The following is a 72,089-nucleotide window of genomic DNA, read 5'->3' as shown; positions in this document are numbered from 1 at the left end:
TCTTGTGCATATATCAGTTCAATCTCCCTTTATACAGGAACAGTTGTTTCTGTGATTTGAATGAGTTGGAAAATATTTCTTCCATTTGTGTCTATCCTGTATAGACACGTGCATGACAGTCAGTCTGACAATAGAGGTATGCTCATCTCATAACACTACAGACTACCTCACTACTTTTGCATCAGTGACTATTGATTACTGTGGATATTAATCCATAATGCTTATGTGCATATCTTCAAACTCTGTTGTGACAAGTACCTGTAATTTATTTCAGTGCCTGATTCCCCTACTAGATTATAAGGTCTTTGAGGGCAGTGACAATGTCTACTAACTTTATCATACTGGTCCAAGCCCTCAGTATGAGGGTATGCACATAGTAGGTGCACATAAACACTAGTAATAATATTTATTATGTTCTTACACTATGAAAGGACACTGTACTAAGTACTTGGAATCATCATGTGGATGTTGTCCCTTGAGGAACTCAAAAACTGTGGCTAATAATTGTGGTATTTCTTAAGTGATTACTTTGTGCTAAGGACTGTATTAAGCTCTGAGTTAGACACAAGATCATCAGATACAACATGGAGCTCACAGTCTACATAGAAGGGAGAACAAGTATTGAATCTCCATTTTGTAAATGAGAGAACTGAAGCAGAGAGAAGTGAAATGTCTTCCTGAAGATCACATACCAGGCAAGTGGCAGAACTAGTATAAGAACCCAGATCATCTGACTCACAGGCTTGTTCTCTTTCCACTGGGTCACACAAATTCTAATTGATTGATGTGCTCTAGGTGAATATTCCTATTGATTTCACTGGGAAGGTTACAGATATATGTCTCCCAACATTTCTGTGAGATTGCTGATCAGCATCAGAAATTCCCCACTCCACGTGCTTCAGAGATGGGACTCTCACATCCTGCAGTTGGGAAGTTGAGTGGCAGGAGAAAGGTCAGCAGGACCAGTAGAGGGAATAAAACCTGGGGTTTAAAATCAGAGATCAGCAGGGATTCTGAGTCTGTCGGGGGTGTTGTGCAATCCAAAAAGATGACAGAAATGGATGGGATATGGAACGATGGTGAGGTGTCTTGAAGGCATAGTGGGGAGAGCAGAATGCAGTGGGTCCCCAGAAGAAGTCACTGATGCAATACATTTAAACGGTGGGTAGTTGAATGTGGAGAAGCTCATGGAAGCTACAAACTGCGTCTATGGGGTGACTGATGGCTTGGGATCTCAAGTGTGGGACAAATTGATAGTAAAAAAGTTCACAATGGGGATCCGGCCCCTCGTGCGCCAACTTGGAACTTCTCCCTCTTCACATCAGACATACCACAGTTGTTCACACATTCAAATCCCTGCTTATATCCCTCCTCCTTCAACAAGACTTCCCCAATTGCTTTGCCAGTACTCTGAGCCATCCCATCCTTTCAGCCAATTCTAGTACTTACGAATGTATCTATTACCAACGTCAGCACTGATGTGTATAAGCCCTTAAGCATTTTTTGAACCACTTGGGTTGTAAATGCTTCAATTTGTTTCCCCCACTAGAGTGTTAGGGAAGGACATGTGTCACTTAATCATTCTATACTTCCCAAGTGCCCAGTACAATGAACTGCTCCATATAGGTACTCAATAAATATTGCTACTACTACTATTATTATCACTTCTGACTCTGATGGAAAACTGGAGGGTGGAGGGAATTCAGGGATTGGCTGTGAAGGTTATCCATAATGGCCCTTCATAATTCCATCTACTAGTATGCCTGTTTCTTCCCAACTCAATTTCCCCATACTACTCAGTTGTACCAGTTCCTCCAGATCCTCCATCTCCCCATTCCTCCCCAAAATCTTAAGTAACACAGTGGAATGAAGAGGCAAAATTGGGCACAGCTAGGTGAAGTGGATTTTCTCTCAGTCCACCCCAAGACTTATCTCCCAAACTAACCCTCCCCCACCCCCACCCTGAAAAAGCTGAGACTTTCCCTCTCTCCAGGCTGAATGCTTCCAGGGGTTTAAATGTCATGACCCTGCTCAACACGTCTATAACTATCCCACTCCATGTCCTTCCTCCCCCCTAACCTAGCCCTCCCCTGACCTAATACTGGCTCCCTCAGCTGCTGCTGTGTTTCTGGTGGGCTGGAATTAGCATGAACTTAGTTCTAAGGTCTTTAGTTTTTAAAGCGAGCCTGATTATCGGGTACACATCATCTCCTGCCTCCAGTGAATGCTAAAATCCTGGACATGTACAGTGACATCATGACCCAAGCATGAGGTTACAGGACGTCTATTTATCAAGCACTAGCATGCTTAACACTGACCAAGAGGAGCCTAAGAAGCTCTAGGCAGCCATCTGTCTCAGGTAGCTCTAGGTAGCTCTAGGAAGCCATCTGTCGCTGGGCCAGGGAGCTGCCTCTGAGGAGTGGGTCATCCTGATGAAGAGAATAAATGTGCTCAGTTCTGTTTCTGCCTTGGAGAGATTCCAAAACTCCCGCTGAAGGGAATTCTTAGGAGCAGAAATTGCAAAGAAAATGATGCTATCCGATTCAGCTCATTTTATGCTTTCCCAAACCATATGGGGCATTTCTAATCAGGGAATTGTTTTGAGGGAGCCAAGGTAAATGCAATGAACTTCTCCAGTCTTTGATCACAATAGGAGAGGCAGTCTTTGGGAAAATGGAACTTCCTTGTATGCTTTGTATATGTGTGTCAGTGTTTTCCCTGGTCCACCCCACCTCTTAACCCACTCTGTCTCCATGTAGATCTGCTATGGCCCAGTGCACCCCATTCTCAAGGATAAAGCTCAGTTTCCATTTCTCTATCAAATCTCTATGATGTCTCCAGATCTGCACTTGGGAATGATCCGTCCCATGAAACATTTTCACTGGGTCTGGTTCTGCCTCCTGGTCACCAATGACATTAGAGGGGAGACGTTCACCAAGACCATGACAGAGGAAATGTCCAGGAATGGAAGCTATGCGGCTTACACTGAGAGAATCCGGGAATACTTTACTGAAAGTAAATTTGAGTTTACTCAAATTACTCAAAGTAATTTGAATCTTATTACACAAACATTAATAAATACGATTGAATGAATGAATGAATGAATGGAGAAGTGAAGTGACCTGGCAGACAAGTGGTGGCAGGATTGGAACCCACAGTCCCGGCTCTTTCCACTGAGCTGCGCTGCTTCAGAATGTTGCCAACATGTGCTTCCCAAGCACTTAGTCCAGTGCTCTGCACACAGTAAGCGCTCAATAAATATGATTGAATGAATGAATGAATGGAAGTCCAAGTTGGCAACATAAAGAGACGGTCTCTACACAAGAGCGGGCTCAGTGGAAAGAGCACGGACTTTGGAGTCAGAGGTCATGGGTTCAAATACCGGCTCTGCCAATTGTCAGCTGTGTGACTTTGGGCAAGTTATTTAACTTCTCTGGGCCTCAGTTCCCTCATCTGTAAAATGGGGATTAAGACTGTGAGCCCCCCGTGGGACAACCTGATCATCTTGTAACTTCCCCAGCGCTTAGAACAGTGCTTTGTGCATAGTAAGTACTTAATAAATGCCATTATTATTATTATTATTATTATTAAATCATCAGCCAATGTGGTTATTGTCTAAGGGGATAAATTCTCTTTATTGTTTTTTGTACTTAATATGAATATTGTTCCTGTTGTTGGTATAGTTTGGTATATCTCTGATTGGGATTTTACCACAAATTTCTTAAACATACATAACAACGTTTTCCAAGGTGCCGTGTTATTTTCAGGCCACAGGAATGACATTCTGGATTTCAGGGATTTTGAGCTGACCCTGAACCCTGGGAAATATCCACAGGATGTGCTTATACAGTCGTTCTGTGGATGGACCTTTGAGTATCCACCTGTAGAAGAACAGGACAGATTGCCCGTGCCAGGGCTTTGTAATAAAAATGGTTCTTTGGAGAGCAGGCCCCTGGCCTTCTGGGACATGAATCTGTCTTTTCAGAGTTACAAGGTGTGCAGTTCAGTGTATGCCATAGCTCATGCCCTCCAACAGAAACTCTTGGCCAGGAAGGAGATGGAGATGCTGGGGGATGGATAAAGTCAATTTCCTCATCCATGGCAGGTAATGCTTCCCTTCTTCCCTGAATTCCAGCTCCCTAGGTAGGTTACTGTCAGCCTGTAGCCATTGGCAATATGAACCCAGGTACTCTAGGTACTGAGTGTCTTTTACTTAGGTCCTGGCTAGTCTGGCCATCGCTGGGTCAGAGGATCATTTCCTGAGGTGCCAGAGATGTTTAGAGATACTAAAATCCACCTCCTTCCTGGAAACAGTTCCTGAATACACCAGTTAACACCTACCTTGTCTTTAAAGATCTCCAGCTGGTCTGTCCAGTCCGCTCAGCTCCTTTGGCTCTGTTTATCATGGGAACATCAAGGGGTGAGCAGATGGTGATGGGCTGGAATCCAGTCACTGGTGTTAATCTCCCCCTCCAGCTCAACTCGCTCCTAAAGAACACTGGATTCCACACCAAGGCTGGTGACCAGGTCGATTTGGATGGCCTCCACAGGTTAATGAGTAAAATTGAAATCTTGGATGATCAGATTTTACAGAATGACACCAGAGCCCATGTTAAAGTGGGACAGTTTGTCCCCCTGGCCCCAGCCGGGGCCAGAAACAACATCCTTTCAACATCAGAAAGGAGCATATAACGTGGGACCAGCTATCTTCTCAGGTAATGTAGTAGTAGTAGTAGTCCTAGTAGTAGTAATATGATTAGCAGTAGTAGGAATAGTAATAGTAGTACTATTAGTAGTAGAAACAGGAGGAGGTGGCTGTGGGGAGGAAGGGAGGAGTATTTATTGAGGATCCACTTGGGGCAATGCACTGTATTAGAATATTGGGAAGTACAGAAGCATGAAGAGACAGGTTTTCTGCCCAAAAGGAACTTACAGTCTATCGAGGAGGTAAACATCAATTCCATTGTCTGTCGGGACACAAAAAGGAAATGATTCTTCCCTGGCAGCATCCCTGCTCTTTGGTTCCCACTGATGATTGCACACAAACTGAAATAACCAACTCCAGCAGAAAAAACCACAACAATAAGAATCAGTTTGTTGAATGTTGTATATTGAATCTTAATAGTTTTGCAGGCTCAGATTCTCTTTATCATTACATATATACAGTGCTAAATACAGTGCTCTGCATACAGTAAGTGCCCAATAAATACAAGTGAATCAATTAAGGAATGAATGAATGGTGAGTGGGTGAGCTGGGGTGGAGCACAAGATCAGTGGACTTGAGAAGTGATAGAGACCTGATAGAGGAAGGGTCATCATGAACATCTATGTGGTTAGTGAAGTCCCTAAGTACCAATACACGGATGGAAAAAGAGAGAAGGAATTTGAGGAATGGATCAAAATGTTTCAAAAAGTTGGAGTTGGGGTCTCATGGGGTGGAGACTACTGTGGCTAGTATATGGAGTAGGTGTTACTATCAAGCGCCATCTAATGGGAGAGATAGACATTTAAATATATTACAGAGTGAGGAAGGAAAAATGTAAGAAGATGTACCTACCATATTGGAAGAAGAACTTGTTTCTGCACTCTAGGAGAATGATAAATAAGCTACCCAAATAGATTTAAAGATAAAAGTGTAGAACCATTCAAAGATATCCCTGAAGGACAAGAGCAACCATGATCTCGGCCTACCCTGAAGTGGTAGGCATGGAGGCAGGAGAATCCAGTTAATTTGATATTTTGAGGGATGAATGAGTGAGGGTCTCTGATTTGGGTTGGTTCTGTTCTCTTCCTACTGTGTGTACCCCATCTCCTCCTACCTGGTAAAGCTTCATACCTTAAAATTTCCATCCCAGGAATTGTACAACTGGGCTGGGAGGGGGAGTGATTGAATGAGATGCAAAATTTTCATTCCGACCCAGAAGGCCCAAGGGCTGTGGAAAATGGTGAAAGAATGATCTCATATCTGTCCATGATTGGAATTGACTGCCTCTTGCCCCTTTGTAAGGAGTGCAGTATTGCCCTGAGATCAACACAGTCTTTCTTCTCTTCCCCCATTCCCCTGAGTCTTACAAAGGAAAGCCGAATCCCTCTTTCCAGTCCTTGATGAGATCCTTTGCTCCGTGTGCAGTGAGAGTTGTGGGCCAGTATTCAGGAAAACAACACGGGAAGGAAAAGCTGTCTGCTGCTATGACTGTGTCCGCTGTTCTAAAGGAGAGATCACCAATCAGGCAGGTAGGTGTCTGCAGCGACGGGTTTTCCTGGTGAAAGAATGGTGGTCAGATCAAGGTTTTCTGGGAGGGTTTTCTGAGAAGAAGAAAGCAATTGGGATTAGGAGTTGACACTTTAGGATACGAAAGTGTCACACAATAGTTCCACAGTCAACTAAGTACTGGGTCCTCAACCGCCATCAGTTCCCCCCACCCCCTGCCCCCGGGTTACACTTATGTCTTTCAACTCCATTGCTTTCTCCTTACCAGTATTTCTTTTGGTGTCTGTATTCCCGGCTGGACTGGAAACTCCTTGAGGGAAGCGACCATGTCTAGTGATTCAATTGTACTTTCCCAAGTGCTTAGTAGAGTGTTTTGCACAGAATAAGCATTCAATGAATACTGCTCTTTGATTGATTGACTGATTATTTGCTTGATAATGGAGTGATGACTGATTAGAAGCTTTCACCCATGCCACATAAAGCAGCCATCCTGTCCATCCAACTTGGGATTCAGTCGCTGACAGAGGCATCAGGATGTTTGGAGGTTGTGTGTGTGTTAGTTGCCCTCCTGTGCACCCATCTTCCGATTTGCCCTCTTGTCATGACGGTTGTTGGATTGCGGGACCACATTTCTCGTTCTACCCAGTCCATTCTTTGTGATTTGGGAGATTTCAAACAACTCCCCTTTCAGCCTTTGATTCTCTAGATTAAGCAGAACCCATCATTTAGATTGTCTTCTTCATGAAGCTCCTCCCTCCACCTGATCATCCTTGTTGCCCCTCCCTTTTCCCCTTTCCACCTCTATTATGAACTTCTTACATTCAGCAACCGGAACTACCCACCTTAACCAAGGCATGGTGTGAAATCCCATTTATTCCATTCAAATATGGATCAATGTATAAAGCGCCTTGAAGATCAGTATCTGAATTATCGAAGAGATAGTGTAACCTGAAAATAGTGACCTTCCTGTCCTATGACGAAAATTTGGGAATGGCTCTGGTGTTCATAGCTCTTGGTTTATCACTCCTCACTGCTCTGGATTTGGGAATATTTATACACCACCGGGAAACGCCCATAGTGAAAGCTAATAACCGTACTCTCACTGTTGCTGTGCTTCCTGTCCTCCTTAACCTTCATTGGCTGTTCTGGCCGGGTGACCTCTATCTTGCGACAAATAGTCTTTTGAGTTGTCTTTTCTGTGGCTATTTCCTCCATGTTGGCAAAGACCATCACTGTGGTCGTGGCCTTCAGGGCCACATTCCAGGAAGCAGAATGATGATTATGGCATTTGTTAAGCGCTTACTATGAGCCAAGCACTGTTCCAAGCGCTGGTGTAGATACAAGATAATCAGGTTGTCCCACGTGGGGCTCACACTCTTAATCCCCATTTTTCAGATGAGGTAACTGAAGCACAGAGAAGTTAAGTGACTTGCCCAAAGTCACACGGCTGATCAGCAGAATGAGGACTTGGTTGGGCCTCCAAGGAACCCAGTCCCATCGTCCTCATCTGCTCCCTCGTTCAAGTGGGTATCCTGGCTGGGAACCTCCCCTCCGTTCCCAGACGTGGACATGGTATTTGAGCCTGGTCTTATCAGTGTCCAGTAAAATGAGGGCTCCACATTTGCCTTCTACTGGCGTCCTTGGTTACATGGAGTTTCTGGCTTTCATCACCTTTATTGTGGCGTTCCTGGCCAGGAGGCTACCCGACAGCTTCAACGAGGCCAGCTTCTTCAGGTTCAGCATGCTGGTATTCTGCAGCTTCTGGGTCCCCTTCCTGCCTACCTATCTGATTATCAAGGGCAAGGCCATGGTGGTAGCTGAGATCTTCTCCAACCTGGCTTCCAGTGCTAGGCTTCTGGGCTGTATCCTTGGGCCCAAGGCCTACATCATTCTGCTGAGGCCGGACAGGAACACCAAATGACAGCTATTGGAGCGACAGGGGAATCATGAAATGGAATAATAGAAGTTGAGATCACCAGGGCCATTTTCAGGGATAATGTACCCTGAGATGAGAGTTCAAATGTTGGCCACTTCCCACAGACACGTGATGCAATCTTCACCAAAGTATGCTCTTTCATCATAAGGTGATTTTCAGCATGAGCTCCCAGATCTATAATGTGCCACCCTTCCCTTCATCTCTCAACCTCCCCTTCATGGATGGTCATGACAGCCTGAGTTAAGCTGAGCCAAGCGCCAATTTCGATCCCCAGGAGAAGGTTGAAGACAGCAGGTCCCAAAGGCAGAGGGAGATCTGCCCTCTTTCTCCTGGAGACTCCTCAATGAGTCGGATTGGGAACAGCAATTCTGAATCAGGCCCTACTCTTTGCCTCTGATCCTGTCCTTTCAGGCTCTGCCCTTTTCCTATTTCTTTACTCAGTAACAATAAAAATGATTCTGGTTCAAGTCTCCTTCCCCTACATTTACTGAAAGCAGTGGGGAAGAAGCCATTGGAGAGCAAACCGCTCAAGATGGCAGTCAGGAAGGGAAAAAGGTAGGGGAAAGTGTTTCAATAAGATGCAAAGCGATGGGGTGGGAGGCGCAGGTAGAGGGATGGATTTTGAGAGAAAGCAGGACATCTCCTCTTTACATACTGCTGGGAAGGAAGGGAGAGTTGAAAAAGGAACAGGAACTGGAGAGGAGCAGGAGAGATTTTAGGCAGCTCACTGCTGATAGTTTCAATTTTCTCAATAAAGAAGGAAGCCAGGTCATTAAGGGCAAGGCATGTGGGAGGTGAGGGAACAGGAGCAACTGGTGAGGAATATGAGTATGGGTGTCAATAAAGATGGAGAAATATTTTTGCGAGGCAGAGGAGTGGGCAGAGTTAAAGCATGTAAGGATGAACTGGATCCAGGGAAAAAATCCAGGCAAATGATCCAGGCAGCAGAGTGAAGTATGGAATGGATAGGGATAGGCAAGAGGTAGGGAGGGCAGCAATTAGGCCGGTATAGGAATTAGGAATTAAGCTGGGATAGGATTACCGTGGGAATCACCACAGATACCTGTGGTAGAATTTTGGATGGAGATGTAAGGGAGGATTTTACCGATGCTGTGAAGGTTGAGTATTAGTGACTAATTGAAGATGTACGTTGAATGAGAGAAATTAGTAGAGGACAATATCAAGGTTATGGGTTAGAGAGACAGGAAGGATGGTGGTGTTGTCTACAAGTGATGGGAAAATCAGGGGAGGACAGGTTTTGAGCGGGAAGATGAAGAGTTCTGTTTTGGACAGGATACATGTGAGGCATTGTGGGGACATCCAAGTAGAGATGTCCTGAAGGCAAGTGGAAATGTGAGACTGTAGAGAGGGAGAGAGATTGGGGCTGGAGATGTAGATTTAGGAATCAGCTGGATAGTCATGGAAATTGAAGGCTTGGGAGCAAATGATTTCTCCAAGGGAGTGAGTGTAGATGGAGAATAGAAGGGTATACAGAACTGAACCTTGCAGAATGCCCAGAGTTAGGGAGTGGGAGGCAGAGGAGGAGCCCGTGATCGAGGCTGAGAAGGAGTGACCAGGGAGATAGGAGGAGAACCAGTAGAGGACAGTGTCAGTAAAGACAAGGTTGGATAATATTTCCAGACAATGTGGGTGCTTGACAATGTCAAAGGTAGATGCGAGGTCGAGGAGGAATTAGAATGGAATAGAAGCTGTGGGATTTAGCAAGAAGGAGATCGTTTGTGATATTTGAGAGAGTGGTTTCTTGGGTGTGAATGGGACAGAAGCCAGATATAAGGGGTTCAAGGAGAGATTTGGAGAAGACGATCTTGAGAGAAAGGATGTAAACAACTATCTAGGAGTTTGGAGAGGAATGGTAGGAGGCAGATAGGGTTACAATGGGAGAACATCGAGGGGCCAAGGGAGGGTTTTTTTTAGGATAGGAAATGCATGAGCATGTTTGAAAGCAGTGGGGAAAAAGTCACTGGAAAGCTAACAGTTGAAGTTGGCGGTAAGTCTGTTGATAATTGCGGAGGGATGGAGTTGGATGTGTAGTCGGAGGGCGTGGAATTAGAGAGAAGGCAGGCGACCTCCTCTTGAGATTCTGTTGGGAGATATGGGAGTGTTGAAGAAGGGGCAGGAGAAAGGGGAAATGGAGAGGAGCAGAGAAGATTTTAGGGAGATCACACGTGATGGTCTAAATTTTCTCGGTGAAGAAAGAGGCCAGGTCACTGGGGACAAGAGATGGGGGAGGCAGACATACATGGGTTTTAAAAAAGAAGAATGATTCAGTCAATAATTTCAACAATCCATGGTATATATTGAGCAATTGAGGTATGGAGGCCTGCACTAAACCTCTGGGAGATTACAGTACAATAGAATTGTTAAATCGGATCCCTGACCACAAGGGGTTTACAGTGTAGAAGGCGAGACAAACCATAAAATAAATTATACATAGTGGAGGCAACAGAGGATAAGGATATGGACTTTTTATAGATGGCATTTATTAATGGCTTACTATGTGTCAAGCACTGTTCTAAGCGCTGGGGAGGTTACAAGGTGATCAGGGTGTCCCACGGGGGTCTCAAGGTCTTCATCCCCATTTTACAGATGAGGTAACTGACGCCTAGAAAAGTGAAGTGACTTGCCCTAAGCCACACAGCCGCTATGTGACAGAGCGGGGATTAGAACCCATTACCTCTGACTCCAAAGCCCGCACTCTTTCCACTGAGCCACGCTGCTTTTCCTAAAGAAGCCTTCTCCTAAAGACCTAACAGCAGAGGAGCTTTGGGTGGGATGAATATCTAAGGGCTTAAGGAGTGAAGACCCAAGTGAATAGCTGATGTAGAAAGTAGGGTAAATAGAAAAGGGAAATAGGGTTGATGCTTCCTTCCTCCCTGAGAGTTCTGTCCCACCGGGAAGGGTCTCCACCTTCTCATTCTGAGACGTTGATCCTCATTTTTCCCTCCCCCATCTACTGCCCCAGGTTTGAGTGAACTCCAGCCCACTGTGGTCTCCCGCACAACCAGCAGGTGATGGCAGATGACTCTGTGGGAGTCCCACCTGGAGGAGGAAAAAGTCCAGAATGCCATGGGGCAAACACTCCAATAATCCATGGGAGCACCCAGGCCTGACCTCTGATTTGGATTGGCCAGGGATTCCCTTCTGGATATCCCTGGCTGGATTTCTCTCTCCTTTGGTCCTGCCATTGTAAGAAAACTGGGATAGAGAAAAATGTTAAGCAATAAACATATCATCCCTGAACTAATGTCCCAGGGATCATTTCCTCTCTTCAACCACTCCCGGGTGTTCCTGTCAGGCTGCAGCAGGATGACATAGCACTTTGGGATGAAGATGCAGCCAAGAAGCCCGGCACCGGAGGCCAGGATGGAGAAGATCTCTGTGGTCACTGTGGCCTTCCCCTTGGTGTCCTGGTATGCGGGGAGGAAGGAGGCCCAGACGCTGCAGAACACCAGCATGCCAAACGTGATGAACTTGGCTTCATTGAAGCTGTCGGGCAGCCTCCTGGCCAGGAAAGCTACAGTGAAGCTCACCAGGGCCAGAAAGCCCAGGTAGCCCAGGACACAGTAGATGGCAATCACGGAGCCCTCGTTACACTCTATGATAATGAGTCCGGGCTCAGTGTGTATGTTCATCTCCGGGAATGGGGGAGCGGTGCCCAACCAGATCACACAGATGGTTACCTGGACCAGGGAGCAGGACAGGATTATTGAGATGGAGGCTCTGGGCCCCACCCAGTTTCTGACTCTGCTCCCCAAGCTCTTGGCCCTGAAGGCCATAATCACGGTGACAGTCTTGGGCAAAATGGAGGAGATGGATACAGTGAACACGACGCCAAAAGCCGTTTGGCGGAGGAGGCAGGAGGCTGCGGTGGGTTGGCCAGTGAAGGTCAGGGCACAGAGGAAGCAAAGTTTGAGGAGATGAGGAGGGTGTAGCTGAGATTGAGGTTATTGGCTCGGACTATGGGGGTGTCTCCGTACTTAATGAAGACTCCTAAAACCAGGGCTGTGAGGAGAAAGAAGGAGAGGGTCATGCAGACCAGGATCATCCCCAACGGTTCTTTGGGCGACAGGAAAGTCACCACTTTGTGAAGGCAACCATCTCTCGCAATGTTTGAATACTGATCTTCAGGACACTTCACACACTGCTCCACGTCTGAATGGAAAGAATCAATCAATCAATCAGTCAGTCAGTCATTCAGCACTCACTGTGTGCAGAATGCTGTACTAACTGCTGGGAGGAGTAAATGCAACAGCTTGGGTAGACACGTTCCTTGCCCAGAAGGAGTTCACAGTATAAAAAGGATAGAGACAGTAATATAAATAAATTAACAAATGATGGATATGCACGTAAGTGCTGTGGGGCTGAGTTTTGGGTGAATATCGAGTGCCTTAAAAGAGGGAAGAAATGAAAAAGGAGCAGAGTCTCACCTCGCCCTACAGCACACATTTCCCTCCACCTAGGTCAGGGTCAGAGCCCAGGCTGGGATTTTTGCCTTTTCATTAAACCTGACCCGTCTGGTCTAACACTCTCTCCCAAGCATCCCCGCCCAGTGGCGAGATTGTGTTTTCCAACCCTGCAGTCACCCCAGCCCATGGGTAAGGAAGCTGCTGAGTAAAAACTCCTGGACATCCATGTCTGCAGTCAGGCATGTCCATCTCTGGCCTGCCCCTTCGGCTTTCCCATCAACTGTCTCTGGCTCCCCATGCCCTTCATCTATCACCATCTTCCTAGTGCCCCAGAGATTCAGGGTCATGTGCAGATCTGGGTCTCTGCACATATCTTCCTGTCTGTCTATCTCTCCCTCTGGGCACCTGACACAAAAATAGCAGCAGGCAGCCGCCCCTTGCTGGGCGCGTTTCCTGCATCCTGGTCCACAGCTCCTGCTGCACTGCGAATGTGGAGCCTGAATTTTCAAGAAAGAGGATAGTGACAGTGAGTGTGGAGCTCCACAGTTCTATACCTACCTAGGTAATCCTCGAGCCTCCAACCCAGAGGCTTCCCCACCACCTCCCACACAGGTCTGAGCCCCAACAAAGGATGAGCTACAAGTGCCCCCGTTGTGCACCTCCCCCCTTTTCCTTCTCCCTGCTAAGAGTCAAGGGTTTCAGGGGGTCGGGGCACCAGGCCCCACTTCTGATTCATTCATTCATTCATTCATTGAATTTTATTCATTGGGTGCTTACTGTGTGCAGAGCACTGTACTAAGCGCTTGGGAAATGCAGGTTGGCAACATATAGAGATGGTCCCTACCCAACAACGGGCTCATAGTCTAGAAGGGGGAGACAGACAACAAAACAAAACATGTGGACAGGTGTCAAGTCGTCAGAACAAATAGAATTAAAGCTAAATGCACATCATTAACAAAATAAATAGACTAGTAAATTTGTACAAGTAAAATAAATAGAGTAATAAATCAGTACAAGCATATATGCAGGTGTTGCGGGCGGGGAGGAGGTAGGGTGGGAGGGATGGGGACGAGGAGAGGAAAAAGGAGGAGCAGGCTGGGAAGGCCTCTTGGAGGAGGTGAGTGCTTAGCAGAGCTTTGAAGGGAGAAAGAGAGCTAGCTTGGCAAATGTGTGGAGGGAGGACATTGCAGGCCAGGGAGAGGGCGTGGGCCAGGGGTCGACGGCAGGACAAGTGAGAATGGGGTACAGTGAGGGGTTAGCGGCAGAGTAGCAGACGATGCGGGCTAGGCTGTGGAAGGAGAAAGGGACGTCAAGTAGTAGGGGCGAGGTGATGGAGAGCCTTGAAGCCGAGAGTGAGGAGTTTTTGCTTGATGAGTAGGGTGACAGGAAGCCACTGGAGATTTTTGAGAAGGGGAATAACATGCCCAGAGCACTTCGGCACAAAGACGATCCGGGCAGCAGCGTGAAGTATAGACTGAATTGGGGAGAGACAGGAGGATGGGAGGTCACAGAGGAGGCTGATGCAGCAAACCAGTCGGGATAAAATGAGAGATTGAACCAGCAAGGTAGTGATTTGAATGGAGAGGAAAGGGCGGATCTTGGCGATGTTGCAAAGGTGAGAACGGCAGGTTTTGGTGACAGACTGGATGTGAGGGGTGAACGAGAGATCAGAGTCGAGGATGACACCAAAACTGCGGGCTTGTGAGACAGGAAGGTTGGTAGTGCCGTCTACAGTGATGGGAAAGTCATGGAGAGGGCAGGGTTTGGAGGGAAGATAAGGAGTTCAGTCTTGGACATATTGAATTTTAGATGGCGGGCAGACATCTAGATCGAGATCTCCTGAACGCAGGAGGAGACACGAGCCTGAAGGGAGAGAGAGAGAGCAGGGGCAGAGATGTAGATTTGGGTGTCATCAGCATAGAGATGATAGTTGAAGCCGTGGGATAGAATGAGTTCACCAAGGGAGTGAGTGTAGATAGAGAACAGAAGAGGACCAAGAATTGACCCTTGAGGAATCCCTACAGTAAAGGGATAGGAGGGGGAGGAGGAGCCCGCAATGGAGACTGAGAATGAATGGCCGGAGAGACGAGGAGAACTAGGAGAGGATGGCTTCTGTGAAGCCAAGGTTGGCTAGCATGTTGATGAGAAGGGGGTGGCCCGCACTGTCGCAGGCGGCTGAGAGGACGAGGAGGATTAGGATAGAGTAGGAGCCAATAGATTTGGCAACCAGGAGGTCATTGGTGACCTTTAAGAGGGCATTTTCAGTGGAGTGTAGTGGGCAGAAGCCAGATTAGAGGAGGTCAAAGAGAGAGTTGGCATTGAGGAATTCGAGGCATGGGTGTGACGACTCGTTCTATGAGTTTGGAAAGGAATGGTAGGAGGGAGATAAGGTGATAAGTAGAAGGGGACGCTGGGTCGAAAGAAGGTTTTTTAGTATTGGGAAACGTGGCCATGTTTGAAGGCAGAGGGGAAGGAACCAGTGTAGAGTGAGCAGTTGAAGATTTAAGTTAAGGAGGGGAGGAGGGAAGGGGCGAAAAATTTAATAAGATGAGAGGGAATGGGGCCTGAAGCACAGGTGGATGGAGTAGCACTTGAGAGGAGGGAGGAGATCTCATCTGAAGATACTGCTGGGAAGGATGGGAGAGTAGCGGAGAGGGTTGAGAGCGGGGAGTTGGAGAATGGGGAGGAGTGACTTAGTGTAGTTCAGACCTGATGGAGTTAATTTTAATAATGAAGTAGGAGGCCAGATCGCTGGGGGTGAGGGATGGAGGAGGGGAATGATCAGGGGGCCTGAGAAGGGAGTTAAATGTACGGAAGAGCTGACAAGGATGATGGGCATGGGTGTCAATAAGGGTGGAGAAATGGATTTGCCTGGCAGAAGAGGTGGAAGAGTTAAGGCAGGAAAGGATAAACTTGAAGTGAACAAGGTTGGCTTGTTGTTCAGACTTTCGCCAGCAGCGTTCAGTGGCTCGAGCATAAGAGCGAAGGAGGTGGACAGTGGCAGTGACCCAAAGCTGTGGGTTAGTGGTATGAGAACGGCGAAGGGAAAGGGGAGTGAGCAAGTTGAGTTGAGTAGAGAGGGTAGAGTTGAGAGAAGTAATCTGGTCATCAAGATTCTGATCTGTGGCGGGGGTCCACCTGAGCCGACTCCATGGTCAAGAGTGATGCTCAGGAATCCCTTCCTTCTCCCACCTTGTCTGACTGCAGAGAGGTGTCTTCAACTCTCGAACCTTGAATTCATAACTGCATCCAGAAAGATGTGTCTGAGAAACTGTGCCGGGATGGTTCAAGGTTCTGAATAGATGAATGCTAAAGCATTTTCATTTTTCTGTGTCCTGTCTTGGAGAGGACATTCTGGTCCCAGAGGTTTACCTGGGGAAATAGCTCTCTGCCTCCCAATGTGTCCACAACCCTTCCTGGACTCTGAGATCCCCAGTTTCCCAAGCTGTGTTGTCATGACCACCAATACGCTGTCCCACAGTAACAATGTGGGGATCACATTCCCCAGGTGACACTGTGGCCAGGGTGACTGACACATCACCAGCTCCAGCCCAAACAGGTGATCAGAGGGGAGCCATGCCAGGTCAGAGCTCTCTCCACATGAACCCCACACAGAATGGAACAATCCCTACTGAGCTAGGCCTAAGAGATGGCCGAGCAGAGACACTTGTAACTGTCACAGCACCTCTGCTATAACCGAGCCCCAGCTCCCAGCATGATCTATCCACAGCAGGATGCAGGGATTTAAACTTCAGCCAAGCTCCATCAGCATCCCCCATGCTGGACTGTGTCACTGCATCTCCAGGACACTAGCACTGAGGGCTGGGTGCAGTCTTGGCATTAGGCTGACATCACATTGCATCACATGACAGGTAGAGGAGGAAGCACACCACCTTGGCTCATAATTGAACCCCTTCACCTAGGGATTGGGAGAATTGATAGGATCCCCTAGTCATCCCTGCTTCGGTCCTCGATTTAGTGGTTAATTGCTCCAGATGTGTCTGTCTGCAGTTCATTCATTCATTCAATCGTATTTATTGAGCACTTACTGTGTGCAGAGCACTGTACTAAGCGCTTGGGAAGTACAAGTCAGGAACATATAGAAACGGTCCTTACCCAACAACGGGCTCACAGTCTAGAAGGTGGAGACAAACAACAAACCAAAACATGTAAACAAGTGTCAAAACCGTCAGAATAAATAGAATTATAGCTTTATGCACATCAGTAACAACAAAATGAATAGAGTAGTAAATATGTGCAAGTAAAATAGAGTCATATATCTTGTACAAATATATAAAAGTGCTGTGGGGAGGGGAAGGAGGTAGGGCGGGGTGGCTGGGAAGGAGGAGAGGAAAAGCGGGGCTTATTCCGGGAATCAATAAATCAATCAATCAATCGTATTTATTGAGCGCTTACTATGTGCAGAGCACTGTACTAAGCGCTTGGGAAGTACAAATTGGCAACATATAGAGACAGTCCCTACCCAACAGTGGGCTCACAGTCTAAAAGGGGGAGACAGAGAACAAAACCAAACATACTAACAAAATAAAATAAATAGGTTAGATATGTACAAGTAAAATAAATAAATAAATAAATAGAGTCATAAATACGTACAAATGTATATACATATATACAGGTGCTGTGGGGAAGGGAAGGAGGTAAGATGGGGGATGGAGAGGGAGACGAGGGGGAGAGGAAGGAAGGGGCTCAGTCTGGGAAGGCCTCCTGGAGGAGGTGAGCTCTCAGTAAGGCTTTGAGGGGAGGAAGAGAGCTAGTTTGGCTGATGCGTGGAGGAACGGCATTCCAGGACAGGGGAAGGACGTGGCCGGGAGTTGATGGCTGGACAAGCGAGAAACGAGGCACAGTGAAGAGGTTAGCGGCAGAGGAGTGGAGGGTGCGGGCTGGGCTGTAGAAGGAGAGAAGGGAGGTGAGGTAGAATGGGGCGAGGTGATGGAGAGACTTGAAGCCGAGAGTGAGGAGCTTTTGCTTGATTCATAGGTTGATAGGAAACCCCTGGAGATTTTTGAGGAGGGGAGGAATATGCCCAGAGTGTTGCTGCACAAAGATATTCTGGGCAGCAGAGTGAAGCATAGACTGAAGCGGGGAGACACAGGATGATGGGAGGCCAGAGAGGAGGCTGATGCAGTAATCCAGTCGGGATAGGATGAGAGATTGAACCAGCAAGGTAGCAATTTGAATGGAGAGGAAAGGGCGGATCTTGGCGACGCTGTGGAAGTGAGAACCGTGGGCTTGGGTGACGGATTGGATGTGTGGGGTGAATGAGAGAGTGGGGTCGAGGATGACACCAAGGTTGCAGGCTTGTGAAATGGGAACGACGGTAGTGCCGTCTACAGTGACGGGAAAGTCAGGGAGAGGACAGGGTTTGGGAGGGAAAATAAGGAGTTCAGTCTTGGACATACTGAGTTTTAGATGGCGGGCAGACATCCATATGGAAATGTCCTAAAAGCAGAAGGAGAAATGAGCCTGGAGGGAGAGAGCACGGGCAGAGATGTAGATTTGGGTGTCATCAGCGTAGAGTTGCTAGTTGAAGCCATGGGAGCGAATGAGTTCACCAAGGGAGTGACTGTAGATAAAGAACAGAAGAGGACCTAGAACTGACCCTGGGGAACCCCTACAGTACGGGGATGGGAGAGGGAGTAGGAGCCCGCAAAGGAGACTGAGAATGAACGGCCGAAGTCATAAGAAGAGACCTAGGAGAGGACGGAGTCTGTGAAGTCAAGGTTGGATAGTGTGTTGAGGAGAAGGGGGTGGTCTAGTGTTGAAGACAGCTGAGAGGTCATGGAGGATTAGGATAGAATAGGTGCCATTGGATTTGGCAAGAAGGAGGTCATTGGTGACCTCTAAGAGGGCATGCTCGGTGGAGTGTAGGGTATGAAAGCCAGATTGGAGGGGGTCTAGGGGAGAGTTGGAGTTGAGTTCCCTCTACACCTCATAGTCTCAGATGATGCACCCCTTGGGGACCAAACTCAGTGTCTCATTGCCATGTAAGTACTTTTTCCCAGCACTAGGTATTCATTCATTCATTTAATAGTATTTATTGAGCACTTACTGTGTGTAGAACTGTAAAGTGAGCACTTGGAAATATACAATATGACAATGAACAGACACATTCCCTGACCACAGCGAGCTTACAGTCTACAGTCTAGTTCCAGTGCTGCGCACCCAGTAAGTGCACCATCAATACAATCACGACTAGAAGCCTGGGACTACCACTTCAGGACATCCGGGCATTCCCATTGGCTGCTTACCTGAGAGGCTCTCCCAGGCCACACGATCATTGACTCATCGATGATGACGCCTTGGTCGGGGGTGTCTGGGGGTCCACCTCCCCGACTTTCACCAACTCACCATTTCCATTGGGAAAAATCACAAAGTTCAGAAGGTCAAATGTTGCAGCAGATCTGCGGTTCCCGTCCAGAGTCACCAGTTCCCCGGCAGGGTTGTCAAACCGACCCTTTCTCAGAAACTCATGGAGCTGAAAATGGATAAAAGGAAATTCTAGAGACTCCTGACCCCACGGGAGGTGAGATCAGCTGCAGTGGGGTTTTGGGGTTCAGTTTGTTTGTTTGCATCACAATTAGAAACCATGACATTCTGACTCCCAGGCCCATGCTCTATCCACTGCGCCATGCTGCTTCTCCAAGTGGCTTAACTTCCATGGGCCATTCAATACCTTTCTTCCTCCCCGTTGAACTGTGGGCTCCATTTGGGACAAGGCCTGTGTCTGACTTGATTATCCCTAATCTATCCCAGTGTTTAATACAGTGCTGGCACCTAGTAAGCACTTAGCAAATACCATCACCAATATTATTATCATTATTATCATGACTTCCCAGGAAAACTGCCACAGCGAGGCAAAAGGGGAGACCTGGAGTCTGGGAGCAATCGTCCCAATGGAAGGGGATTTCTTCTTCCCCACCTTTGGTACTGCTGACTGCTCTGCTTCTCTAGATCCCCGACCGGGAAAGTCTCAGTCTCTCTCTCTCTCTCTCTCTCTCTCTCTCTCTCTCTCTCTCTCTCTCTCTCTCTCTCTCTCTCTCTCTCTCTCTCTCTCTCTCTCTCTCTCTTTCCCGGCATGAATTGGAGGGCATGGAAGGGAACCCAGGGACGGCAGACCTCCTCATGGGAATATTTTCCATCTCATCCATGCATAGGAGGGGGGAAGGGAGGGATATGTCTGCCTAACAGTGGAGGAAAGCCTCACCCTAGGTCCAGCGACACTGCCGACCTCTTTCATTCAGCAATTAGTCTGTGGCAGCCAGTAATGGGGAACTCTGCACAGGAGAGAGGAGGGCAGATGGTAATGATCACGATGATGAGGATGGTGACCCAAGAAGCTCCATTCTGTGACCACCTCCCCAGCCTCGCTATCCCCAGTGGGATAGTGTTGGTTATTCCAATTGATATGAGTTGTCCTTCAAGTTTGAAGAAGGCAACACAGGTGGTCCGATCTGGGGAGCACAGTGCCATTCAAAAATGCTGTCCCTTGTCATGTTGTTAAGTTTACTGCTTTCAGTGCCTTACACTGTGTTCTCTTCAACCTACAATCGATGAACCACTTCTTAAATAAGTATTGGGATCGATAATATTTGTGATTTACCAATTCCTCATTATGGGCAAGGAACATGTCTACCACCTCTGTTGTATGGTACACACCCAAGCACTTAATACAGTGCGTGGCACACAATAAGCACTCAATAAGTACTACTGAAGGATTGATTGATCTATATCTTAGTTTTTGGCCAGAATGTGTGATGCTGGGGCAGCTGATACCCCAGTGACTATGATTTAAACAAACCAATTTTCAATGGTCGAACTTTAGTTACAGTTTAACCAGATGCCCAGGAAGGACCTCTTGCATTAGTTCAGTGTTCATCCTCTCTCTTTCCGTCAATTTTATTTCAGTGAATTAATTTCTAGGACTCGGACGCTGTACCCAGTCCTGTATATGCCAGACTATAATGGATGAGCCTTCTCACGAAGGTGTAAGTTTCGACCAGGCCCTCCACTCCTGCACTTCAGCAGGACCTTCCTCTTGTGACCTTAGACTAAAAGCTCCTTGTGGACAAGAAATCTGACTACCAACTTTGTTGCAATGTACTCTCCTGAATGGTTAGGACTATTGTCTGCACACAGTAAGCTCTCAATACACACCAATGATTAACTGACTGATTTTGCAGCCCCCTGGTCCAGCGGGGGAACATTACCTGCCAAAGACAAGAAACCAGACAATCCTTGTTTCACCGAGATTCCAGGTCTGAGAAGGACAGGAGCAACTCCTGGAGCCCCTGCATGACAGCATACATGGCATTGTACACACTGTAACTCAGGGCAGACATCGTCAGGGGAAAATGGTGCACAGGCAGCAACTCCAAGGAAGGGTTTTCTGAGCATTTTCTTCCATCCAGTTCAGGAAATGAAAAAGGAACAGTCAAAGGCAGACTCCCAGAACTCGTTCAAAACCATGATTTCTGGATATTTTTCTGGTCTAACTGTTCGTAAAAAAATCCCTGAAATGGGGAACTTCTTTAACAAGGTTTGCCATAGTGAAAGTTCCATGAAAGTTGTAGTTGTTTGTTACTTTCTTAATGTTCAAAGTAAAGTCCCAGTGAAAGGTGGTGATCAAAACCATCTTGGACAGTCCACATCTCTCTATCACATATCTCAGAAGGCTTAGGGACTCTTCATCTCCATAGGCAGCTATCACTGTGGCTGATGTAGCCGTGACCCTGTAGTAGAATTTCCAGGCTAAATAAACGTCGAATCTCTTACTGTGGATCTTTCTGGTAAAGGCTGCACAGACACCATTCCTGACCATCTCCCCGGTCACATCCTAGAGGAATCTCTCTCCTATCATATCACCTGACACCACCAGCCCGACCCAGGTCCAGCCAAAATGTACCATTAAACGGACCATCCCCCAAGGCAGAGAGGAGATTCTGGGGGCCACCTGATAGAGAGATGGAAATTGGGTCTTGTCTTTCAGAACCGGATCGAATGGGCCATAGGTGATCTGGGTACAGAACAAAAAGCTGATTGGGATGGGTGAGGATATTGGTAAATCCATCAAAAGAGTTTACTTAGCTCCTTCTTTGGGAAGAGAACTGATCTTCCCAGAAGGAGTTAAGTAAACTCTTAGCCTTCCCAGACTGAGCCCCATTTTTCCTCTCCTCTTCCCTAACCTCCCTGCCCTACCTCCTTCACCTCCCGACAGTACTTGCATATATTTGTACAGATTTATTACTCTATTTATTTTACTTCTACTTATTTACTATTCTATTGATTTTGTTAATGATGTTCATATAGCTTCGACACGTGTCTACATGCTTTGTTTTGTTGTCTATCTCCCCCTTCTAGACTGTGAGCCCGTTGTTGAGTAGGGACCATCTCTATATGTTTCCGACTTTTACTTCCCAAGCGCTTAGTACAGTGTTGTGCACACAGTAAGTAATCAATAAATACAATGAAATCAATGATCTTATCATTTGGGAAATGATAAAAAGGCAAGAAACACAATACCTATCTTCAGTCATATTTATTGAGCAATTACTGCATGTGGAGCACTCTACTCAATTCCTGAAAGAGTACAATATAACAGGGCTGGCAAGCATGTTCTGTACCCATAGTGGGCTAACAGACTATATCAAGATATGGATGTTAAATTATATTATGGATATGTACATAAGTATTTTGGGGATGAAGGGCGGGGTAAACCAAAGGTGCAGAGCCAATCAGAAAGGCTAGGTAGAAGGGGAAATGAGGGTCTGATCAGGGAAGCTTTCTTGTAAGAGTCGTGACATTAGCAAGGTTATGTGGACCAGGAAAGTTATCATTTTTCAGATAGGAAGGAGGAGAGAGTTATGGGCCAGAGGCAGGACATAGGCAAGAGGTCAGCAGCAAGATAGATGAGATCAATGAACAGCGATTAGGTTGGCATTAGAGGATGGACGGTATGGGCTCGGTTGTAGTAAGAAATCAGCAAGGAAGTAGAGACAGTAGGTGCAGACAACTCACTTATGGAGTTTGGAAAGGAATGTTAGGAGGAGATGAAGCTATAACCAGAGTGAGCTGAAGGGTCAAAGAGGGTTAATTTCAGGAAAGGGAATATGTGAGCATGTTTGCGAGCAGTGGGGAAGAAGCCATTGGATAATGAACAGGTGAAGGTGGTGGTCAACAAGGAAAAAAAGGAGAGGTCATGTGCTGCAATAAGTTCCAAAGAAAAAGGGTCAGAAGAACAGGTAGAAGGGGTAGATTTTGAGAGGAAGCAGGTGATCTCCTCTTGGGACACTTCAGGGAAAGATGAGAGGTTCAAAAAAGGAGTGGGAGAGAGAGGGACTGGACAGGACCAGGGAGATTTTTAGGGCGATCGTGCTTGATTATTTCAATTTTATCCACAAAATACATAGCCAGGAGAGGGACTACAGATCGTTGGGATTTGAGGAGGGACTTAAATGTCTGAAACACCTGGTAAAGACAATGGGCATAGGGGTCAATAAACATGGAGCAGGATTGCTGTCTGGCAGGGGAAAGGGTGAGATATAGCAGGAAAAGATGCATTTGACATGAATTAGGTCTGCCTGATATCTGGATTTCTGCCAGCACTGTTCCATGGCATGTCCAGGGGAGCAAAGGAAGAGTGCTATGGAGGTAGTCCAGTGCTTTGGGTTAGTGGTAAGTTAATGGTGAAGGGACCGAGGAGCAAGTGAGTTGAGACTAGTAGAGAGGAGGTGTTGAGAGTGTCAGTTTGTGCAACAGGGTAGGCAGTTTGGATATGGAGACCAAGTGGGATACGATGACTTGAGAATACTGGTGTGGATTAATAGATTGACCGTCCCTATGGGGGAACACCTCAGATGACCAAGATGGGTTGGGAGGATAGAACTCAGATGAGGAGCTTTCAGTTGAATACATTATGGTCTAGTAGAAAGAGCACGAGGCTGGAAGACAGAATCCCTGGGTTCTAATGCCAGCCCAAGTCTAGTTGGCAAGTCACTTCACTTCTCTGGGCCTTGGTTCTCACTGGGGATTCAAAAAAACATATTCTCCCTACTACTAATACTACGAGCCCCATGTGGGACCTAATCATCATTAACATCTGCAGCACTTAGTACAAGGTTTGGCCTAGAGTAAGCACCTAAAAATACCACAATTATTAGTAATTTTCATTGTAAAGAAATTTCAGCGTTTGTGAGGGTAGTGTTGGTGAGGGTACAGTTGGTGAGGGTCAATAGCGAGGATGAGATCGAGTGTGTCCAAGCTGTTGTGCGGGTAAGATGAGATGGAGCAGGAGGTCAAGGAGTGAAGAAGTGAGAGGGAACGGTCAGCAGAAGGGTTATCAGGAACATCCACATGGATATTGAAATCCCCAAGGATGAAGGAAAACTTCTCATGATGGAACAAGGTTTTCATAGACTGCATTTGGCTAACAGGAGAGATTAAAGCAAAATTATCTACAGATAAGCAGATTGATGAGGAGACTGATATAAGAGCGTTCCTAGAAAATCTCATGCCAGGAATGCGGGTCTTTGTAACAGGGAGAAGAGTGGTGTTACCAGTCCTGATAGGAAACTTAGACAGAGGAATGGATACGGGAGGGAAAATGAAGAGTTCAGTTTCATTCTTATGAAACTGAGGCGTCAGAGATACATCCCTGTGCAGATCCCTGGAAGTCAAGTAGAAATGTTAGATCGACAGAGGATGAGGGAACTTAATACTATGAGACTGATTGTAGCGTTACTGCTTGGCCTGGGTAGCTGAAGCCATGGGAGTGGAGAAGCTCTCCAAAAGTAGTGAGTGCAGAGTGAGAAGAAAAGGGGAGAAAGAACAGTGTTTTCACTCTGCTGCCCCGATTATATTTGTACAGAAATGCTCTGGGCATGTCACTCTCCTACTCAAAAATCTCCAGTGGTTGCCTGTCAATCTACAAAGCAAGCAAAAACTCCTCACTCTCGGCTTCAAGGCTCTACATCACCTCGCCCCCTCCTACCTCACCTCCCTTCTCTCCTTCTACAGCCCAGCCCGCACCCTCTGCTCTTCTGCCTCTATGCTCCTCACCGTGCCTCGTTCTCACCTGTCCCACAGTCGACCCCCAGTCCACGTCCTTCCACTGGTCTGGAATGCCTTCCCTCCACATATCCACCAAACTAGCTCTCTTCCTCCCTTAAAAGCCCTACTGAGAGCTCACCTTCTCCAAGTGGCCTTCCTCTCCTCCTCCCCATTCTTCTCCTCTGCCCTACCTCCTTCCCCTCCCCAGAACACTTGTATATATTTGTACAGATTTATTACTCTATTTGTTTTACTTATACATATTTACTATTCTATTTATTTTGTTAATGATTTTGACTCCTGTCTGCATGTTTTGTTTTGTTGTCTCTCTCCCCCTTGTAGACTGTGAGCCCATTGTTGTGTATGGACCGTCTCTATATATTGCCGACCTGTACTTTCCAAACCCTTAGTACAGTGCTCTGCACACAGTAAGCGCTCAATAAATACGACTGAAAGAATTAATGAATTAATAAATGATACCCACATGTGTTTCCCCTGTCCCTGGCTCCTAGATGCTCTGCTGACTCCATGCCCCACACATATCTTTCCTTTTAACGTTTCTTCTTAACCCTCTAAAAGGGAAAATTGCAGAAAGGACAGGGAGTGCACTAGGAGCCAGAAAAAAAACAACAATGGAAAAGAGTGCAACGGAAATTCACTTGAACGTTTACATATTCTGGATAAATGAACCCTCAGGACCTGGCTTGTCCTTGAAGCACACACAGCGCTAGGTTGTGTCTGAAAAATTGCTCCTTCCTAGGAACATCCCTTCTCAACAGGCAGTGCGGGATTGAAAGAAGCGAAGGGAAACTCTTTTCCACAAGACATGTCTCCAATCTGGTCATTCCTTATCTACGTAGGGATGAAACCAGACTAGTTGAATGGTCTTCTACCTTTGGGAGCTTGTAGAATCCCAGGATGCTTGCCATGCTGATGGACAGGGCAGATGTAGCTCCTCCGATGACAGCCACGGATTTTTCCTGTCTTTCACAGCTGTAGTTAGGGATGGTCTGTCGTCCTCCCGACAGCCACATCAAGGCACCCTCTATGGCTCTATCAGCATGGTGGTAGTTTTCGTGGATGTGGAACCCCAGGGACACATTGGATAAAAGGCCAGTATCCTTGTTGATCTCCTCCACAGCAAACAGCAGGGCCAGGAAGTGCTAGAAGTCTTTGTAAACCTAACTGAAATGAGGCAGAAGTGTTCACCCTCAGGGTCCACCCTGAACCTCCACCCTGCACTCCAGGGGACATTTACTACCAAGTGAACAGATCGGGTAAAAAGTCCAGTGGCAGGAAGCATCACCCGGCCCAGGGTCCTGAATCACCTGTATCAGCCACCCTGCATCCCCTTCTGCATCAGCCGGCCCAAGTCTTCCCTGGCCCTAAGGCACAGCTCTGATGGATACGAGGTGAGGGAGGGAGTGGAAGGAGTGGAGGGAAATATTTATCCTTCAAACCCGAGATGATGATCTGAGGGACAAGACCTGAATGGAGAGAAGGAAGGACAGAGAGTCCAGTCTGTGTGGTGGTGATTAGGGTTCAGAATGTAGACTTGGATCTCTCAGGAAGGAGGTCAGAAACTCAGTGTTGGATGCAGTTACTGCCCAATCATCAATCACCATAGAAAGGGTGAAAGAATCAGTGGGCCACGAGCTTGGATGTAAGAAGACTTGGGTTCTTCCAGCTCTGTCAAATGACTGCTGCGTGATTTTTGGACTGGTCACTTAACTTCTCTGTGCCTCAGTTACCTCATCTGTAAAATGGGGATTAAAACCTCATCCCTCATACATAGACTGTGAGCCACATGGGAAATAGGGACTGTGTCCAACTAGTGTTTAGAACAGTCTTTGGCGCATATTAAGTGCTTAGTAAGTACCACAATTTAACTAAATTAATTAAATATAACCACTAAGACCAAACAAAACCACTTACTGGGGAATATAGTTCTTCCTGTTGCTATTATTGATGAAATTTCACCTCTGAAAAACAGTCATGGTCTGCAGAGATAACATCCCTGCAATGATCAGGTCCCCATCCCTGGAGTAGGTGGCTGGATACTGTCTGTCCAGACAGCAGGGAGTCTTCTCTTCCCCCCTGGTGGATTGGGGAAGCTGGAGGAGCAGACACAGGGTAAGCAGAGAGGGCATCGAGGTGAGGTGAGCCTAGGACCAGCTGTGAGGGACGATCAGAGTCCGGAGTCTGACTCTTTTCCTCTAGCAGAAGGATCGGGACTCCAGTCTCCACTCCCACCACAGGGAATATGTCAGTAAGATGTGGGAGAGGCTGCATCCAGGAGAAACAGAGACAAGGGGAAAGGGGGTGCTTATGAAGATTTGCCTGAATTTTTTAGAATGACGGTTCCAATCTATTGCCATGGTTTTCCTGTAGTTGGGAATGGAAGGAACCCATTCTGGGACGAGAGAAATCAGCCATGCAGGGGCCCTAGGGATTATCCTTGCCTGAAGCACTGCACCTGCATCCCTGAAACTTTCTCAAAAACATCAGAGGAAAAAACAGTTAAGAATTGCTCTCCCTCCTGGGTCCCCAGGGAGTTTGAGAGGGCAGATAGGGCTGGGGGCTTGGGGATGATTCTGGAACTAGAGGAGCCTCCCAGAGTTCTGTTATGCACCCACCACAACAATGCAAGTCCCTGCAGCGACTCTGCGGTTGGCAGCCTTCACATCGGGCAGGTGTCTGAGAATGGTGACAAGGACAGAAAAAAGTACTGAGGAAGCTGGCCACAGGCCTCACACACTCCAGCCGCAGTACCCACAGCAGGGGACCCTGTGAATCCAGCCCATCCCAACAGTCTAAGATACGTCCAAGGATCAGATGCTCCACCTTCCCAAAGCACAGGATTCAGAAGGACCTGGTTGGCTTTGACACTTGTCCACTGTGTGACCTTGTTCAAGTCACTTCACTTCTCTGAGCCTCAGGTGCCTCAATCTGTAAAATGGGGAATAAGACTGTGTGCCTTATGTGGGACAGGGACTTTGTCCAACCTGGTTAGCTTACATCTAAGTCAGCACTTAGAACAGTGCCTGGCACATATTACACACTTCATAAATACCCCCAAAAAACTATTGAATGCTTCTATGGGTGGCAATAGACCTGGTTTGAATAATCAGCTCTGGGTCCTTGGTAATGAACAGATTGAAAATGAAAATAATAATACTCATAACTATGGGGCTTGTTATGCCCCAACTATGTGCCAAGCACTGTTCTGTGTGCTGAGATAAATACAAGATATTCAGGTTTGACACAGTCCCTGTCCCACATAGGGCTCACACTGTTAATCCCCATTCTACATTTGAGATAACTGAGGCCCAGTGAAATGAAGTGACTTGCCCGAGGTTACTCAGCAGACACGTGGCGGGGCCAGACTTCAAAACCATGATCTTCTGACTCCCAGGCCCATGCTCTATCCACTAAGCCACGCTGCTTCTCCAGCTACACAAAAACACATCGGGCAGCACCCTTCCAAGGCTCCCACAAACGCCACATACTGGGAGGCAGGGAAAAGCCACCTGATTTCTCCACGATGTCATCCAGAGGCTGCCAGACTGGCTGGAGTCCTGGCTAGGCATACCCGAGAGGCCTAAGGACACTGCTGTCTCCTGAGCTCCCTCTCTCCCCTCTACATTTAGATTGCTGTTTTCCAGCACTCTGAGGAATCCCTTTCAGGGCTCAAGCTTTGCGAGGCTGGAAAGAAGAAAGGGAGGGAAAGAGAGAGAGATAAAGAGAGAGAGAGAGAGAGAGAGATAAAGTGAGAGAGAGGAAGAGAGACTTCCCTGATTCCTGGGCTGGGTGACTAAGACATATCAACTTCTATTTCCTCATCCATTACCCACATAGGCAATTTACAGAGGCACCATGAACTAGTGGAAATACTCTGGGCTGGGAGTCAGAAGACTGTTTTTTAATCCCAGCTTCACTATTTATTTGCTATATTGCCTTGGACAATTCACTTAACTTCTCTATGCTTCCGTATCCTCATTGATAAAGTAGAGATCAAATCCTATTCCCCCCTTCTTAGAAGGTGAGCCCTCAAAGGGGCATGGAGTGTGTGCACTCTGAGTGTCTTGTGTCTACTCTAGCATTTAGTACAATGCAAGACACAAAGCAAGAGCTTAACAAATACCACAGAAAAACCCTCCCCACAATCTTGGCTAAGTTGACAAGGTTATTTCTGGGTTCTGTTACTCTCCCCTCCTGAAAGGGCTCTGTCTAAGTCTTGCACTTGGCTGTTGTACCTGTGGTCCTCCGTCTCTATGTGCCTGATCACAGAGGGTTCATAAATGGAGCCGCAGCTTAATAAGTTGTCCCACTGTGCTCCTCCCACCCCCTCTCCCCTACAGCCTCAGCATCACAGGAACAGTCCTGGAGTTGGCTGGGAGAATCATGGACTCGTCCACCTCCTGAGAGCAGAACTTCCTGAAGGAGAAGACATCAGAGCTGAGAGGGTCTGAAAAACCTTTGGCCCCGGAGGCCAGGGGTTTGTATACAGAAGATGTGTTGCAGTTATGTGGTACTTCAGGTAGTAACTCAAGGTTGTAATAGGCTTTAAAACCCCAGAACCTTTTCAATGCATGGGAAAATGTTAACAATTATCCACAATCCTCAGGATGGAGAAATGGCAGTAGTTCAGGCAGTTGTGTGATAAGATGAGTAGAAGCAGGCAGTGGGATTGGGAACTGTGTGTTTTTTGATAACAGATCATTAATTTCCTGATTAATGTTTTTGGAATATTTAATTAATAGTATTTACTGAGCTGTTACCATTATGCAGGACACTGTATTAAGAGTTTAGGAGAGAACAAAATAAGAACATAACAGAGTAGGTAGACATGTTCCCATCCCCCAACAAGCTAACATTTTAGAGAGTGAGACAGGCATTAATATAAATAAGTAAATTACTACTATGTACATAAATGCTGTGGAGCTTAGGAGGGGATAATAGAGGGAGTAAATCCAAGTGCAAGGGCAACGCAAAAAGAAGTGGGACAAGAGGAAATGAGAGTTAGTCAGGAAAGGCTCCTTGGAGGAGACGTTCCTTCAGTAAGGCTTTGAAAGTAGGGAGAGTAATTTTCCATTAGATTTGATGAGGGTAGGGGTTCCAGGTCAGGAACAGGACGCGGGTGAGTGGTTGGTGGCATGATAGAATTGAGGTACATTGAGTAGACTGGAAATGAAGTCAGTATGTTGGCATTAAAGGTGTGAAGTGTCCAGGTTGGCTTGTAGAAGGAGAGCAGCACGATGAAGTAGCAGTTGAGGAGATGAGGTAGGAGAGGGCAAGTTGACTGTGTGCTTTAAGCCGATGGTAAGGAGTTTCTGTTTGATGCGGGGGTGAAAGGACAACTACTGGAGGTTCTAGAGGAATGGAGAAACATGGACTGAACATTTTTGCAGAAAAATGACCATAGTAGCAATGTAAAGTATGGACTGGAATGTGGAGAGGCAGGAGACTGGGAGGTCAGCAAGGAAACTGATAAAGTAATCAAGGCAAAATAGGATTACTGTGGTAGCAGTTTGGAGAGGAAAGATCAGAATTTAGAGATGTAGTGAAGGTTGAACCATCAGCACTTAATTACTGATTGAATTTGGGGATAGAATGAGAGAGAGGAGTCAAGGGAAATGCCAGGGATAGGGGTTTGTGAGATAGGAGGGATGGTGGTTCTATCTGTAGTGATGGGAAAGTCATGGGGAGAGCAGGGTTTTCAGGGAACGATTAGAAGTTCTGTTTTCAACATGTTACGTTTGAGGTAATGGCAGGGCATACAAGTACAGATGTCCTCCCTGTAGGCAGAAGGAAATGCGAGACTGCAGAGAGGATGGGCTGGATATATAGATTGGGGATTCGTCTGTTAGTTGAAGTCATGAGAAAGAATGAGTTCTCCAAGGGAGTAGGTGTAGATGTAGAAAAGAAGGGGACCCAGAACTGAACCTTGAGAAACACCCTCAAATATAAGGTGGGAGGCAGAGGAGGAGCCCATGAAAGAGACTGAGAATCTGTGGCCAAGTTAATAGGAGGAGAACCAGTAGATGATTCTGTCACTTTCCACTTAGTGCTTGTCTTGAGTGCCTTCGAGTAGGGGAAGGTGAATTTCCAGAGGCGGGCTCTTGACAATACCCAAATGTACATCTCCATCCCTGATATTTCTCCCTCTCTGCTGTCTCGCATTTCCTTCTGCCTTCAAGACATCTCTTCTTGGATATCTTCCTGTCACCTCAAGCTTAACACGTCCAAAACAGAACTTTTTATCTCCCCACACAAACCCTGTCCTTCCCCTGACTTTCCCATCATTGAAGACCACAGCATCATCTTTCTTGTCTCACCAGTCCAGAACCTTGGTGTTATCCTTGACTCCTCTCTCTTTCATTCAACCCACTTATTCAATCCATCACTAAAGGTGGTGTCAGTCCCACCTTCACAACATCTTCCTTCTCTCTGATCAGCCTTCTCTCTGATCTCCCATCCTCATGTCTCTCTCCACTTCAATCCATACTTCATGCTGCTGCCCAGATTATCTTCGTCCAGAAACGCTCTGGGCATATCACTCCCCTCCTCAGAAATTTCCAGTGGCTACCAATCAATCTGCGCATCAGGCAGAAACTCCTAACCCTCGGCTTCAAGGCTCTCTGTCACCTCGCCCCCTCCTACCTCACCTCCCTTCTCTCCTTCTACAGCCCAGCCCGCACCGTCCGCTCCTCTGCCGCTAATCTCCTCACCGTACCTCGTTCTCGCCTGTCCCGCCATCGACCCCCGGCCCACGTCATCCCCCGGGCCTGGAATGCCCTCCCTCTGCCCATCCGCCAAGCTAGCTCTCTTCCTCCCTTCAAGGCCCTATTGAGAGCTCACCTCCTCCAGGAGGCCTTCCCAGACTGAGCCCCTTCCTTCCTCTCCCCCCTCGTCCCCCTCTCCATCCCCCCCATCTTACCTCCTTCCCTTCCCCACAGCACCTGTGTATAGGTATATATGTTTGTACATATTTATTACTCTATTTATTTTACTTGTACATATCTATTCTATTTATTTTATTTTGCTAGTATGTTTGGTTTTGTTCTCTGTTTTCCCCTTTTAGACTGTGAGCCCACTGTTGGGTAGGGACTGTCTCTATATGTTGCCAATTTGTACTTCCCAAGCGCTTAGTACAGTGCTCTGCACGTAGTAAGCGCTCAGTAAATACGATTGATGATAATGATGATCTTCAAAATCTGCCCTTTCCTGTTCATCCAAACTGTTACCACGTTAATACAATCACTCATCCCATTCTGCCTGGATTACTTCATCAGCCTCCTTGTTGAACTTCCAGCCCCCTGCCTCTCCCCCCTCCAGTCCATACTTCACTCTGCTGCCCGGATCATTTTTCTACAAAAACTTTCAGGGTATGTTTCCCCACTCCTCAAAAAACTCCAGTGGTTGCTCAGCCAGTGCTTCATGAAATAAATATTCCTCACTATTGGCTTTGAAGCACGCAATTAACCTGCTTATCCTATGTCACCTCACTACTTACCTAGCGCACACACTTTTCTCCTTTAATGTGAACCTTCTCACTGTGCCTCAATCTCGCCTATCTCGCTGCCGACCTCTCAACCACATCCTGCCCCTGGCCTGGAATGCTCTCCTCCTCATCTCCCCTAGTCTCTTCCCAGACGGAGCCCCCTCCTTCCTCTCTCCCTCCTCCCCCTCCCCCTCCCCCACGCCTTAGCTCCTTCCCCTCCCCACAGCACCTATATATATGTATATGTGTTTGTACATATTTATTACTCTGTTTTACTTGTACATATTTATTCTATTTATTTTATTTTGTTAATATGTTTTGTTTTTGGTCTGTCTCCCCCTTCTAGACCGTGAGCCCGCTGTTGGGTAGGGACTGTCTCTATATGTTTCCAACATGTACTTCCCAAGCGCTTAGTACAGTGCTCTGCACACAGTCATCGCCCAATAAATACGATTGATTGAATGAATGAATGAATGAATGAAATCCCTCAGACAATTACTCTCCCCAGCTTCAAAGCCTTATTTAAGGCACATATCCTACAGGAGGCCTTCCCTGACTATACTCTCCTTTCCTCTTCTCACACTTCCTTCTCTGTCACTTTGACATGCTCACTTTGTTCTTCCCCTCTCCCAGTCCCATAGCACTAAATGTATATATCTGCAATTCATTCATTGATATTAATATCTGTCTCCCTGATTCTGTACTGTAAGCTTGTCAGAGGCAGGAAATGAGTCTGTTTATGATTGCACTTAGTGCAGCAGTAAGCATTCGGGGAATATGATTGAATGAATGAATGAATTGTCTGTGCCCTTGGGAGAGAATGATGCAGTTGGTAGATACCATCCATGCCCACTATCAGCTTACAGTCTAGAGGGGGAGAGAGAGAGGAAAATTAATTACAGATAGAAGAAGCAACAGAGTAGAAGGATTCGTACATCAGGGCTCTGGAGTGGTGTGAATATCAAAGGGCTAGGAGGAATGAACACGAGTGCATGAGATGCAGAAGTCAGAATTAGTGTGGGGAGATGAGGGGTTAGTCAAGCAAGCGGCCGGTCTCAGCTCCGCAACATTGCCAAGATCCGCCCTTTCCTCTCCATCCATACCGCTACCCTGCTCGTTCAAGCTCTCATCCTATCCCGTCTGGACTACTGCATGAGCCTTCTCTCTGATCTCCCATCCTCGTGTCTCTCCCCACTTCAATCCATACTTCATGCTGCTGCCCGGATTGTCTTTGTCCAGAAACGCACTGGGCATGTTACTCCCCTTCTCAAAACTCTCCAGTGGCTACCAATCAATCTGCACATCAGGCAGAAACTCTTCACCCTGGGCTTCAAGGCTCTCCATCACCTCGCCCCCTCCTACCTCACCTCCCTTCTCTCCTTCTACAGCCCACCCCACACCCTCCGCTCCTCTGCTGCTAAACTCCTCAACGTACCTCGTTCTCTCCTGTACCGCCACCGACCCCCGGCCCACGTCATCCCCCGGGCCTGGAATGCCCTCCCTCTGCCCATCCGCCAAGCTAGCTCTCTTCCTCCCTTCAAGGCCCTACTGAGAGCTCACCTACTCCAGGAGGCCTTCCCAGACAGAGCCCCTTCCTTCCTCTCCCCTTCGTCCCCCCTCCAACTCCCCCATCTTACCTCCTTCCCTTCCCCACAGCACCTGTATATATGTATATATGTTTGTGCATATTTATTTCTCTATTTATTTATTTATTTATTTTACTTGTACATATCTGTTCTATTTATTTTATTTTCTTGGTATGTTTGGTTTTGCTCTCTGTCTCCCCCCTTTTAGACTGTGAGCCCACTGTTGGGTAGGGACTGTCTCTATATGTTGCCAAATTGTACTTCCCAAGCGCTTAGTACAGTGCTCTGCACACAGTAAGCGCCCAATAAATACGATTGATGATGATGATGATGATGAGGTGAGTATCATACATGCCTAAGGAGTACAGACCCATTCTATACACAACTTAACTAACTCAATCAGTCAGTTAATCAATTGAATTTCTCCTCTGCTTTCTGTATGCAGCACAGTATACTAAGCACTTGGGATAGTATAGTACAATTGGAATTGGTAGAATGAACCCTGCCCACGAGGCTCTTACAATCTAATAGGAGGGACAGGCATTAAATCAATTACAGATGGGGAAAACATCAGGGAACAAGGATATAATAATAATAATAATAATAATAATAATAATAATAATAATGACATTTATTAAGCTCTTACTATGTGCAAAGCACTGTTCTAAGCGCTGGGGAGGTCACAAGGTGATCAGGTTGTCCCACGGGGGGCTCAGTCTTAATCCCCATTTTACAGATAAGGTAACTGAGGCCCAGAGCAGTTAAGTGACTTGTCCGAAGTCACACAGCTGACAGTTGGCAGAGCCTGGATTTGAACTCATGACCACTGACTCCAAAGCCCTTGCTCTTTTCACTGAGCCATGCTGCTTCTAAGTGCCGTGAAGATGGTGATGAGGTGAGTATCAGAAGTGCCTAAGGGGTACAGACCCAAGTGCATAGATGATGCAGAAGAGAGGGTGAATATGGTGGGGAAATGAGAGACTAGTCAGGGAAGATTAAATCAATCAATCAATCAATTGTATTATTTGATCACTTACCATTTGAAGAGTACTATAATAAGTGCTGGGAAGAGTTGGTGTACATGTTCTCTGCCCAAAGGATATTACAGTCTAGAGGACTTTAGAAGCAGCATGGTGTAGTGGATAGAGCAAGGGACTGGGAGTCAGAAGGTCGTGAGTTCTAATCCCAGCTCTGCCACTTGTCTGCTGTGTGACTTTCGGCAAGTCACTTATTTCTCTGTGCTTCAGTAAACTCATCTGTAAAATGGGGATTGAGACTGTGAGCCCTCAGTGGGACAGGGACTGTATCCAACCCAATTTGCTTGTATCTACCCCAGCACTTAGTACAGTGTCTGGCCTATAGTAAATGCACAACAAATACCATTACTATTATTATTACATTCTTGGAAGATATATGATTGTAAGAGGACTTTGGAGATTCTGACAGGGGTAGTCTCACTGTTGTGCCAGAAGAGGGGTTTCTAGGCCAGAGGGATGTTGTAAGTAAGGGATGGGTGGCAAGAGAGAGGATTAAAGGCATCAAGTTGTTGTTCTTTCCTGTTTAAACAAAACAAAGTGAAAAATCAGTGAGTAAGGAAAAAGGACAGTTCATTCATTCATTCATTCATTCAATCATATTAATTGAGCGCTTACTGTGTGCACAGCACTGTACTAAGCACTTGGGAAGTACAAGTTGGCAACATATAGAGACGGTCCCTACCCAACAGTGTGACAGTTAACTTCATAAATACAGAATTTACATCTCTGATCTATTTTTCTTCAGTCATGTATGCTGGAAAAATGGAAAACAGGAAGGAAGTCTCAGTCTTCGCATGAGCAGAGTTTACCAAATTGCTTTTCCCCTCTCTAGAGAAATCAGTGTACAAATCTTGCTATAGGAGGTTTTTACCTCCCTCAGATAAATGAACAAATCCCCAGAGAGTGACAAGACTGGCCAATTAGGGAATTGAATGTATTCATTGAAGGAACTAAATATGCTTAGTCCCTTTATTATACTAAAATCAATCAATCAATCATATTTATTGAGCACTTACTGTGTGCAGAGCACTGTACTAAGCGCTTGGGAAGCACAAGATGGCAACATATAGAGACAGTCCCTACCCAACAGTGGGCTCACAGTCTAGAAGGGACTGAATATGCTTAAGCAGATGTAGATTCACTGATAGAAATACAGATTCACATATATGCTACAGTGGGTGTAGAATGTCAGGATATGCCACAATTATATTAAAGAGGTTTTGATTTAAGATTTTCTTGGATTATCATCCTTTCTTTTATTGGTTTAAGGATCGGCATCTGACCAAGAAGTCCTGTTTATCCATGAATATGAAAAGGTATGACTAATCAAGGCTTTACAAATAATATTAAAAGGATACCATGGTCACTATCCACAGGGAGAAGTCAAAGGATTAAGTGACCTACCACATTTATTGGGATGAAATCCTGTGAGAAATGTGTTTAACTGCCAAAATAGTGAGAATGAAAGCAGCCTGGCGGGGGGTGATTCCGTTTCCTCATCTGTAAAATGGGGATTCAATATCTGTTCTCCCTCATACTTAGACTATAAACCCTTATTTGGGCTGGGGTTGTGTTTGATGTAAATACTTTCTTTCTACCCCAGCAGTTAATGCAGTACTTGGCACCTAATCAGAGCTTAACAAAAACTATTATTATTATTGTATTATTATTATTATTATTATTATTATTATTTATTTTGAAGTGAAAGAAGGGAATAATGAGGGAAAAGCTAAAGCAAAACCAAATTCCAGGTACAATGGTCCAAATACTCAAGTGCCCCTCATTTTATAAATTCCTTTGGCAAACAAATAAGATAATTCTGATCAACAGGTTTCTGAAGATGTTTACTCCCAGCACATAGTCTTCCCCAAGACCCAGTGGAAGTAGCCAGTTCCAGTGGCAGGAGTAAAAAGAGCAAATGGCTTCTCCTCTTAACATTTAAAGGTCTCCACCCCAGGATTTGTGGGATGGCAGGACATTTTTGCTTTCTGGAAAATGTAGCTTCCTAAGCAAGGAGGATGCCAGTTCCTTTTCCTGTTTCCTCTCAGTCTGTTAATTCCACCTCCTCCGTTTTAACAACCAGCCTTGCTAATAATAGGTATTACCTTTTATTTTATCCTCAGCACCAGGAATAAGAAACCTCCAACATAATGTCCCTGACTGGCCTTAGTTTTTCAATCACGGGCTTAGAGGGAAATATTACCTCCTTCTGGACCAGTAGGCGATTGTGAGGAACTCTTCTGATCTCACCATGGTTGTATTCATGAAATAATTCTGTCCTTATTTAAACAGTGATTACTTTGCATCTGGAGTATTGAACAACGTTTAGGGTTAGGGCTAGGGGCTAAATCTAACATTAAACCCTAAATATAGGGCTAAATTTTCCTACAGATTTTGAAGATCAGGTTCAGTCTGGTCTGGACATAGGTAGAGGGTTTTTGCCCAAAGGAGAGTAAAGACATGGTGTCCAAATTCAGCTCCCTGATCAAGGCCATCAGCATCTCAGAAGTGAAACTTACTACTTCATTAAGTAGTAGTATTAGCAGAACTTCCTATGGGCAGAGGAGGATGAGAGAGTACAAAAGAAGAATTAGAAGACATTATAACACTTTTAAAATATTTCTTTCCCCCTATACATTAAGACTTACTTGTACTACTAGTTGTAGAAGTAGTAGTGGTAGTAGTAATAGTAGTAGTAATGAGAGCAGTAATAGCATTTATTAAGTGCTTACTTTTTTTAAAGCACGTATTAAGCTCTGGTACAGAGTACACATCTGGGAACTAGGCACGGAGAACAGTGGGAGAAAAGCCCTTCCTTAAAAATAAGCATGAAAATGGGAGAGAAATCAACTCATTCTCAATTTTTGTTTTGAGTTTAAATGTGCCATAGGATGTGAATCGTTGGAGAGCAACTGGATTAAGAATCTATTGTATCAAGACTCTGCTCTTCTCACCCACACTGACTTAGCAAGTATCCAACTAATATTGCATTGTTCCTTCCATCTCCGTGGCAGAAGGAAATCTCACCATGAGTCCTTTCAGGACTGACCAACTGAGTGGATCTGCAGGTAGCCCTCTTTCTGTTTTTTCTCATGGCCTATTTTGTTACTCTGGTAGGCAACCTTGGGATGATGATGCTGATCAAGATTGAGCCCAAACTTTACACCCCCATATACTTTTTCCTCAACAATTGATCTTTTGTCGATTTCTGTTACTCAACATGCGTCACTCCCAGGATGCTAATGACCTTCTTGTCAGAAACCGAAGGCATTTCTTTCATTGGGTATGTGTCCCAAGCTTATTTCTTTGGTGCATTTGGAACCACTGAGATATTCCTTCTGGCAGTGATGGCATATGATCGATATGTGGCCATCTGCCACCCTCTGCTTTATACAGTCATTGTATCCCCCAGAGTCTGTGTTATCCAGCCATCAATTACTTACTTTGGTGGCTTTGCAAATTCTCTTATTCATACATATCTTACATTTAGATTGTCATTCTGCAAATCCAATGTGATCAATCATTTCCTCTGTGAAATTTCACTACTGTTACAATCCTCTTTTTCAGATACGAGCATCAGTTTCCTGGTGATGTTTATCTGTGTTACCTTTAATATCTTGAGCACACTCTGGACTATCCTAATCTCTTATATTCACATTCTTGCTGCCATCCTGAGGACCCACTCTAGAGAGGGGAAATGGAAAGCTTTCTCCACTTGTACTTCCCACCTGACTGCTGTTTTCATTTTCTATGGGACCCTGATCATCATGAATCTCCAACCACATTCAAACTTTTCTCTGAATCAGAACGGATTGGTCTCAGTGTTTGATAACATGTTTATCCCCATGCTGAATCCTCTGATTAACAGCTTGAGAAACAAAGAATTGAAGAGTGTATTTAGGAAAGTAATGGAGACGAAGGTGCTTTCTCTGTTTTTTGATGAGTAAAAGTGGTACTCAGAGTAAATCCTTTTTCCTCTTAGAATGTGTCATAGATATTGGCACTTTTTCTATTAACCCAGAGATAATTTATGTCTTGGGAATGATATCTTACTCCTCCGAAATGCATGATGGTTAAAACTGTATGATCAATTTCTTCCTCCCTCTATACCTCTCTTATGTGCTCTCTCTCTCTCTCTCTCTCTCTCTCTCTCTCTCTCTCTCTCTCTTCCTCTCGCTCTCTTTCTTCCTCTCACTCTCTCTTCCTGAGGGACTATGCCTCCCTTCTTGAGGGAAGAGAAAAAAATCCCTATTGCCTGAGTGTGTATATGACCTACCCAGTGTGATTTTAAAACTATTTTTAGCAGAACCTATATCTCTGAGTGTCCTTAATGAAACCTATTTCGCTAACCATTTATCAACATAGAGATATGTTACTAGTTATTGGCAATATAGTTCTACTCAGAAGTTCACCTAAAAAGCGAAAGGTTGAGGGAACCTAGATAGAGTATTTTTTCTCTCTCTTCATTAATAGCACCTACTTTTATCTATCTCCTGATGTATCTAGAAGGATGTGCTGTTGAGAGATGCCACCTGGTGAAATGCTACTTAGTTGTCCTTTGAGTTCAAAGATGAAATTTTTAAGGATTTAAGCATTTAAGCATGGGAGCTTTTTTTGTGTTTTGTGTTTTGTGTTCAGTTTTCTTAAAATTCTCATGTGCAGGCACATTTTTTTTTGCACAGGATATGTGCTCAATAAATACCATTGATTGATTAAGTGGGGATTGGATGAATAACCATATCTTTCTGAGTAAGAATGGTTCATGGATTGAAATTTCCTTATGGCAAGAGCTGTGCCATTTACTTCTGCATCTGCCCAAGCACTTAGAAAACAGAGTAGGTGCTTAGTGAATAATACTGATGACACCATCCTGGACTGGCAACCACTGGCATCTCCCTACGGTCTAGTGTCACAGTAACTTCTTTGAGGTTGTGTTTCACTATGGTTTAAAACAGTTATTCTGTCTCCCCTTCTCACAGTTGCCCTATATTAGCACCCAAGAAAATAACCACTTATGTATCTTCCTGGTAATTGTTCTTCTTTCATAGTCTATCCAGGAAAGTTGTAATTCAGTAAATATGTCTTCAACACTGAAACACCGACTATATTCCAGGAACTTGCCTTTTGTAATCTTAGATGGCTATTTGTTATGAAGTAGAACTGCTTGATATGAAAAGTGACTTATATGTGCTTGTGATGAAACTACTTGAGGAGCTGGATATGTTATCTTTGGGAATCCCAGGTTTTGTCTCTCCTTGGTCTCATGAGCAGATTCAGACCTGGATGTTCACAGTTCTAAGTATCAGCTACTTCTCTAGCTTGTAAGTTCCTTATAGGTGGGAAACATGTCAATTCTTTATTTCGTACTTTCCAAGGACTTAGATAATTGTTTGGCACCATGTGGACTGTCAATAAAGGATATTACCACTACTAAAAGGAATTATATTTATTATCGTTTTTGTTCCCTTCCAGAGAAGCATAGGAGCATCTATGTTTTGTGTTCAGTTTTCTTAAAATTCTCATGTGCAGGCACATTTTTTTGCACAGGATATGTGCTCAATAAATACCCTTTATTGATTAAGTGGGGATTGGATGAATAACCATATCTTTCTGAGTAAGAATGGTTCATGGATTGAAATTTCCTTATGGCAAGAGCTGTGCCATTTACTTCTGCATCTGCCCAGGCACTTAGAAAACAGAGTAGGTGCTTAGTGAATAATACTGATGACACCAGTCTATCTACCAGTAAATCAAAGGTACAGTGATGATATCTGTAGAGAAAGATTGAGAAATATGTGCCTTAAGGAAGAGTTTAGAATCCAAAATGCAATTCACTGTGTTAAATATGACTGTCATCAATTTCCTCTATCAGTCTCCTAATTCAGAGTAATTATTTTCCCAAAGCCTCACAAATCATGAATTTAACAAAACAATCTAATTGCATGTCTCAAAATGAGCATTCATTAAGTCAATGAATCACTAGTATTTATTGAACACTTACTGTGTGCAGATAAACGTACTAAGTGCTTGGGAAAATACAGTACAACAGAGTTGGTAGACATGTTCTCTGCACACAAGGAGCTTATAGTCTAGAGGAGGAGAGTCAATAATATAAATAAATAAATAAATACATACATAAATACATAAATAAATAAATTACAGATATATACATTAGTGACATGGGGATGAGGGGGGGTGAATAAAGTTTACAAATCCAGGTGCAGTGGCCTCACAGAAGGGAGGAAAGGAGAGCTTAGTCTGGAAAGGTCTCTCGGAGGAGATGTGATTTGAATAATTCTATGAGGGTGGGGAAAGTAATAATCTATCAATTATGAAAGGGGAGAGAATTCCAGGCCAGAGGCAGGATGTGGGTGAAGTGTTGGCGGTGAGATAAATGAGAACAAGTTACAATAAGTAGCAAAGGGACTAAAGGAGTGAAGTGAGTTTGCAGAGTTCTGACAGAAAATCGGTGAGGTAAGATAGGAGGAGCAAGGTGATTGATTGTTTTAAAGTTAATGGTAAGGAATAAGATCATTCGGGTTGGCAAGGTCTCATTCTAAACCATAAGGTAGAAAGATAGTTGAAGGAAAGGTGCATGAGTGGAAAGTTATGCCAATCATCTCTGTCCTCATAATGCTGATGCACAGTGGTATCATTTAAGCCAAGTGATGGGGTAAACAAGATAGGGACATAAACTCTATAGGTGGTTGAGAGTACTTCAGGGCTTATATGGTGAGGAAGTGCTCGAGTGGGAAGCAGTGAGGCCTAATGGAAAAAGCCCAGGCCTGGGAGTCAGATGACCTGGATTCTAATCCTGACTCTGCCACTTGCCCAATGTATGACCTTGGACAAGAAACACAATGGTAATTGTGGTATTTGTGAAGTGGTTAGTATGTGTAAAACACTGTTCTAAGCACTAGGGTAGATACAAGTTAATCAGGTTTTGCACAGTCCCTATCCAACAAGGGGCTCCACAGTTTAAGTAGGAGGGAGAACAGGTATTGAATGCCCTCTAGACTGTAAGCTTTTTGTAACCAAGAAATGTGTCTACCACCTCTGTTTTATTGAACTCTCCCAAACACTTGCTATGTTTCTGCACAAAGTAAGCCATTTAGCTTACAATAAATACAAGTTGAATTATTGATTTTACAGACGAGGTAACAGGCACAGAGAAGTCAAATGACTTGCTCAAAGTCACATACTAGGCACATGGTGGAGCCAAGGTAAGAACCCAGGTCCTCTGACTTAGGCCCATGCTCTTTCTATTAGGCCATGCTGTTCTTCTCTGCACCTCAGTTACCTTCTCTGTAACATGCGTATTGAATCCTCCTCTCTCCAATTTAAACTATGAGCCCCATGTGGGACAGGAACTACAATGCTTGACATAGAGTAAACATTTAAGAAATACCATTAAAAAATAGATAACAGAGGGAATATTCCAGTTTTGTTGTCAATTAGTATCCCAGAAAACACATCCACATGTTTTTTTTGCTCCAGAAAATGAAGCCTTACTCAACTATAGAAATTCCCTAAGTATCTGAAAAGCAAAGTCATGAAGAAACCAAACTGAAAATAAATTGAAATTTCATAAAAATTGCAATTGTCGAAGGGAAGGGTTTAAGAAGAGCAACAATTACCATTCTTTCCCAAAGGGAGTGCTTGTTTCTTCTTTGTACATGGGCAGTTGGGGGATTAGGAGGAGAATTTGAATCCCAAGACACCTCAGAGTAACTATGAACACAACCACCAGAGGGTAGTTGGAGTTACTGATAATCAGAGGATAAATTATATAAATCTTTGTTCAGTCATTTGAAAGAACTAAACTTGATTTGTAGTCATAAGGCTGTGGATAATTTAATAAAGAATATGAATTTTAGACCATCATGGAGAGACCCAGGCCCCAGAAATGGTATGTTTCTTGTGAGTAGGAAATGTTCCTGTTATATTGTTGAATTGTACTCTCCCAAGAGTTTAGTAGAGTGCTTTGCACACAGCAAACTCTTAATAAATGTTGACTGGTTGACTGACTATAGAATGTTGCCCCTGAGCCATTTGGGATCAGTACTGATAAAACATAAATAATTGAGGTAAAACAATCAAAATAAACCATAGCTTTTGCAGAGACTTTTCTTAAGGTTTATTCAGGGAAAACAATTATAATTAATACATTAGATACAATGGTAGTAGAATGAATTTCTATGAGGGCTGAGACAGTAGATTAAGATTTGAGTAAAAGGAAAGAGAAAACAGAGAAAGAGAGGGATATAGTCAGCATGGCAGGAAGGAGTGAGATACACGGAGACAAAAAATGGAAGAAAAATAGAGAGCAAAGGTGAAGAGAAGAAACACATAGTTTCGTAACTACACACAAACTTTCAACTCCCTCTCTAGCTCTACACACACACACACACATACACACACACATACACAAATCCAGAAGAATCTTCCAGAATGCCTCCTTCTTGGGCAGCCTGCAGGACACAGGAGTAGCAGAGATCATTCATTCATTCATTCAATCGTACTTATTGAGTGCTTACTGTGTGAAGAGCACTGTACTAACCGCTTGGGTTAGTTGGAAACATATAGAGACGGTCCCTACGCAACAGTGGGCTCACAGTCTAGAAGGGGGACACAGAGAACAAAACAAAACATATTAACAAAATAAAATAAATAGAATATGTACGAGTAAAATAAATGAATAGAGTAATAAATACATACAAAGATATATACATATATACAGGTGCTGTGGGGAAGGGAAGGAGGTAAGGCGGGAGGACGGAGAGGGGGTGGAGGGGGAGAGGAAGGAGGGGGCTCAGTCTGGGAAGGCCTCCTGGAGGAGGTGAGCTCTCAGTAGGGTCTTGAAGGGAGAGAGTAAAAAAACTTATATAAAGACAATTATGCTGCCAAAGTAAAAACTAACTATATAAATATTTAAATTTCAGGAATGCATTTCCAAAGGTCAGCTTCCCTGCAGACACTTTCAAGTCACCGTAGCTCATATCAATGAGGAGTTTCTTCAACAAGATAACATTTTACTATAGAACTCAGAGAATCAATCAATCAATCAATCGTATTTATTGAGCGCTTACTATGTGCAGAGCACTGTACTAAGCGCTTGGGAAGTACAAATTGTCATCACATAGAGACAGTCCCTACCCAACAGTGGGCTCACAGTCTAAAAGGGGGAGACAGAGAACAGAACCAAACATACCAACAAAATAAAATAAGTAGGATAGAAATGTACAAGTAAAATAAATAAATAAATAAATAGAGTAATAAATATGTACAACCATATATACATATATACAGGTGCTGTGGGGAAGGGAAGAAGGTAAGACGGGGGGATGGAGAGGGGGACGAGGGGGAGAGGAGGGAAGGGGCTCAGTCTGGGAAGGCCTCCTGGAGGAGGTGAGCTCTCAGCAGGGCCTTGAAGGGAGGAAGAGAGCTAGCTTGGCGGATGGGCAGAGGGAGGGCATTCCAGGCCCGGGGGATGACGTGGGCCGGGGGTCGATGGCGGGACAGGCGAGAGCGAGGTACAGTGAGGAGATTGGTGGTGGAGGAGCGGAGGGTGCGGGCTGGGCAGTAGAAGGAGAGAAGGGAGGTGAGGTAGGAGGGGGCGAGGTGATGGACAGCCTTGAAGCCCAGGGTGAGGAGTTTCTGCTTGATGCGCAGATTGATCGGTAGCCATTGGAGGTTTTTGAGGAGGGGAGAATGTACCACCTCTGTCTGTCACGATGCTTCCTGCCGTGGGTTCATGATGTTACTGCTCCTGAAGTGAAGTTTCCTCCAGCTGGGGGAATGGCATGTATGGTGACTCCCTGGATCTTAAGAAACTCTGGAGAACAGCAGAGGACCTCTCTGTTCTCCTCTGAGATAGTGAAATGATCCTGGGACTGAAACAAGGGCAACATGGGAAACACTGAAGCCTAGTGGGTAAAGCACTCAACTGTTTTCTTTAAACTAAAAGATAGTTGAAGAAAACGGAAGATGAGTAGAAAATCGATCTACTCATTTCTGTCCTCAAAATGTTGGCTCACAATGGCATCATTCCAAGCAAGTGATGGGGTAAGTATGACAAGCACATCAATTTTATGGGAGGTTGAGAGTACTTTAGGGCTTACATGATGAGGATATGTTGAAGTGGGAAGCAGCATGGCCTAATGGAAAGAGACTAGACCTGGAAGTCAGAGGATTGGGGTTCTAATCCTGATTCTGCCGTTCATTCATTCATTCATTCATTCAACTGTATTTATTGAGTGCTTACTGTGTTCAGAGCACTTTACTAAGTGTTTGGGAAGTACAAGTTAGCAACATATAGAGATGATCTCTACCCAACAATGGGCTCACAGTCTAGGAAGGGGAGACAGACAACAAAACATAACAAGTAGACAGGTGTCAAAACTGTCAGAATGAATATAATTATAGCTTTATGCACATCGATAATAAAATAAATAGAGCAGTAAATATGTACAAGTAAAATAAATTAATAAATATGTACAAATATATACAAGAGCTGTGGGGAGGAGAAGTGGGTAGGACAGAGGGAGGGGGGTGATGGGGAGGGGAGAAGGAGAGAAAAAAGGGGGTCCAGTCTGGGAAGGCCTCCTGGAGGAGATGAGCTCTCAGTAGGGCTTTGAAGGGAGGAAGAGAGCTAGTTTGGCGGATGCCATGGAGGGAGGGTATTCCAGGCCAGGGGAAGGATGTGGGCCAGGGGTTGACGGCGGGACAGACAAGGACGAGGCACAGTGAGGTGATTAGCGGCAGAGGAGCGGAGGGTATGGGCTGTGCTGTAGAAGGAGAGAAGGCAGGTGAGGTAGGAGGGGGCGAGGTGATGGAAAGCCTTGAAGCCGTGAGTGAGGAGTTTTTGTTTGATTTGTAGGTTGACAGGGAACCACTGGAGATTTTTGAGGAGGGGAGTGACATGCCCAGAACGTTTCTATACAAAGATAATCCGGGCAGCAGAGTGAAGTATAGACTGAAGCAGGGAGAGACTGGAGAATGGAAGGTCAGAAAGGAGGCTGATGCAGTAATCCAGTAGGGATAGGATGAGAGATTGAACCAGTAAGGTGGCGCTTTGGATGAAGAGAAAAGGGTGGATCTTGGCGATGTTTTGGAGGTGAGACCGGCAGGTTTTGGTGATGGATTGGGTGTGTGGGGTGAATCAGATAGTGGAGTCGAGGATGACAAGGTTGTGGGCTTGTGAGACGGGAAGGATGGTAGTGCCACCTACAGTGATGGGAAAGTCAGGGAGAGGACAGGGTTTGGGAGGGAAGATAAGGAGATCAGTCTTAGACATGTTGAGTTTTAGATTAGGGGCAGACATCTAGATGGAGATGTCCTGAAGGCAGGAAGAGATGCGAGCCTGGAGGGAGGAAGAGAGAGCAGGGATGGAGATGTAGATTTGGGTGTCATCAGCGTAGAGATGATAGCTGAGGCCGTGGGAGCATATGAGTTCCCCAAGGGAGTGAGTATAGATAAAGAACAGTAGGGGACCAAGAACTGACCCTTGAGGAACCCCTACAAGGGGATGGGAGGGATGTCATGTGTCAGCTGTGTGACCCTGGGCCTCTCTGCCTCAGTTTTCTCAACTCCAAATGCGGATTTAATAGCTGTTATTCATCTTACTTTGACTGTGAGATTCATATGGGACAAGAACTGTGTCTGACCTGATTAACTTGTATCTACCCTAATGCTTAGAGCAGTATTAAGCATATAGTAAGAATTAAACAAACGCCATTTTTTAAAAAATGGAGGGATAGCCTAGCCTCAAGAATAGAGGCAGAGAATATGGAAGGGGCAGGGAGGGCATGATTATGTGACCACTGTAACTCCAGCAGACCCCCAGGAATGAACCTCTAACCAGATTCCAGAAACTCCAATTTCCTTTCTGCAGGGAGCCTAAGCAAGATGGAGACTGGTACCACCCACTCTAGATCTTGCTCTAAACACTGGCCTAGGAGCAGAGGGGCACGTGCCAGAATTCTCTTCACCTGTCAGGCACCTAGATAAATTGGAAATTCAGAAAACTGGCATTCCCAACCCCTCCACCCCGAAGTTGAGTCAGGATTTGGAGAAGTGGTAGGGTGAAAAGGCTAAGTGCAGCTCAGAAATCAATTATGCTATCATGGAGCTCTTCCTGTGTAAAGAGCACTGTAATAAGCGCTTGGGGAAGTACAGTACAGTAGAGCTGGTAACCTGGTTCCTGCCCTCAAAGAGTTTGCAGTCTAGTAGATTGTTCACAGCACACAGTGTCACATTTGCTGCGGTGCCCACAAGGGCTGAATGACCACCCTACAAACCAGCTTTGGACCAAAGAAACCGGATCCCTGGTATAACTCTACACACTCAGGAGAGGCAACATTTCTTTTTGATTTTAGTGTTTTTCTTTTCCTTAAGAAAAATTTTAAATTCTGAACAAAAACTATCCATTACTAGTTTGCTTCCTGATGCTCTAAATCAGTCCATAATTCTTCTTCTACTGTGGGATTACGGGAGACACAGGCTTTATATTTCCTCATCTGATACTGATGGAGAAAACCTTCAGTGCTGGTAGGTTTAATATTGAGTTAACCTAGAGATATTTCCAAGAGAGGAGACAAATATAGGGCATGTTTTACAGTTGATGACACCAATGGATCAATTTTTGAGGGCCTGAGAGAGACTCAGTGAGTGAAGGATAGATCTTCCTCCAGGAAGGTAAGAAGGAATCTGCTCATTGTCTACACCACTTATTCACTTCAGTGATTTTCAGGGGGCAAATTATCAGAGAGCCTCATACTTTTTGCTTTCATTTCTTTGACCAGATTCTGCCACACCCCAGCAGAGGAAAAACACACATTTTGGAGATCTGGCTGCAGCAAACACCACAGTGACCGAATTTATTCTTGTGGGTCTGGTTGAAAATCCAGATATGAAGGTCATTGGCTTCCTGACATTCTTTATGATTTATTTGGTTGCCTTGATTGGAAATCTAGGGTTGGTCACAGTTATTAAGGCTGACGCTCAACTGCACACCCCCATGTATTATTTTATCTGTCATTTGGCTTTCTTAGATGTCTGTTATTCCTCCACCGTTCTTCCCAAGATCATAGACAACCTCTGAGTGCAGAATGAAACCATTTCCTTTAACGGATGTGCTGCACAAATGTATTTTTTAATTGTTCCATCCAGTAGGGAGTGTTATCTCCTGGCTGCAATGGCTTATGATCATTATGTGGCAATCTGTAACCCCCTGCTTTATTCATGCATTGTGTCCCAGAGAGTCTGTTACCTCTTTGTGGCCGGCTCCTACCTGGTTGGCTTTATAACTGCCACTACGCAGACGTATCTCACCTTCAGTTTACTCTTCTGTGGCTCTAATGTCATTAATCATTTTGTCTGTGATGTTCTCCCACTGTTATCTCTGTCTTGTTCGGCTACCTACATTAATGAGATTGTGCTATTTGTCTTTGCCATCTTTCTTGAAGTATTAACCTCCTCAGAAATCTTGCTCTCTTATATATGCATATTAGGTGCCATCCTGAGAATCCAATATGCAGAGGGGAAGCAGAAAGCTTTCTCCACCTGTGCTATCCACCTGTGTTCAGTGGTACTTTTCTATGGGACATCAACATTTATTTACATGCGGTCAGCATCTGATTACTCTCTGGGGCAGGATAAAGTGACTTTGGGGTTTTATACAGTGGTGATCCCCATACTGAACCCCATGATCTACAGCCTGAGGAACCAGGAGGTCAAGAGGTCTCTGAGAAGAATCAGTAGTATAAAAAAGGCTTATTCATGCTGAATTTAAATACAGCAAAATAATAGCATTGGCAATGGAGTGTTTGCTTTCTAGTTAGTCAACCATAGTTATTGAGCACTTATTGTTTGCAGAGCATGGTACAAACACTTAGGAGAGTACAGTATAACGATATAATAGACACATTCCCTGTCCACAAGGAGTTCGCAGTCTAGAGGAGGAGATAGACATTAATCTAAATAAATAAATTACAGATATGTACGTAAGAGCTGTGGAGCTGGAAGGGGAGGATGAAAAAAGGGAGCAGGTCAGGTCGATTCAGAAGGAAGTTGAAGGGAAAGGGAAGTTGAAAAAAGGGAGCTTAGTCAGGGCTTAGTCTACTTCGTTAATCTTTAAAATGAGGATGTTTACAATTGTTAACTAAATTATGAAATTTAATATAAAAATGAAATGGAAAAATCCAAATATTTTCTATGCATTTATATGAACAGATGTACTTCATGATTTCCTTTTCTGACATTCAAGAATAGTTGAAAAGTATGATGCATACTTTGTTAACTGTCTTATACCAGGCCTGTTTTAACAATAATAATGATAATGATAGTATTTGTTAAGTGCTTACTATGTGCCAAGCACTGTTCCAAGTTCTAGGGGAGTTACAGTGTTATCAAGTTATATCAGATGGGGCTCACAGTCTTAATCACCATTTTTACAGATGAAGTAAGTGAGATACAGAGAACTTAAGTGACTTGCCCAAAGTCACACAGCTGACAAGGAGGCAGGATTAGAACCCACAATCTCTGACTTCCAACATGGCATGCTGCAAGCCTGCCTCTTAATATCTTAAACTTTGTGAAGACTTTGCTCAAAGAAGAGCAACCCCTACCCTTCTTACTGATGGGCCACTTCTACAGTGGTCTTCCAACATTCCACTACTATATCCCATTGGTAGAGATTGTGCTTCACTAGGTCTTTTCAAAGTTCATTCTGCCCTTCTGCCCTTCTGGCTTGGGTGTGTGTCCCCTCTCGGGTCACCAAACCATAATTATTCAACTATTTGCCATAGATTTCCTACCCAAGGGAGCTTTGTTGCTGTGACCACCACCGTTCTGTTGTGCTGACTGAGTTTCAGTTTCCTATCGTTGGTAATTTATTCCTGCCATCTGATATTGAGTGTGGTTCATAGATCTTACTGACTTTAGGAGCTGGATGCAGATCTTGAAAATAAGTATCAGCCTGGCCTAGTGAGTAGAGCACCAGACTGGGAGTCAGAAGCACTTGGTTTCTAATCCTGGCTCTGCTGCTTGTCTGCTGTGTGATCTCGGGCAAATCACTTTACTTCTCTGGGCCTCAGTTACCTCATCTGTAAAATGGGAGTTAAGACTGTAAGTCCGATGTGGGACAGAGATGGTAACCAACCTGATTAACTCCATCGCTTAATACAGTGTCTGGCACATAGTAAGTGGTGAACAAATATGATATTTTAAAAAGTGAAAACATCACAGTCATGTTCAAGTTTAGATACCACAACTATCTCCTCATGGACTCCAACTAGGTTTGGCATCAGTTAACTTGTCATTTCTTATTACTGATCTGCCAAAAGTCTTTTTGGATGTCTGGATTCTGTGTTCTACTGAACTCTGTTGCACAGTCAACTCCCTTCATTATGGTCTACTTCATCGCTGCATATTACCCCATGGCAGTGACTTGCTTTCTTGTTTCCAGGGCCTCTGGTATTCTTCACCTTACTGTGATAGTCTTGAGAGTTCTTTGATTATACCTCCCTGCTCAGCTCAGGTACTTCCTTGGCTCTTTGCATTATCAGCATCAACAGCATTTCGTGAGCATCTACTGTGTGCAATGCTCAGTATTAGATGCTTGAGAAATCAATCGATGGTATTCACTGAGCACTTACTATATTCAGTCCACTGTCTTAAGCATTAGGGAGGGATAAATACTACAGAATTAGCAGACATGTTCCCTGCCCACAGCAAGCAAATACAGAAGTAACAGAGGTGATTCCTTTTCTTGAGGAGCTACAGTACCCACCCTATCCTGGTTTTTGATCAGGGACAAAGGAAGAGATCAGAGCACAGAGGAAAATATTGTGTCTGATTCCAAGGTCAGAAAGTGGAGGAGACTGGTGATTTTAGTTGGGGAGGAATGAAGGGAAAATCCAGGCTAGATGCATGAGGGTGGAAGTTGTAAGATAATAACTCTGTTGTTCTATCCTAAGCATAGAGTACCCACAGATAGCAATCAATAAACGCTATTGATTAATAAGGAACAACGAATTTAGAGGTAGGAAGGGACTTGGAAAAAGAAATGAGGAAGTATTTGAGAACCTGAGAGACTTGACTAAGATGTCCTGCAACTCAGCCCTGGATCTTTCAAAATGAGTGACATACTCCCTTGAACAGAAGCTTTGTCTCCCAGCTAATCGTGTGCCTGTGTTTTCTGGGAAATTTTGTATTGTACTCTTCCAAGCTCTTAGTGCAGTGCTCTGTACATAGTAAGCACTCAATAAATATCACTGGTGATCATCGATGATGATGTCTCTTAGAAATAATAATTATAATAATAATGGCATTTGTTAAGCACTTAATATGTGCCAAGCACTGTTCTAAGCGCTGGGGGGATACAAGGTAATCAGGTTGTCCCACGTGGGGCTCACAGTCATAATTCCCATTTTGCAGATGAAGTAACTGAGGCACAGAGAAGTTAAGTGAGTTGCCCAATGTCACACAGCTGATGAGTGGAGGAGATGGGATTAGAACCCATGACCTCTGACTCCCAAGGCCGTGCTCTTTCCACTAAGCCACATACATGAATATATAAATACTCTGATACGTCCTTAAGGGCTTGGATGGTGCAGAAGGACTGACATGATAGGGAAGTATAAAACAGGGTGATTAGCAATTAGTTGGTGAAGGGCTACAAAAAGACGAATAATAATAATAATAATAATAATAATAATAACGTGTGTTATGCTCTTACTATGTGCGAAGCACTGTTCTAAGTGCTGGGGGGATACAAGGTGATCAGGTTGTCCCACAGGGGGCTAACAGTTTTAATCCCCATTTTACAGATGAGGTAACTGAAGCACAGAGAAGTGAAGTGACTTGCCCAAAGTCACACAGCTGACAAGTGGCGAAGCCGAGATTTGAACCCATGACCTCTGGCTCCCAAGCCCATGCTGTTTCCACTGACCCACACTGTTTCTCTTAATGAATTAACCATCCAGATCAGATGATCTTTTCTTTTCCTAAAGATCTCCGGGGATGAGAAATACATAACTTTCTGGGTTTGCCTGCTTCAGAGGTGCATCCTGACAATCAAAAAGCCTTAGAGGTTAGGATATTTTTCTCAACATTGACTCAAGGGTGCCAAGCGTTGGGTTATACACTTTGGAGCATCATAAACAGATGGCTCTGATTAACTGTGACCTTTATACATTTCTTTCTTGTAACTTTGTTACAACTTTGTAACTTTGTTATAACTTTAGAAAAAAGTTATAAAATGCCAAGCCCTGATGATTGCTGATTTCCACTCAAATTCAGATCTCTATTTATAAATTATAAAATAAATTTTATTTCTAAAATTGTTTCTTCCTTCTCCATTTAGAATCAGACTTACACCATCTCTCCAGCTTCTGATCTGAACACTCGAAACCTTAAAAAAAATACAATATTTTTAGCAGTCTAGTAGCCAAGTGAAAGAGCATTGTGGATAAGTGGTCAGAGGTCTTCAGAGCTTTAGAACTTGATGGAACTGTAGAGGTCTAGAATAAGTCAATCAGTGAATGGTATTTATTATTTACCATGCGCAAAGTACTGTAATAAGCACTTGGGATAGTACAATGCAATAGAGTTGGTAGACACACACTGCCCACAAGGAACTTACAGTCTAGAGGGAGAGACAGACGTTAAAATACATTATTAATATGAAACTAATCTGAACATGTGATAAGGGCCTGAGGATGAAGTGGATATCAAGTGCTTAAAAACATTGACCTGTAGGCCTCTAAGAAAATCTCTGTTCAATAAATAAGATTGTACTTTGAGAAAACTGAAGGCAATTGATTTTAAAGCAACCTCCAAAATCTTTCTTTCCCCTTTAGCATAAAGCAATTTGGATTGAAGAAAAATTGAAACCCCCCAAAAATGTTGAGTGCTGGCATCACAAATCACAGAGTTCTCATAAAGGCTCCAAGTAAGTGAAGTGTAAGCATAGGGCCATGTTTTATCAAAACACTGAAATATTTGCATTTTAATAGCTATTAAAATAGTAAAATAATTTTTGAAAAGCATCATCTTTTGATGTAACAACTGGCAAGATATAATCAGAAATCTCTCAATTGAGCTTATCTTCAGTCAGTAGTTATTGTCCTGTGGTCAACTACAGAAATGTAATAATGAATTTGAAAAATGTAAATGCGTCTTTTGTATGCATAGAGCTAAATATTTTTCTTGCTCTATGGTTATAATTATTTCAAAAGAACCCACAAATATATAAACTCATTAAGCATGTGGTTGGTTTCTTACAATGTCTCAGGCACTTGCTGCTAAAAATAGCCGAATATCAAAAATAGTACAAATTTCAGTAACTTGCAGAATAACAGCACATTTGTCGGAATAAATCATTTTTTAAAAAGTTGCCTTAGTGTCTGATTATCAGAATAACTCATACAATAAAATCACTCTCATATAAAGTAACTATAGGGCATATCTGCAAGATGGTCCTTGGGTACCCATACCTGTATTGAGCAGTAAAGCCAGTGAGCATCACAACTTCTTTCATTGCACTTTATTATTTAGTTTGGAGCAAAATTGGAAAATTAAATTCTAAAAAGTTCATTTCACATTTAAATAGCCCAAATAGGGCAGTAAATATGCAATGTAAGAATAACACCCAAAGCAGACAATAATTTCCAAAATGCATAAATCCTTAGATTCTGAGCCTTGCATGGATAGCCTCTTCATGGGACAGACAATTCTGCCATGAGTTGACTCCATAGGTTCTCTTAATATTGGATGTAATGACATTTGGGGACACAGTCCCTTAAGACCTTCAGAGCTCTGAATCCTAGCTCGGAACCTGAATCCAATTCAATAAAATGTCTTGTGGGACTTCTGATGACATGTGTCATCCCCTCATCCCCCTGGCATGGAATTCCCTCCCTCTCCATATCTGCCAAGTTAGCTCTCTTCCTCCCTTCAAGGCCCTACTGAGAGCTCACTCCTCCAGGAGGCCTTCCCAGACTGAGCCCCCTCTTTCCTCTCCCCCTCCATCCCCTCTCCATCCCCCTGCCTTGCCTACTTTGCTTCCCCACAGCACCTGTATATATGTATATATGTTTTGTACGTATTTATTATTCTATTTATTTATTTATTTTACTTGTACATATCTATTCTATTTATTCTATTTTGTTAATATGTTTTGTTTTGTTCTCTGTCTCCCTCTTCTAGACTGTGAGCCCACTGCTGGGTAGGGACCGTCTCTATATGTTGCCAACTTGTACTTCCCAAGCACTTAGTACAATGATCTGCACACAGTAAGGGTTCAATAAATACGACTGATTGATTGACTGATGTGTCCTCTCTGGAGTGTGGAAATGCTCTGGTGGTTTGTTATTTTCCTTTCTTATTTTAGTGATTCATTTCCTATTCCCAGAAAAAGGTTTTTCATCAGTCCCAATCTGGTACACCTTCAAGAAATCTATTTCATCAATGATAAAATTACATAAATCGTAACATGGAGAGCCAAATAAAAAATGGATTTTATCTGAAGTGGGGCTGCAAGTTCAAGTCAATTCTGTAAGCAACCTTGATTGTACTATGTCCATCAATCAATGGCATTTATTGAGCTCTTGGGAGAATAGAATTTGATAGAGTTGGTAGATATGATCCCTGCCCTCAAGGAGCTTACAGTATAGTGGCAGAGACAGATATTAAAATAAATTATAGAAAGGGGAAACAGCAGAGTATAAGAATACGGACACGAGTGCTCTGTAGCTGAAGATAGAGTGCATATCAAAATGCCTAAAGTGTACAGACCCAAGTGCATAGCCAGCGTAGGCGTTTGGGTGACCAGGGTGGGGAAATGAGAGGTTAGTCAGGGAAAGCTTCTTGGAGGAGATATGATTGTAGGAGGGCTTTAAAGATGGGGAGAGTGGTGATCTGTCAAATATTAAGAGGAAGGAAGTTCCAAGCAAGTGGGAGGAGAAGGGCAAGGTGTTAGTGGTGAGAGAGATGAGATCAGGAACAGTAAGTAGTTTGACATTTGAAGAATGAAGTGCCCGGGTTGGGTTGTAGTAGGAATTGAGTTAGGTTAGATAGGGCAGGGTCGAGCTGATTGGGTGCCTTATGACCCGTGATAAGGAGATTCTGCTTAATGAGGAAAAAATGGGCGACCACTGGAAGTTTTCGAAGAGTGGGAAGGCCATGAGTCTGGGAACCAGAACACACAAGAATTAGTTCCAGCTCTGCCACTAGCCTGTCGAGTGGCCTTGGGAAAGTCATAACCTCTCTATGCCTCACGTTCTTCATCTCTAAAATGTTGATAATAATAATAATAGCTACCTCTCCCTACCTTAGATGTCTTTCATAGACAAAATGGTATGCTTGATGTGAAAGCATTTTGGAAAAATGAAAGATCTATGCAAATACAAGGTGATTTTCTTTTAATTATTTTTACGATGAAATGCTCAGCCTTTCCTGTCCCTTGTGGACAGGGATTGTCTCTCTTTATTACTGTATTGTACTTTCTAAGGTCTTAGTACAATGCTCTGCACACGGTAAGTACTCAGTAAATTCGAATGAATGAATGCAAGAATAATTGAATAACCCCATCTCATCCATGTGGCCCTGTGCTTCGGAAGATCTGGGTGTGGTCCAGAGCTTCCCGAACCACCCCAAGTCATACTGGAAAGCTTCAAGAGACTCCCCTGGAAGTTTACCATGTTGACTTTGTGGGAAGTTGCACATGGCCTTGTGATTTAATAATAATAATAATAATAATAATAATAATAATAGTAATAATGACATTTTTAAGTCATTACTGTGGGTCAGGCGTTGTACAAAGTGCTGGAGTAGTATACAAAGCAAATTGGGTTGGAAATTGTCCCTGTCCCACATGGGGCTCATAGTCTCAATCTTCATTTTACAGTTGAGGCCACTGAGACCCAGAGAAGTGAAGTGACTTGCCCAAAGACTCACAGCAGACAAATGGCAAAACCAGGATTAAAACCCATTACCTTCTGACTCCCAAGACTGTGCTGTATCTTCCATGCCATGCTGCTCCGCTGTCCCTGGATGGGTCAAGCAGTGGGTTTCTGGAACTTTGAGGATCACCTTGCCCCCTTCTACCTTAACTCCCTTCTCTCCTTCTACAGCCCAGCCCAGACAGTCCACTCTTCTGGTGCTAACCTTCTCACTGTGGCTCAGTCTCGTCTGTCCTGTCATCGACCCCTGGCCCACATACTACTTCAGGCCTGGAATGCCCTCCCTCCTTACATCCGCCAAAGAAGCACACTCCCCCCTTCAAAGCCCTACTGAAAGCTCACCTCCTCCAGGAGGCCTTCCCTGACTAAGCCCACCTTTTTCTCTGCTCCACCTCTCCTCCCAATTGTCCCTCCCTTTGTTCTACCTCCTCCCCTTCCCACAACACGTGTGTATATATGTACATATTTATTATTCTTTTTATTTTATTAATGATGTGCATATATCTATAATTCTATTCATTTCTATTAATGGTATTGATGCCTGTTTACTTGTTTTGATGTCCATCTCCCCCCTTCTAGATTGTGAGCCCATTGTTGGGTAGGGATTTTCTCTATTTGTTGCTGAATTGTACTTTCCAAGAACTTAATACAGTGCTTGGCACACAGTAAACGCTCAATAGATATGATTGAATGAATTAATGAATTTGGTTGTTTCCCTGCTCCACTCTTACTCTTATTCCTGCTCCCCTTCTGCCTTCTACTTCACTTTCCCAGGGGTGGAGAAAGTGTGGAAGCAGTGGGTGGGACCTGAAGGAAAGGAATCCTACCTATTCCATGCCCGGAACAGACTCCTTTCCTCCCTTCTTTTCCTGTTCTCACCATGGCCCTTTCTTCTGTGAATGCGCTCCCTCATTAGACTCTAAGCACCCTGAAGGTAGGGATCCTGTCTTAAAACTCCTCTGTTCTAGTCCACATGCTTAATGTAGCACTCTACACAAAGCAGGCTCTCAATAAATACTATTACTGTTGACTATTGCTACCTTTACTTTCCTGATTGTGTCCCTTTCTTTCCCTCTTCAACCATATCCTTGACAGAATTTTTGAAATATATTTTGGTTCCTTTTGAGGATTCCAAAAGAAGTTGGGACCCCTCCACGTCCAGAATCACCCATATCAGTCGGAATAGAATTCTTTTTCTGAAAATCACACTGGTTTCTCCTTTGTGTTTGTGCGCTGCACAGAGACTGTTAAGTCAATACAGAGCCACATGGAGCCTTGGGCCACAAGGGGCCTCTGCTGGGATACAAAGTCTAATAAAGGGCTCACCACGGATTCAGTCTTGGGGTGAATCAGAGTTTGAGTTTTATCTCCCAAAAGAACAAATTTAGCTGCTCTAGGACTCTTAAAATTTACCTATGTGTACTCTTTCCTGTCAAGCTACAGCATTTTAGCCCAGCCCACATGGAAGTGTGTAACTACATTCAGAGTTCTGGAGTTTGAGATTACCTGGATTTCCACACAGTATTCCAAATGCATTCTCTCCATCCGATCCCCTACCTGCACCACCACCCTGGACACTTTTCTCTAATAAAAATGATAATAGTAATAATAATAATAACAATAATTGGGGTACTTGTTACGTGTTTACTCTGTGTCAAGCACTGTACTAAGCTCTGGAGTGGATACAACACAATCAGATCATAGTTCCTGTGTCTCCTAGGGCATACAGTTAAAGTAGGAGAAGGAACAGGTATTTAATCTTCATTTTATAGATGAGGAAACTGAGGTTCAGGGAAGTTAAGTGGCTTGCCTAACATTGCACAGGAAGTAAGTGGGGAGCCGGGATTAGACTCAGGTTCTCTGACTCCCAATCAATCAATCAATCAATCGTATTTATTGAGCACTTACTTTGTGCAGCGCATTGTACTAAGCACTTGGGAAGTACAAGTTGGCAACATATAGAGACAGTCCTTACCCAACAATGGGCTCACAGTCTAAAAGGGGGAGACAGAGAACAAAACCAAACATGCTAACAAAATAAAATAAATAGAATAGATATGTACAAGTAAAATAAATAAATAGAGTAATAAATATGTACATATATATATATATGTACATATATATATATATATATATATATATATATATATATATATATATACAGGTGCTGTGGGGAAGGGAAGGAGGTAAGATGGGAGGATGAAGAGGGGAACGAGGGGGAGAGGAAGGAAGGGACTCAGTCTGGGAAGGCCTCCTGGAGGAGGTGAGCTCTCAGTAGGGCCTTGAAGGGAGGAAGAGAGCTAGCTTGGCCGATGGGCAGAGGGAGGGCATTCCAGGCCCGGGGGATGACATGGGCCAGGGGTCGATGGTGGGACAGGCAAGAACGAGGTACGTTGAGGAGATTAGCAGCAGAGGAGCGGAGGGTGCAGGGTGGGCTGTAGAAGGAGAGAAGGGAGGTGAGGTAGGAGGGGGCGAGTTGATGGAGAGCCTTGAAGCCCAGGGTGAGGAGTTTCTGCCTGATGAGCAGATTGGTAGCCACTGGAGATTTTTGAGGAGGGGAGTAACATGTCCAGAGCGTTTCTGGACAAAGACAATCCGGGCAGCAGCATGAAGTATGGATTGAAGTGGGGAGAGACACGAGGATGGGAGATCAGAGAGAAGGCTGATGCAGTAGTCCAGATGGGATAGGATGAGAGCCTGAACGAGCAGGGTAGTGGTATGGATGGAGAGGAAATGGCGGATCTTGGCAGTGTTGCTCCCAGGCCTGGGACCTTCATTCCAAAGCTATTGGATCCCGATAGGGATCTCCCTATTTCTTACGTTCCTGCCTGTTTCAAAAATGAATTCAAGCAGCCGAAACCTACAGTGCATTCTTTACAGGAGTGAAAATGAAGTCTGGCATCAGTCTGAAAAGTATCAAAAGGTATTTATTGAGCATACAACTATGAAAAGGAAATACAACACATTATCTCTGCTCTCAACTTCCAATCTAAGGAAGAAGCTTACTCACAACTGTATGATTCTGTACCTTGCCTGTTGCTTTCTGTTATTGCTTCTTGCCTATAATTTCAAGAAACCTGCAGTTTCTCCCACAGCCAGCTACACCAGGTTCCGAGCAGTCCTGATGCAAGAAGGAAGAATAGAACTGAAGGAACGAATGGTAGGGAGAGAGTAATGGAGACACAGAGAAGTGAAGGGGAGGGAATGAGGGAAAAAAGGGAGGGAAGGACAGTGTAGTGGAGAGGGAAGTTATGAATGTTACACCAAACATTTGATTTGGTGTAAGGTTTAAATGTGCTCGTTGGGAAGTTTGGAGCCACTTCCCAACAGATTCATCCATCATAAAGCCCTCCAACCCGCGAGCTCCATCAGTGGCCTTGTAAAGTGCAAATTCTCCTGGCCTGCTCCAAGAAGGGCCATCAGCCCTGACATAAATTCTGCCTTTGGTGCAGTGAGGTATTTGGGAAGTTAGGGTTACACCATGTAGAGGGTGGCCACCCAATTCCTTTTTGGCACAAAGCTGGACAAGTGTTCTCAGCATAATCAAAGATAAAGTTACAGAAAGAGCCATAGCTAATAGGAAATAGCAGGATCTTGGTTCTAAAACACTAACCTTATTCCTAACATCCCAAAAATGTAATAGACAGCAGAGCGATCATAAAGCAGAAACATTGTGAGAATATTTTGTTATGGACATCAGTCAATCAATCAGTGTTATGCATTGAGCACTTAGTGTGTGCACAGCATTTTACAAAGTGCTTGGAAAAGTACAATGCAACAGAGTTAGTAGATATATTCCCTGCCAACAAGGAGTTTTCAATCTGGAGGAGGACCTTACAGTTTAGAGTTTTCACAGGAAATCACCTGAAAAATGTTGAATTTAATATCTTGGAGATGTTCACCCATTAATTTGTACTTTATATACCCTTGTTTTCACAGAAAATATTTTACCCTGGAGCTCTCCTATGATTTATTTTTGCCTCCCTACTATGAACATCTGTGTTACTATTCTTATTCATTTATTGTTCATTGTTGTCCATTCATTGTTCACTAGAGAATCAGTGCAGTCTAGTAAAAAGAAGACAGGCCAGGAAGTCAGAGAACAAAGCTCTAATCCCAGCTCTGCCATTCACCGCTGTGTAAACTGGGGGAAGACACTCAACTAATCTGTGCCTCATTTTCCTCATCTATATAATGGCAATCCAATACCTGTTCTCCCTCCTATTTAGACTGTGAGTTCTGGGTGGGACAGGGACTACTGGCATTGCTTAAAGGAGGTTTTGATGTAATTATTGGTGGCAATTTTTCCACTTTATTGACCTTTTCAAAGCCTCCTTCACATCCTTGTTCCTCAGGCTGTAAATCAGGGGGTTTAGCATGGGGATGACCAGGGTGTAAACCACTGCAGATACTTTCATCATCACAGAAGAAGTGATTGATGACATTAGGTCCACAAAAATCCAACCTCAATAATCCAATTGTGTGTGTCAATGAATTGGCAAGACCTCCCAGGTAGCACACAAGCACTACCTGAAGGCAGATCTTTGGGGTCATAATAGCTGTATACAATAGGGGGTTGACAATCGCTGTATAGCAGTCATATGCCATGATAGCCAGGAGGAGGCCCTCAGTAGTAATATAAATGGCAAAAAAGAAACTCTGAAAGACACGGCCAATAAATGAGCTGGACTTATGTTCCAAAAGGAAATTAATCAGCATTTTAGGGACCAGGACAGTCGAGTAGCAGATATCACAGAGTGCGAGGTTACACAGAAAGAAGTACATGGGAGTGTGAAGGGTGGCATCAATCTGGATTAATAGGATCATACACACATTTCCTATCATAGTGACCAGATAAATGATCAAGAACAGGGCAAAGAGAGACATCTGCAATTCTGGATGATCTGTAAGGCCCACAAGCAGGAACTCAATCACTGATGTGTTGTTGCTTCCAGCCATGTATTCAGATTTTCAAACGGATTTTCCATTTAAATAGAAAGCAAAATGATGTCAACAATAATCGATCATATCATTTATTAAACATATTTATTAAACTATGAAAGAGCAATAATTGGGGTATTTGTGAAACACTTATTATGTGCTAAGCACTGTGTAAGTGCCAAGGTAGATAGAAAATAATAAATTGGGACATAGAGGCTGCCCCACGAGATTCAGCCTAATCCCCATTTTACATATGAGGAAACTTAGGCCCAGAGATGATAAGTGACTAACTAGGTCACAGAAAAGGTAACAGAGCTGAGATTTGAACCGAGGCCTTCTGTGCTCTAATGACAGGGATTGTAGTAGTAATGGTATTTATTTAAGTACCTCTTGACTGCCATGTACTGAACTAAGGACTTTGGAGAGTACAATAGGAGCAAAAGACACTTTCCTGGCCCATCATTGAATCAATATATCAATGGTAAGTTGTACTTGGAAGAGCATAATACAATACAATATTTGGTAGAATAGTTGGTAGACATGATAGAGGAGAGCAATAATTAGATTAGTGGATAGAGCATGAGCCTGGGAGTCTGAAGGTTATAAGTGTTAATCCTGGCTTCGCTCCTTTTATATGTGGCCTTGGGTAAGTAACTTCACTTCTCTCTGCCTCAGCTACCTCATCTGTAAAATGGGGATGAAGATTGTGAACCCCATAAGGGGACTGTGTCCAACCCAATTTGTTTAAATCCACTCCAGCAGTTAGTACAGTGCCTGGCACAAAGTAAGTGCTTAACAGATGCCATTATTATTACTATCATTATTATTATTACTCATGCCCACAAAGAGTTTACAATCTAGAGGGGGAGATGGACAGAGTAAATTTTGGATTAGGGAAATGGCACGGTACATAAGTGCATTAACTTCCATATCCAAATGAATACTACTTCGTCATTTGAAAGGCTGGGTTAATAAAATTTATCAATCTTCTTCTTTGTGACAATGACTTTATTCAATTACAACCCAGTAAAAGAGAGGAAGATATTCACTGAGAGAGTGTTTAGCCCCAAGCCTCCACTAATATGGTCAGCCCAGAGAATTTACCTAAATTCCTTCCAGATGCATTTTTTGGTTTTGTTTTGATTTGTTTTCCAGCTGCTACTACTGTTACTATGGATTCTGATCCATAGCCTGTGGGCGTACTCAAAACACCTCTTTCCTAGTTCGGAAAATAAAGGGTAAAACAATTGACATGACTCATAACCATATCCTATGCAGCCATGCAACCTCAGGATGTGGAGTTTGAAAGAAACCTGAATCAGAAACCAAAGTTATTTTGTGGCCATGAAAACAAATCTTATTTTTCTATAATAACTGAGTCCTACTCTCCATTTTGGAGTAGTTTAGGAACTATGGAGGAGAAAGCAACCACTCCTATGCCCAATCTCTTCCCAATTAATTCTCGATTAGAAAGAGGTGGCCATTCCAATGACAGAATCCACATGTCCTGCTGCCTACTCTGATCTTTGATAGTGTTGATCTCTCGATACATAGAAGAAAGATCAACTGGGGGACAGAGAAATAGGAATCAGCATTCTGGAGACACTCCAGGAGTGTGTGTCTGCCCCCCTGCTTCAAACACATGCCAGCCATGGTGTTAAATGGTGCCCCTTGACTGTCCACACAATAATAATAATAATAATAATAATAATGATATTTGTTAAGCACTTACTATGTGACAAACACTGTACTAAGCACTGCAGTGGATGCAAGATAATCGGGTCCCACATAGGGCTCGAAGAGGGAGAACAGATATTGAATCCCCACTTTTGCAGATAAGGGAACTAAGTCACAGAGAAGTAACTTTCCCAAGATCACACAGCAGGTAAGGGGCAGAGCTAGGTTTAGAACCCAGGTCTCCTGACTCCCAGGTCCACCCCTGGATTTCTTATGCTGAACATAAGAGGGACAGATATGAATTCTCCTTTCTCTAAGTCCTTATGACATCCCTATTAGTCAGCCCAGTTGTCTCAAGTACAGAGGGCAGAAATTATTACTGTCATCATTATTATAATTTTATTATTATTACTTAAATCAGCTTCTGGCCTCATTAATATATTTTTCTTTCTGCTGTGTATCGATGGCAGAAAGCAAAAAGAACGAAAGTTTTACCACCCTAAAAATACCTTTGTTTTAAGGGACCCCCAAGAAGCTGAGTTGTAATATAGAGCCTCAAGGAGAAAATTTGGCAGTTTGAGTAGACTAAAATGAATAAATCATATTTGAAGAATTTGCAGTTCTTCCCCTGGGAGGGCAGAGAAAGCACAGCACTTTGCATTGAGGGAGTGCTCAGTATGTAGGGAAGCAGCATGGCCTAGTGGATTTAACATGGGCCTGGGAGTGAAAAGGATCTGGCTTCTAATCCCGGCTATGTCACTTGTCCGCTATGTGACCTTGGATAAGTCACTTCATCTCCTCAGTTTCCTCATCTGTAAAATGGGAATTAAGACTGTGAGCCCCATGTGGGACAGGGACTGATAGACTTCCCAGGGCTTAGTCTGGTACATAGAAAGCACCTAATACCACTGTTATCATTATATGTCCCATTAACTGGCTGGTAAATTGACTAACTTTATTCTTGAAAAATTGGCTGTGATCGCAACAATTTTTACTTGTAAATCAGACTCTTCCACCTTCCTCCATTTAAAAACCATCAGATGTCTTAGACCATGCTTCTCCAATGTGCACTGTGGAACTGGTGATGTTCAGAATGGCTCCAAAGAGCTGTAGAGTCCAGGTAGGGATCTGCATTCTGGGAACAGCCACTCACTCCCTGGGCTTCCACTGCTGAGATTCAGCTAGGAATGGGTTGTAAGGAAAGGGACAAAATTTAGAAAAGCCTCTTTTCCACTGTGCTCCAAGCTAGGAAGGTTATGGCATAGCGCTCCCTTATTCACTGAGAAACCACCTGATGGAATTCATTGCTCTAACTTTTTAGGTGATGTAACCTTGCATTTGAAAGTCCAAATAGCCAGATATATGTTAACATATCCACATACTAATTTCACTCAAAATGTCCTCACCTGTTTAGTAGCTTTGATTTTTGTCTTGCAATTCTACTCTACAAGTAAAAAAAAATAAAAATGGCCACTTTCATAATAGAGGAATTTTTCCCATCAATTCTAATCAAAATCACTAGATCTAGTTCGACTCTCCACTTCACTTGCCTGCAGAGACCTAGCCAGTAAATGGAGAGCAGAATATTCTTCCCTCAAATCTTTCACACTGATAGACTTCCCATATCAGATGAGTGTGTTAGAATGGCAAAGAAATGCTCGCTGTCTTTAATCATGCAATGTCCAGAATGATTAAACGCCTGTTGCCGGGAGGATTCAGCCTTAGCAGTTTCTATGGTTAATGAAGATGTTTTAATATTGGATTGAGGATCACTTGGGGACAAATTCCCTGGCTCATACACAGTCCTGAAACTCAGGCGACCCACAGATTGGATCATTAACTTGCCTTTTGGGTCCCCTGGGCTCAGACTTCTCTGATGGTAATACTGTAGATTGCCCTTCTTTTTAACTTTGGGACTGTCCAACCCCAACCTTTAGGGAAGAGCAATGGCAATGTTAAATGTCTGTATGTCCTTGTTTGCATTAAAGTGAATGTATAATCACTGATATACAATAGTAGACAGTGCTCTGCATAAAGACCAAAACTTTTTTTCAGAGAAGGAGGAAAGAAGCAATTTGGCCTGTAGAGAAGCGGTATGGTCTGGTAGACAGAGCACAGACCTAAGAGTAGGAAGATCTGGATTCTAATCCTGGCTCTGCCACTCATCTGTTGTGTGGCCTTGGGCAAGTCACTTAAATTCCATGTTCCTCGGTTACCTCATATGTAAAATGGGGATTGAGACTGTGAGCACTACGTGGGATAGGGATTGTGTCTAACCCAATTATCTTGATTCAACCCCAGGGCTTAATACAGTACTTGACACATAATAAGCACTCAACAAATGTCATACTTTTTAAAATGTGATCAGTTGGATTTGTAGATGAGTTAGGGCTTAAGAAATAGAGTGATGCACTCGAAGATCTGTACATAAGTGCTCTTTTACATTGTGAATTCAGAAGTGCTCAGGTAATGCAGAACTGTTGAGATAGCAGATGGAGTGATTTAACCTGAGGATAATAGCAATTAACAGAGAAAGTCTCTTTGGAGAAGATGTGAATATAAGAGGGCTTTGAACCTGAGAAGAATGAGGAAGATGATCATTCTGATTTGAAGTGGGAGGGAGTTCCAGGCAGAGGGAATGTCATGGGGAAAATGTTGGCAGCATGAGAGACAAGACCATCCCTGCTCCTCAGGCTGCAAACCAGGCGGGTCAACCCGTTTATATATTATATTGGATATAAGCCACTGTGTGTACTTTCTCTTGCTCGATGGAATACTGGCAGCTTGGCTGGATGTGAGTTGGTTAGCTTGAGAGGAGTGAAGAGTGTGAGCTGGGGTGTAGTGGAAGAAGAGAGTGGATAAGTAGGAAGAAGGTAATTAATTTAGTGGCTTAAAACCAATGATTTAGGAGTCTCTGGGTGCTGCAGAGAGGAGTGAGTAACTACTAGAGTTTAAACAATGGAGATAAAAGCAGAATGGTATTTTTGAAAATTCTCTTTTGGGCAACAGAATGACATACAGAATGGAGAGGGGTGAAATTAAGTAGTTCAACTGATCATCATCATCATTGAAATTTATTGAGTGCCTACTATATGCAGAGCACTGTACTATGCATTTGAGAGAGTACAGTATAAAAGAGTTGGTAGACATGTGCCTAGCCTACGATGAGCTTACAATGTTGGAGAGACATTAATATAAATAAATGTTACCAATTTACAGTAAACTCTGTTATCAACACTAATGCATGATGCTGCCATGCAAACTGTTGAAAAAAACAGAACTATTAAGACTCTGTTTTTGGAGGAAAAAAATTCTCTTTTAAAGCTTGGGAGGAAAAGAGCATCACAGATTCCCCAGTAGTCAAATTGAATTATATAATCTACTGGAATCTCCTGAGGAATGAATTCAGTTTAGCAGATCATAAAATCCACTCTAATATAGAAGGTGCACGAATAAATCAGGATTCAACACTGGAAAACAGACTTGGCCCTACCTTCCCATCCCAAGGTGTGTAATTTAGAGTATGTTGGTCTCTAAGGTCGTAGCTGAGTGTCAGTTCACTTATTTTAATGTTTTTGTCTGTGTGCATGGTTGTATTTGTGTAGTAATAATAAAAATTATGGTATTTGTTAAGTGCTTACTATGTGCCAAGCACTGTTCTAAGCACTGGGTTATTACAAAGTTATCGGGTTGTCCCCCCTGGGGCTCACAGTCTTAATCCTCATTTTACAGATGAGGTAACTGAGGACCAGAGAAGTGAATTGACTTGCCCAAGGTCAAACAGCAGACAAGTGGTGAAGCCGGGATTAGAACTCACATCCTCTGACTTCCAAGCCTGGGCTATTTCCACTAAGCCACACTTCTTCACATTTGTGTATATGTGTATGATCAGAGGTGCCAGTGGTCTCTAGATTTATGAGTGGGTCTCTGTATGAGAGTGGGTGGGTGAGAGTGGAGAGAAGAGAAAGACGTTGATGGAGAAGGTGGCAGTAACAGTATAGTTTAGCCTTAAGTGGTAGGGATAAATAAGGCTACTTAATTTGCTTGTAAAGCAAACTGTAATATGGAATATTTTATTCATATAGGCCTGAGAGTCAGAAGGATCTGTATTCTAATCCCTGCCTCACCACTTCTCTGCTTTGTGACCTTGGGGATGTCATTTCACTTTTCTGTGCCTCAGTTATCTCATCTGTAAAATGGGGATGAAGACTGTGAGTTCTATGTGGAACAGGGACTGTGTCCAGCCTGATTATTGTATCTACCTCGGTGTTTAGTAGAGTAGTACTAAGCCCTTAGTACTTAGTCCATACTTAGCCCATAGTAAGTGCTTAATAAATACTATTTAAAAAGTAATACCAATAGTAAAAAGATTGGAAATTCGTTGGTATGTTTGGCTAAAAAATACCTGTTCCATCCTGTAGCATCAAATATTAAGTCAGGGTGCTATCTACATTTCAGTGAAATTCAATACATTTTAAGGAACACATTCTTGCTCTCAGGCAGTGTGTTCCTCAACCAAGTGAAGGGAAGTGTTATGGCACTTATCCAGGTAATGAAGACCAAAAATCTACTCTTGAAGAAAAAAATGACCTGGACCCTTGAATCACCTTGGTTCAAATTTTATTGTTGTTCAAATTTTTATTTCACCTTGTTAAATAAATCCTTCACCACAAGTCACTCACCACAATAGAATACATGACACTGTGATTTTCTTTCTTGAAACTCCCTTTCTAAAGGCTTTTGAAAAAGGAGAAAACTATGTTCATTTGGAAAAACATTTTCTCTGTAACAGTTTCTTGACAGCATTTTTTGCATCTTTATTCCTCAGGCTGTAGATAATTGGGTAAAACTTGGGAAAGACTACAGTATAAAACCCAGCAACAACTTTGTCTGTGTCCATGGAATAGATAGCAATAGGGCATAATTACATGAACAGAAGGGTCCCATAGAATAAAGTGACAGCTACTAGGTGGGAAGCAGGTGGATGAGGTTTTGCTCCTTGCTCCTGAAGATTGATATTCAAGACAGTGATAAGAATAGATACATGTGAAGATGATCATAAAAGTGCTTGTTTGGATAAAGCCACATAAAAAAAGCTAGAGCTCATTTAAATGGGTGTCAGCACAGGACATTGATAACGATGGGGGAATATCACAAAAAAATGATTTGTCAGATGGAGCCACACAATGGCAACCTGAACATGAGGCAAACGTGCACAATTGAGGTGATGCTCCCGCTTCCATGCACCCCAACTATAAAACCAGCACAGACCCTCTGAGACATGAGTGTCGAGTAAAGCAATGGGTTGCTGATAGCCACTTAGCAATCATGTGCCATTGCCACCAGAATAAGGCATTTGGCGACTGCAAAGCAACTGAAGAAATACATCTGTAGTGCACAACCATACAAAGAAATGCTTCTCTTGGATGCTAAGAGGTTCACTAGCATTTTGGGAGCAATGGCTGTTGAATAACTGATGTCCAGGAAAGACAGATTACTGAGAAAATAGTACATGGAGGTTTGAAGACTTGAATTGGTATTGACCAAAACCATTATTCCAATATTCCCCGCCAAAGTTAATACCTAAACCCCAAGAAACACCAGATAAAGGTTAACTCTGAGAGGTCGATAATCTGCGAATCCTACAAAAATGAATTCAGTCAGCAAGGTAAAATTTCTCTCAGCCATTATCTTGATTTGGATGTCCTTTATGCCAGGGTCCAGCTGTAGATGAATTGTGGGAGTTAACTTCATCATGGGAATGAGTGGCGCTACAAAATTCTTGACACTTCAATAAATGTCATTTGCCATTATTATTTCTTTTTAAAGGAGGATGTTTTTAGAAGATTCCAGGTTGGGGAACTAGGAGCCCTGCAGGATCTGTGAAAGCAGGTGTTGGAGAATCCGGATTTCTTGCAGTGCAACAACATTCTACAGGATATATGGAAAAATAATTCACAGATAAATAAGCACACACACACGTTTCTTTCTGTAGAAAGTGTTCCTCTACTTTACTGTGTTTGTTAACCTACATCGAGTAGAGGAGGCAAATTTCACGTACTGTGATCATCCTTGGTCATCTCAAGAGCCTTTTGTTTGGAAACCTCTCGAAACACTACAGCTGCATGGTTTGAAGCCAGCATCTTGCAAGAAAGAACAGGTCCATGTATTAAGAAGCTAAAGTTTACATCCATATGCACCAGTTTGTACCCTTCCTAAATGAATCATTTGTTGTGATGTCGACTACTCCAGCCCAGGCAAGGACTCGACCACCATGCATGAGATCTTCTGGACTTTTAGAAGTTTGAGAAGGACACTAGCATGGCTGCACCTGTGACTTTTGGGAATGTTATGTGGATGAGTCTGAAATCCTGGTGCTCCTTTCATCAATTAACCGTATTAATTGAGCTCTAACTATGTGCAGAGCATTGTACTAAGTGCTTGGGAATATGAAACACAACAGAAATAGCAGGCACATTCCCTGCCCATAATAAGTATGTTTGCTGTCATTTGGTCTTTTGTATTGTTGATCGCTCTTCTATCATTCATTCAATCGGATTTATTGAGCACTTACTCTGTGCAGAGCACTGTATTAAGCGCTTGGGAAGTACAAGTCGGCAACACATAGAGACTGTCCCTACTCAATAACGGGCTCATGTCTGTTGCCAATACTGTTCTCGCCCTCCCTCCCCGACTCCCCACACCATGCTTTTTAGATTGTGAGCACACTGGGGATCAGGAACCGTGTCTAAAAGTCATCTATGTTTTTCTTTCCCAGTGCTGAGTAACCATCTTTGCACGTAGCAAGCACTAAAAACTTTTACTACTAAATAAAATACTATTATTATTATTAGAGGTCACTTTTTTTCTTCCTAGTTATACAAGGGGTACTAGGGAATTCCCATCTCTGGGTGTATTACCCCGACTAAGGCATATATTTTCTTCTTTCCTGAGGCATTTAGAACCTCATGGACTAGGTGAAAGGATCTTAGTTGTGATAGCTTCCAGTTAGATAATCCTTATTTGAGGCTGGGCAGCTCCTAGAGGCGTAGGGCTGGACTGAGCTATTTAGGCCCCCAATGACAACCTCTTCGCTCCCCTCCCGCCCCCCGCCCCCGACTAAACTGTAATATCCTTGAAGGCAGAAATCATGTCTACCAATACTATTGCATTGTACTCTCCCAAGTGCTTAGTACAGTGCTCTGCACTCAGTAAGTAGATTGTAAACTTGTTGAGGACAAGGCTTACTCTTATTTCTCTTGTACCTCCCAAGCAGTTTTTTATGCTATTGGTTAAGCACTTGCAATGTACCAGGCACTGTGCTCAGCACTGGGGTAGATACAAAAAGTGGCATGGCTTAGTGGCAGGATCATGGACTTGAGAGTCAGAGGTTGTGGGTTCTAATCCCAGCTCTGCCACTTATCAGCTGTGTGACTTTGGGCAAGTCACTTAACTTCTCTGTGCCTCAGTTACCTCATTTGTTAAATGGGGATTAATATTTTGAGCCTCACTTGGGAAGACCTGATTACCATATATGTACCCCAGTGCTTAAAACAGTATTTGGCACCTAGTAAGTGCTTAAAAAATACCATTATTATTATTATTATTGCAGGCTAAGAAGGTTGGACATAATCCATGTCCCACATAGGGCTCACAGTATCAATCCCCATTTTACATATGAGGAAACTGAGGCACAGAGAAGCTAAGTGAGTTTCCCAAGGTCACACAGCAGACAGGTGGTGGAACCAGAATTAGAACCCAGGTCCTTTTGTGTCCGGAGCACTTTAGTACAGTACTAAAAGGCATGGCCACATCTAACTGACTTCATTTGTCACTACCGAGTTACTGACTTGTAGACCCTGAAAGCCATCAGAAAAGCTCAAAATATATTGAGTAGATAGATGTTTTGGGCTAAATACTGTGTACCCTGCATACTACATATGGTAAGGGCTCAATAAATATCAATGATGTACAGATCATGCAATGGTTCACAGGAATGGCCTTTAAGTGCAACAAAATAGATTTAGCCAGCACATGAACCTAGTGGTACCAAGGTGCTCATTTTCTCTAGAAGAGAATTCAGTTGGGGAGTATAGAAACTCTTCCCCACTGTCTTCCCCCAATTTCCCTCTCCACACACCAAAACTTTAAGGGGATAAATCCTACATTGAAAAACACTCAGTGAGATACCGTCGTGGTTGGGTAGGGAGGGTCTCATTTTTGCTGAATTCTACTTTCCAAACTCTTAGTACAGTGCTCTGCACACAGTAAATGCTCAATAAATAGGGTTGAATGCATAAATGAATACTGCTCTGGACCAAAATTTCCCATCAGAAGAGTGAGTTCTGACAGAAATAAATGTGGCCTACAGGACAGAGCACGGGTCTGGGAGTCAGAAAGACTTGGGTTCTAATCCCAGCTCCATTTCTTGCCTGCTGTGCGACCTTGGTCAAATCACTTCAGTTCTCTGTGCCTGTTACCTCATCTGTAAAATGGGGATTAAGACTGTGAGCCCCATATAGAATAGGGACTGTGTCCAAGCCAGTTTTCTTGTACCCACCCCAGTGCTTAGTACAATGCCTGGCACATAGGAAGCACTGAACAAATACCGAAATTGCTATTATTGTTATTATTATTATTATTATTATTATTATTATTATTTAGTAATGGATTGAATCTTGAACCATTCAGAATTTACCATTGCACTACATTGCAAACTCCTGTGGGCAGGGATTGTATCTATCAATTTGATTGCAATTCATTCATTCTTTCAATCATATTTATTGAGTGCTTACCGTGTGAAAAGCACTGTACTAAGTGCTTGGTAAGTACAAGTCGGCAACATATAGAGGCAATCCCTACCCAACAACGGGCTCACAGTGGGGAGATAGACAACAAAACAGAACAGGTAGACAGGTGTCAATAGCGTCAAAATAGATAAATAGAATTATAGATATCTACACATCATTAATTAAATGAATAGAATAATAATGAAGAAGAAATATACACAAGTGCTGTGGGGCGGGGAAGGGGGTAGAGCCGAGGGAAGGAGTAGGGGTGATGGGGAGGGGAGGAGGAGCAGAGGAGAAGGGGGGCTTATTCTGAGAAGGCCTCCTGGAGATGAGCTCTCAGTAGGGCTTTGAAGAAAGGAAGTGAGCTTGTTTGGTGGATGTGAGGAGGAAGGACATTCCAGGCCAGATGTAGGACATGGGCCAGGGGTAAACGGCAGATCAGGTGAGAGTGTGCAGGCTTGGCTGTAGAAGGAGAGAAGGAAGGTGAGGTAGGAGGGGACAAGGTGATGGAGAGCTTTGAAGCTTTGAGGAGATGGTAATCTACTCTCTCAACTGCTCAGTATAGCGCTGTGCACACAATAAGTGCTTGGTAAGTATCACTAATTGATGTTGATCACCCATTCCATGTCTGTACAGTGAAGTTACCCACGTGGGTTTGTTTGTGAAATAGAAGAAGCTGAGCTCATACTATACAGTGCTGGAACGGGAAATGGAGAGTGTATGACCTCTCAAGAACTCTTTAATCCTATAATTCCAATCTTATAATTCAACCTTGACCTGTACTACAGCTACTAATGCAAATCTGGGGCCCCAAAACCTCTATTTCTAAGGAAAACCTTTGTTATCCCAAAGTAATCAAAATATTTCCCTCAACTTTCCATTTCCTTTTCTCCATTCAAACACAATCAAAGCTCAGTCTTGGTGAGTATCACAATTCTTATGGAGAAAC

General features: G+C 43.9%; 2 protein-coding genes and 3 pseudogenes across 2 annotated transcripts; 2 read left to right on the top strand and 3 right to left on the bottom strand.

The window, feature by feature from the left end:
* Nucleotides 1–9,032: 9,032 nt before the first annotated feature.
* On the bottom strand, nt 9,033–18,873 carry LOC119924075 (vomeronasal type-2 receptor 26-like). Its single transcript, XM_038743142.1, is given in 6 exon segments — nt 9,033–9,052; nt 9,211–9,280; nt 11,153–12,084; nt 12,087–12,320; nt 12,980–13,071; nt 18,806–18,873. Coding segments are annotated over 6 exon segments (1,416 nt in total).
* Nucleotides 18,874–37,895: 19,022 nt separating this feature from the next.
* LOC119924062 lies at nt 37,896–38,714 on the top strand (annotated as a pseudogene).
* An 8,177-nt stretch (nt 38,715–46,891) lies between these two features.
* LOC119924074 lies at nt 46,892–54,254 on the top strand (annotated as a pseudogene).
* A 5,310-nt stretch (nt 54,255–59,564) lies between these two features.
* Nucleotides 59,565–60,689, bottom strand: LOC119924071 (olfactory receptor 1052-like). Its single transcript, XM_038743141.1, has 2 exons — nt 59,990–60,689; nt 59,565–59,656 (listed from the first exon to the last, which is right to left on the bottom strand). Exons 1-2 carry the CDS (start codon nt 60,687–60,689, stop codon nt 59,565–59,567), a joined length of 792 nt encoding a protein of 263 aa, XP_038599069.1.
* Nucleotides 60,690–67,110: 6,421 nt separating this feature from the next.
* LOC119924070 lies at nt 67,111–68,036 on the bottom strand (annotated as a pseudogene).
* Between the last annotated feature and the right edge of the window lie 4,053 nt (nt 68,037–72,089).

The sequence above is a fragment of the Tachyglossus aculeatus genome, unplaced genomic scaffold (assembly GCF_015852505.1).
Source record: "Tachyglossus aculeatus isolate mTacAcu1 unplaced genomic scaffold, mTacAcu1.pri scaffold_78_arrow_ctg1, whole genome shotgun sequence".
Classification (NCBI taxonomy): domain Eukaryota; kingdom Metazoa; phylum Chordata; class Mammalia; order Monotremata; family Tachyglossidae; genus Tachyglossus; species Tachyglossus aculeatus.
Note: the sequence above shows the minus strand (reverse complement) of the source record. Positions and strands in the feature narration are given on the sequence as shown.

Excerpts from the sequence above, each read along its gene's own strand:
- LOC119924071 (XM_038743141.1), bottom strand. The coding sequence starts at position 60,689 with ATGGCTGGAAGCAACAACACATCAGTGATTGAGTTCCTGCTTGTGGGC. Across the intron at positions 59,657-59,989 it reads ACCTCCTTTAAGCAATGCCA|GGTATATAAAGTACAAATTA; the intron begins GTAGTCCCTGTC and ends TGTGAAAACAAG.